The 72,089-nt window shown below is 43.3% G+C and overlaps 1 protein-coding gene across 2 annotated transcripts; it reads right to left on the bottom strand.

The window, feature by feature from the left end:
- Positions 1-20,847: 20,847 nt before the first annotated feature.
- Positions 20,848-70,818, bottom strand: RHOH (ras homolog family member H). 2 transcript variants are annotated; one of them, XM_004038578.5, is made up of 3 exons: positions 70,549-70,818; positions 24,971-25,091; positions 20,848-24,641 (listed from the first exon to the last, which is right to left on the bottom strand). In XM_004038578.5, exon 3 carries the CDS (start codon positions 24,430-24,432, stop codon positions 23,857-23,859), a length of 576 nt encoding a protein of 191 aa, XP_004038626.1. In that variant the 5' UTR covers positions 24,433-24,641; positions 24,971-25,091; positions 70,549-70,818; the 3' UTR covers positions 20,848-23,856. The 2 variants fall into 2 exon arrangements, with proteins under 2 accessions (XP_004038626.1, XP_055240793.1); XM_055384818.2 differs by lacking the exon at positions 70,549-70,818 and adding an exon at positions 57,234-57,379.
- Between the last annotated feature and the right edge of the window lie 1,271 nt (positions 70,819-72,089).

Here is a 72,089-nt window from a genome sequence, read left to right as displayed (position 1 = left end):
GGAGCTGGGTAAAATGAGGCTGAGACCTACTGAGTTGCATTCCCAGACGGTTAAGGCATTCTAAGTCACAGGATGAGATAGGAGGTCAGCACAAGATACAGGTCATAAAGACCTTGCTGATAAAACAGTTTGCAGTAAAGAAGCCAGCCAAATCCCACCAAAACCAAGATGGCCACAAGAGTGACCTCTGATCATCATCACTGCTACACTCCTGCCATGACAGTTTACAAATGCCATGGCAACGTCAGGAAGTTACTCTATATGGTCTAAAAAGGGGAGACATAATTAATCCACCCCTTGTTTAGCATATCATCAAGAAATAACCAGAAAAATGGACAACCAGCAGCCCTTGGGGGTTCTCTGTCTATGGAGTAGCCATTCTTTTATTCCTTTACTTTCCTAATAAACTTAATTTCGCTTTACTGTACGGGCTCACCCTCAATTCTTTCTTGTGCGAGATCCAAGACCCCTCTCTTGGGGTCTGGATCAGTACCCCTTTCCTGTAACACTGGGAAGTAAAAAAAAGCAATACAGGGATGGAAATGTGAAAGGAAAATAAATCTCGAGACCCGAAAGTCACAAAGCCAAGGGAAAAGACAAGCGGGGAACTATGTCAGGCAAACCTGCCTCCCATTTTATTCCTAAATAAGATGGCTACAAAGATAAAAAGCTCCATACTTCCCTCACAATTTACCCACAAGGAAATTCCTTGTGGACAAAGGACAGACAGAACAGAACTCAAAGTCATCCCTTAGAGGCTCACATGGGACAAATGCGTATCCAATTGCTTCCTCTGCCCTATTATTTATGTAAAATTGCAGATTCACTGAGCCAGACTACATTTTGTATTCAGTGGAAGGTTGATCAAGGACTCCGAAGAGTCCACTGCAGCCTTTTGTCTTTTGACTACTTATGACGTGGAAGTCTCCGCCTCACGTTGTCCCACCTTCCCAGACTAAACCAATGTACATCTTACATGTATTGATGTCTCGTGTCTCCCTAAAATGCATAAAAGCAAGATGTGTCTGACTACCTTGGGTACATGTTGTCAGGACCTTCCAAGGCTGTGTCACAAGCAGATTCTTAACTTTGAAAAAATAAACTTTCTAAATTGATTGAGACCTGTCTCAGATACCTTTTGGTTTATAGAAACAAGGAGAGAGTCCAAGTTTGGTGGAAGAGGGAAGGGAGCAATTAACTAGATTTTGTAGAGTTTGGTGGATGCCTCGATGGAGAAAGTAAAGAGCTGTACTCAATGAGTAAGAGTGATGGCCTCATAGTCAGGCTTTCTGGAAATGGACTGTACCTTACACTCATCGAATACTGTAGCCGTAACCAAGGGCAGTTTTACCACTTCTTATTTCAGTTCCTTGTGAGCCTTCATCTGCCACAGCATTTGGAATGAGTCTTCCTCCAGTCAGGGCTGCTGATCACAGTTGCACAGGCCGTTCACTGAACAAGGCAGAGGGGACAGTGGAGACTGAAATCTAGCTGTGCTGGGCTTGCCAAAACTCTGTGGGCTGGCATAGGGCCGTGTGCAGGCAGAGCAGGCACCATTTTCTGACTCTCACAAAGGATCCTGCAGGCTGGCAGCACTGTACCTACCACCTGCCTAAGGCTCTGCTCTTTCTCTTCTGCCTCCGCCTCTTCCCTTCACCCTCGCCATGGCAGAGAATTAGACTTGTCAAGTTTCCACAATATGATGCAGGCTAGAAACACTGGCCAGGCTGCCATCTCCCTCCTCCCTCTCCCTTCCCTCTGCTCCTCCCTCTCTCCCTCATCCCTCTCCCATAGGCTCTTCCACATGGATTCACTTTTTCAGGGAAAGTAGATTGAGGCTGAAGCAGAAAAATGACTCAGTATGTGACAAGTGTGTTTCTCCTACCAATAGCATGAAGAAAACAGACGCAGACGGTTTTCAGCAGCCTCTTTTCTCTCGGCCCAAGCCTCAAGCTAACAGAAATGTTGTGAAAAAGAACAGCCGATAAATGGTCCCTGAGTGACAGCCACAGAGTTAAAACCACAGGAGGGCTCTGCCTGCTCCCACAGCTGCAGGGTGATGAGGCTTGGCTGGGTTCCAGATCACAGGCCTGCAGTGGCCCGGGCTCCAGCGTTAGTCCTGTCTCCCCAAGGAGCCCAGGCCCAGGCTGGCTTCTTCCCTGCCCACTACTCAGGAAGAGCTTCGACCCTGTGGGAACTGGGAGTGTTGCCCCAAAGGCAAGCCCTCTGACTTTCTCGATTCAGGCAGCCCCTGCTCGCCCTCAGGCACTAGGCACCTGCTTGACCCTTTTCCCAGGCCCATGGGGCATCTGCTCCTCCCATCTCAGGCCTGAGGGAGAAGCAACAGCCTAGAGCTTGACCCGGAGCAGATAATGCAACTGGCTTTGCAAAAATCTTAACTAAGGCAATTATGACAGTGAAAGAGGTCAGACCTAACTGACCCCATCTTCCTTCAAACCTCTAAACTGTCTTTATTCATTTGTGGGTGTAGGCTGAACTAGCCTTGGGAAGGAATTTAGTTTATAGTTTACACTCTGAAACAAAATTGATAATAGCCTTTTCCCAAAAAACCCCTTTTTGCCTGGGGACCAGTCTGCCTTTGTAGGATTAACAAATTATCTACAAGATTAGAAATTACGGTTTAGCAGCCATGCAGCCTTTGGCTGCAAGAGTCTGAACCTCTCCAAATTGCTCCTGGGAATGACATCACTGTTGCGGAACCTAACATCAGTGCTTGAGATATTTTGCAGACTCTGCATTCCAATGCAGCAGATGACACCACCTAGACTGATAATCCAGCTCAATCAGTTCTGCAATCCCACCCAGGAGCAGAAGTCAGCAAGAACAACTCACTTCGACCCCCTATGATTTCATCTTCAACCCGACCAGTGAGCACTCTCCACTCTCCGAGCCCATACCACCAAATTATCCTTAAGAACTCTGATCCCCAAATGCTCAGGGAGATTGATTTGAGTAACAATAAAACTCCAGTCTCCCGCACAGCCAGCTCTGCATGAATTACTCTCTCTCTCTCTCTCTCTTTTTTTTTTTTATTTTTGAGACGGAGTCTCACTCTGTCACCCAGGCTGGAGTGCAGCGATTCAGTCTCAGATCACTGCAACCTCTGCCTCTTGGGTTCAAGCAATTATCTGCCTCAGCCTCCCAAGTAGCTGGGATTACAGGTGCCCGCCACCACACCCAGCTACTTTTTTTGTATTTTCAGTAGAGACAGGGTTTCACCACCTTGGCCAGGCTGGTCTTGAATTCCTGACCTCGTGATCCACCCGCCTCGGCCTCCCAAAGTGCTGGGATTATAGGCCTGAGCCACCACACCCGGCCTGAATTACTCTTTCTCTATTGCAATTCCCCTGTCCTGAGAAATCAACTCTGTCTAGGCACCCAGCAAGGTGAACCCATTGGGTGGTTACGGTAATACCCTGGAACTCCAGGACTCTGCTTGAGGAGATGTAGGGACAGCAAAACTCCATCCACCTCCATGCTCTTAGGGTCTCAGCTGGGCACAAAGGCTAAATTGATGTAAGATCGATTAACAGGAGAAAAGCATACAACTTTATTTCATATAAGTTTTACATGGCACGGGAGCCCTGCTAAGGAAATGAAGACGCCCAAAGAAGCAGCTAGAGTCAGTTACTTATTAATATATACTGGATTGGACCAATAGTAGTAAGTTGTGAAGAAGCAACTAAATTATGTAGAGAGGCTTAAAAGATAAGAGTTATTTGAACAAGGTCTGTGCAGAATACTCCTGGTCTCTACTTCTCAACCTCGAAGATAAGGATGTTGTGTCTTTCACACTCGAATTTCATCTGCTTTTTTTTTTTTTTTTTTTTTGAGACGGAGTTTCGCTCTTGTTGCCCAGGCTAGAGTGCAATGGTGCAATCACGGCTCACTGCAACCTCCACTTCCTGGGTTCAAGCAATTCTTCTGCCTCAGCCTCCCAAGTAGCTGGGGTTACAGGCGTGCACCACCACGACTGGCTAATTTTGTATTTTTAGTAGAGATGGGGTTTCACCATGTTGGTCAGGCTGGTCTTGAACTCCCGACCTGAGGTGATCCACCCACCTTGGCCTCCCAAAGTGCTGGGATTACAGGTGTGAGCCACCATGCCCGGCCCATCTCCTACTTTTAAGAAACAGCACAGAGGTCGGAGTGACCTTGCACCCACTGTTTTCCATGTGCCTTTAACTTAAAAGTCAATATGCCAGAATGGCATGTTTTGGGTGGCATATTCTTAATTCTTTCAGAGATCAGGGGTCCATAGTCATCACCATCATAATCATCATCATGTGCATGTAGGGTGCACTAATACATGCTGGGCAGATACCACGCCCTTTCCATTCCATATTCACTCTCACAGCCACCTCCTGAGGTATTATTGTCTCCATTTCACAGATGACAAAACTAAGACTCAGAAATACTATAAAGCTTTCTCAGGGTCACTGAGTCCCACCAACTCCATCAACCCATCAGAATTCTTTCCTTCCCTCTCTTTAGTGATGACCATGTGTTGTAACTGTATTGCAGCCTTTCTTCAAGTGAAATGGCCTCTAAGAGTCTATTTCCAAGATTCACACTTGATAGGGCATTTTGTAGGAAAAGAGAATGGCCAGTCATTGTTAGACTAGACACAGAATAAAAGAATGGCTGGTTAGGCCAGACATGGTGGCTGATGCCTGTAATCCCAGCACTTTGGGAGGCTGAGGGGGGCTGATTGCCTGAGGTCAGGAGTTTGAACCCAGCCTGGCCAACATGGTGAAACCCCAGTTTCTACTAAAAATACAAAAATTACCAGGTGTGGTGGTGCACACCTGTAGTCCCAGCTACTTGGGAGGCTGAGGCAGAAGAATCACTTGAACCTGGGAGGTGGTGGTTGCAGTGAGCCGAGATTGCACCACTGCACTCCAGCCTGGGTGACAGAGCAAGACTCCATCTTAAAAAAAAAAAAAAATATATATATATATATATATATATATATATATAGTTAAAGGTCAACTGGGCTGTTGTCTGAAAGTCTGCAGGGGGTCAGGGAGCAGGGTAGGTGTGACTTGTTTCCCAGAACAAGCCTTAATCCCATCAAAGTCCATCAGAAAACAGCTTTGGCATTTTATCAGTAGCACTGAGTTTCTCCCCAGAAGGAAGTTGTGAATTACATCACATACAAAAAAGGGTCTGTCCCTGACCAGGCCTGGGGCAATTTTTCTTTTCAGTGCTATCATGGTGAACATGACATTCTATTGATGACTAGACTATTCCAATTCAATTATATAATCATAACACATGGTCATGGTGTCACAGCAATCACTTGAGAACAGAATAAGCCCAAATCATCTATATGTCTGGCTTATAACAGATATGTAATGAATGTTTTATTCTGTGGATGAGTGAACTTCCCTAAACGGAGAAGGAATGAGTGAATTAGATCACCACTGTTCAAAGTGCAACCTGCCATCCAGGGCAGGTCTGTAAACTGTTACTGGACCATGGCAAGGTGGGAAAGAAAATAAACTTTTTATCTGAGGAATATGAGCCCTTTTAAGTGATCAGGCCCAGAGAGGCATTAAAATGAGACAGCAGTCATGGCTCACTCCACCCCCTACCTGTAGGAAATCAGTCAGGGTGGTAGGAAAAATTATAGGGAAAGACACAAACCTTCTTAGAAGGCAGGGAGGTTTTGCAAAAGCTTCAGGAGAGGATTATGGCTGAAGGCAGCCAAATTCTCTTGTCCGGGGGCTGAGAACAAAGGTCAGATAACAGGGGAATGTAAAGGAACTTATCTAGATAAATCTGTTTACTTATGTCTCCAGAAACCAACCTTTGCTCATTCGTGTGCAGAACTGCTCTCTACTTGGGGGGTCGACAATGTTAATTACCCCAAATTGTGTTTACTCCAAGCCTTTGTCGTTAAATCTGTACTAAATAAATGCGAGTGTCTCTGGCTTATGGGAGCTGCTGCTGCTGCACTCTTGCTGGTGGTGCTAAGCGGCAGTCCCCTAGCCACGCTGTCAGGTAAAACACCTGTGTCAGCGTACTTCCTTCATCCATCTCTCAGCCAGAGTCTGGCAGCAACTACCACCTTGAGCTAAGTATTTATTTTGAAGCCTCCTGCTATATAGACTCTAGACTGAATGTCTCCACCAAGTACCCATAAATTTACCTAACATATGCCATATGCTAGACAACATTATTCACACACTATAGTTCAACAGTATATAGCCAATTACTAATCAATGTTATCTCTGTAACCCTGCAAATATTCCTGAAAAACAACTTTTTGCAATTGCCCTCTCTCCTGATTGATCCTTTTTTCCTTAAAAACCTCTCCTTTATTCTCAGGAGAACTTCTCAGTGTTTCCTCAGTTGCAGTCCTTAGCCTTGGCCCAAATGGACTCTATATTAATTTTGCCTCAATTTCCTCCTTTAGGTTGACAAAGGTAAGCACAGAAATTGAGAGAATGACATATGGAAAAAGTTTTATAGCAACTGGACAATGTATGTTGAGTCTAAATAATGCAGGAGTTTGGCCAGCACGGTGGCTCATGCCTGTAATCCCAGCACTTTGGGAGGCCCAGGCAGGGGGATCACCTGAGGTCAAGAGTTCCAGACCAGTCTGGCCAACACGGTGAAACCCTGTCTCTCCTAAAAATACAAAAATTAGCCAGGCATGGTGGCAGGTGCCTGTAGTCCCAGCTACTTGGGAGGCTGAGGCAGGAGAATCGCTTGAACCCGGGAGGCCGAGGTTGCAGTGCGTCCAGATTGCACCATCGCACTCCAGCCTGGGTGACAAGGGTGAAACTCCTTCTCAAATAATTATAATAATAAAGGAGTTAAGAAGAAACTGCTTAGGCAGTTAGTGAGGGTATGGGAGTCCTCGGTAAGGTTTTCCTTTTTGTTATTTATTTTATTTTATTTTATTTGAGACGGAGTCTCCCTCTGTCCCCCAGGCTGGAGTGCAGTGGCGCAATCTCGGCTCACTGCAAGCTCTGCCTCCCGGGTTCACGTCATTCTCCTGCCTCAGCCTCCCAAGTAGCTGAGACTACAGGCGCCTGCCACCACGTCTGGCTAATTTTTTGTATGTTTTTAGTAGAGACGGGGTTTCACCGTATTAGCCAGGAAGGTCTCGATCTCCTGATCTCGTGGTCCACCTGCCTCGGCCTCCCAAAGTGCTGGGATTACAGGCGTGAGCCACAGCGCCTGGCAAGGTTTTCCTTTTTAATGAAAAGTAGCCCCAAAATCATTTTCTAACACAGAACAGCCTGTAAAATCGAGCTGCAAACATAGACAAGCAAGTGGAAAGCTTGCACAGGTGAATGCCAGCAGGAAAAAAGCTACCTGGGACTAGGCATGTTCAAAATGGCGGCTCCATCTTCCCTTCTCTTTGCCAGCCATGTGTATAGTAAGGAGCAGACAATATGGCACAAGTCAAGTGGAAAGCCCATTTAATGGCATGGTAAGATTAGGGTGGGGTGGCCAGCCTTCACCGAGCACTATGTAAACGTCACATCTGATCAAACCAATCTGTGGGCCCTGTATAAATCAGACACCGCCTCCTCCAGCCTGCCTATAAAATCCGGTGCACTCCGCCACTGGCTTGTCTTTCCTTATGGAAGGCACTCTCTGTCACTAGAGAAAGAGCTATTCTCCTTTCTCTTTATTTTGCCTATTAAACCTCCACTCCTAAATTCCTTGTGTGTGTGCGTGTCCTAAATCTTCTTGGCGCAAGATGATGAACCCTGGGTATTTACCCAAGACGATGCCGCGTCATAATAATAATAAAAAAATAGATTTACATTTTAATATGTTCTTGGTTTTTGTTTTTTCTTTTTTTTCCTACGAATTCTTTGTCCTTCCCCCTCACCCCCTCGACTTGGAATTCACTGTGCTTTTAAACAGTATACAGCTGTAGTGATTGGGTTTTGTTTGTTTGTTTTATTTTAAGATTCTTCACCACAGCAGTTAATCAGATGATAATAGACCCGCTGGGAAGGGCAGACTTCAGCACATGAGAGGTTCCATTCCTCTTTTTTTTTTTTTTTTTTTTTGAGATGGAGTCTCTCTGTCACCAGGCTGGAGTGCAGTGGCTCGATCTCAGCTCACTGCAGCCTGCCCCTCCTGGGTTCAAGCAGTTCTTCTGCCTCAGCCTCCCGAGTAGCTGGGATTACAGGTGTGTGCCACCACGCCCAGCTAATGTTTTTGTATTTTTGGTAGAGATGGGGATTCACCATGTTGGCCAGGATGGTCTTGATCTCTTGACCTCGTGATCTGCCTGCCTCGGCCTCCCAAAGTGCTGTGATTACAGGCGTGAGCCACTGTGCCCAGCTGAGAGGTTCCATTCCTAAGAAAATGCCCTGGCAGAGAAAGGAACCCTGAGTCCCCTCTACACAAACTTTTAGCCAGTCAAACCTAACAACAGCCCCACCTCAGCTGACCAGTCTTTTTCTGGAGGAGAGGGAAGTTAGAGGTGTCCATTCAGGGTTCCCCATCTGAAGCTTCTTAGAGCTGTGCTGCAGCTTGAAGCCTCAGCACGTTCTCCCTACCCCACCCCCAAGCTTCAGAAAGAACCAGGGAGAATCAGAGACCTTAGCATCGAAGCAGAGCGAAATTCGAGACTCTGTGTTGTGGCAGGATGGGGGTTTTCTTCCCCCCTTCCCCACTCCTTTCCTTCCTCCCCTCGGCCCCCTCCCCTTTCTTCCTGGGGGGAAGTCTGTTAAAATGGAGGAAAGTGACTAGGCGAGCCTAAAACACACAGCAGTTTCTTCTGACTGGTGTCAAGAGTACCAAGAGGGAGGCGTGTTGGTTTCCTAGCTGTTCTACTCCGGGTCATCTGCAAGGCTTGAGCCTCCTCCGGGGACAAAGGGAATCTGATACAGCACCTTCACCAATGGAGGCCAACCTTGCAGGAAAGGCAGAGAAGGAAGGCAGAAAAAGGTGGAGCCTGGGGTGGGGATGCGAAGGAGCAGCAAAGACAGAGAGAGGAGAGCCGGCCGATGGTCGCCACGCTCTGGAAGGAACGTGCAGGTGACTTGAAAGGAAGTTAAAGAAATCTCTGTGGCCAGGCGCGGTGGCTCATGCCTGTAATCCCAGCACTTTGGGAGGCCGAAGCAGGCAGAACACCTGAGGTCACGAGTTGGAGACCAGCCTGGCCAACATGGTAAAACCCCGTCTCTACCAAAAATACAAAAATTAGCTGGGCATGGTGGCACACACCTGTAATCCCAGCTACTCAGGAGGCTAAGGTGGGAGGATTGCTTGAACCTGGGAGGCGGAGGTTGCAGTGAGCCAAGATCACACCACTGCATTCCAGCCTGGGCAACAGAGTAAGACTCAGGAAAAAAAAAAAAAAAAAACTCTCTGGACTTTACATCTGTCATACTAAGATTTTTCTTTCCAGGATTGGGATGTTCCCTATAAGCCCTCCCAGTTTATGTAACCAAGGAGTTAGAATGTGCAACCCAATAGGTGGGCCCATTATTGGAAGGGTGGTAGTCAGGAGGCCAGGCTGGGGGCCAGGTTGCCGGGACTGAATCCTGACTCTACCACATGCCAGTGTCTTACCTTGAGTAAGTTTCCTCATCTGTAAAGGGTGGATGAAAATTGTACTTTTATCTTGGGTGCTTACAATAAGTAAATAAATTAATATATGTAAAGTACATAGTGCTGGATATATCTGAGGTTATTACTATGAGTCTAAGCAAGGCTATTTATATATGTGTATGTATATATCTATGTGTGTGTATATATATATGCGCATGTGTGCATGCACACATACACACACACACACACCCCTTAGAAGCCCATGGATACAATTAACAAACATGGTTACAGGTTCCTTGGAAAAATCTAGGCTAACACACTGCCATTACACAGTGTAGGAGTATGTATATTCGTTAACATACTGATACTGAAAGCTGTTCACAAGATAATAAATGAAAAAAGTAGATTGCAAATCAGATTGCACCATATGAACCTATTTTTGTAAAAATACACACATATGTGGATAAGAAAAAGTCTGGAATGGTAGAGACAAAAAAAGATGTAACAGTAGTTATTGAAGTGATTTTTATTATCATTTTGTTTCATTGCTTCTAATCTTTTCACCAATGAATGTGCAATATCTGTGGATTTTCTTAGGATAGACATAGAAAGACATCAATATAAAGAATCTCTTTCCGTTAGGATTTCTTTCACTTGTGCCAACCAGGCTAGATTGCAGATTTTCCTGAGGAGCATTTGGGGAAAGGGGTGGGAGAGTATCTCTGGGGTGCCCCTGAACACACAAAGCCCCAGCCTGAGTTGTTCAGGACTCACAGCTCTAGCAGTTGAGCTTATTGCTAATAAGCCAGGCAGTGCCTCTGGCTGGCTGGCGTGTCCTGTGTCTTCCTGTTCTCTACTCACTGGTTTCATGTGCTAGCCTTTGTCGCTGACATTTTCTTTTTTTTTTTTTCTTGAGATGGAGTCTCTCTCTGTCACCCATGATGGAGTGCAGTGGTATGATCTTGGCTCGCTGCAACCTCTCCCTCCTGGGTTCAAGTGATTCTCCTCCCTCAGCCTCCCAAGTAGCTGGGACTACAGGTGCCCGCCACCACGCCCAGCTAACTTTTGTATTTTTAGTAGAGACGGGGTTTCACTATGTTGGCCAGGCTGGTCTGGAACTCCTGACCTCAGGTGATCTGCTCGCTTCAGCCTCCCAAAACGCTGGGATTACAGGCATGAGCCACCACACCCAGCAGCCCTCAAACTTCCATCACAGAAACCTGAAACGAACAGGCAGAGTCCAAAGCTCCAGGTTAGAGGCTGGAAGTTCTGAGGCCTGCAGGAACAAGTGAGAGCCCTTGGGAGCCGAAGCCTGGCCCTCAAGCCCCGACTTGCCCGAAGCCATCTGTGTGTCTTGGGCAAAGAGGAGAGTCAGTTTCTTCATCTGTAAGATGATAGGATTGGGCTAAATCCTCCCTGAGGTCCCCTTCAACTCCAAAAAAATGGGAGTCCAGTAAATAACAGAGAAGCTGGGGAAAATGTTCTGCCATGTTGATTTAGGTTTGAGCTCAATGAAAGGATCTACACTAACAAGAGATTAAAAAAAAATTGTATGGGTTTGCATGCAGTATCCAGAGAAGTAAGGTAAATACAGTTTGAGGCCTGGATTTGTGGATTATTTCCTTCTTTCTGACTTTTCCATTTGTTAAACAGAGATAGCATCAATATCTGTTTACTCAAGGAATGCCTAGCAGACAACCACACAGTAAGTGGGTTCAGTTAAAAAAATATGCTCTGACAATAAGGGTGAAAATAGTGACAGCCAAGGCTTGGATGGAAGACCTCAGTTCTGGTCAGTGACTGCATGTGTGTGGCCTGGATGAGCCATGTCATCCTCCTGGACCTCATCTCTTACACTAACACCTCACAGGGTCATCCTGAGCATCAGATGAAAGCATCATCGAATGGAAAAAAGGGAGTTTGGAGCAAGAGATCTAAGTACAAATCCTGATTCTGCCAAGCATTAGTTACGTGGGCACAGATGAGTCATTTAGCATTCCTGAACCTTAGCTTCCTTGCCTGCAAAATGAGTCAAGTAATAATAACCTACAGCATTGCTGTGATGTCATAGGAGACAGTGTACACAAAGTACTTTATAACCTCTAGAGTGCTGACCAAATGCTGGCAATTGTTATAATAAGACAAGGAAAAGCACTTTGGAAAATTTTAAAGTACTAAATGAATTAATGTGTGGAGTTGATGACTGTGAGGATTGATTCACTTAAGAAATGTGGTTCAGCATTACTATGGGCACAGCACTGTTTGATGCTAGAGCAATCAAAGTTGGGTGAGAGCGGTACCCCCGGGCTGCAGACAGAAGCGATGAAGAGGAGGAAGAGAAAGGGGAGAGGGAGGAGATGTATTTGAGAAGTACACATGTGCAGTGATTTACCTAGGGCTGTCTGAAAACTTTTTTAAAAAATATCTTCAGTCCAACACCTCAGTAAGTCAATTCCCCAAGACAACAGATCTACGATGCAACAACTGCCCTTGGGTTAGCTCTGGTGACTCACTTGTAAATTGCACCCATATCTGTTTCAATTAGTGTAAAAGTTCTACAGACAGACTGTGCCGCCTTATTATGTTCTGTTTAAACAAGGCTACAAAGGACGTTCAACTGCATCAATAGTCGGGCTCCAGCAAGCTGCAGCCTCGCTGCTTCTCAACCCTGTGCTGCCACAAACACACATGCTCAGCCTGCAGATTCTTGGAATCGCTCCTCAGGGCCCTGCAGGCGAGGTCTTCACTCTGAGTCCTATGTAGGCCCTGAGTTCTAGTCATTTCCTTCCTTTTGTGCAGAATCCATTAGAAACCGCTTGCCTGTGTAACCCCCCAGCACCACCCTGGTTCTATGAATCATGCCAATTTTCTGTTCTGCTCTATTTGATAATCCATCCCCTCAAACTACCCCAATTCAGTCATTCCCAGCAGGCAGACAGATGGATTAGAATCCCCAATGAAGGCAGTCACTGCTGGAGGGTGCTGTGCAATATTGAACACTCATCATGGTAAAAAGCATGTGTGTCCCTCTCAGGGCAATAGGGAAAAACCTAAGCCTGCTTTCTTTTTCAAAGAGGTTGTTTGTGTTAAAACCAGATCACTGATGTGGTCTGTCAACATCATTCGGGCCTCTGCTCTATCAGGCCTCCCTCTCCTACCGAAATGCTAAATATCCTCTCTCCCTTTTCCTAATTTATTTTCTTAATAGCACCGAACATCCATCTACATTGTTCATTGTTCTTTTTTTTTTTTTTTTTGAGACAGAGTCTCGTTCTGTCACCCAGGCTGGAGTGCAGTTGCATGATCTCGGCTCACTGAAATCTCCACTTCCTGGATTCAAGCGATTCTCCTGCCTCAGCTTCCCAAGTGGCTGGGACTATAAGCGCCCACCACCATGCCTGGCTAATTTTTTGTATTTTAGTAGAGACAGGGTTTCACTGTGTTAGCCAGGATGGTCTCGATCTCCTGACCTCATGATCCACCCGCCTCGGCCTCCCAAAGTGCTGGGATTACAGGCGTGAGCCACTGCACCCGGCTACATTGATCTTATCTGTTTATTTTATAACTACTGTTCACACCCCTATCCCTAATTAAATCCTTAAACTCTATGAAAGCGGGAACTTTGGCTATTGCACAGCTTGACACTAAGGCCAAGGTGCAATGATAGAAACACAAGTAAATAATTAGGAAACAACATGGCAAGTCCAGCTATGGAGAGATGCTCTGTGAGTCACTGAGTCCTCCACTTTCTCTGAATCAACCCCGTAAAGAACCTAAAGAACTCAGTACATTCTGAGTAAATAAACAAGTGAATGGAGATGTTTTCACATACGATAAGGGACTGAGCCTCTGTTGATCCCTTCTGTGAGATATTGGAAGTTACCTATTTGTGCTAAGCAACAATACTAGAAAGAATTCAAGTACAGCAAACATGGGTTGAAAAGCAAGTGTATGAAAAGCGAATAAGTAAAAACCCCAGGTTCCTCTCTTCTTAGAAAGTTTACAGAAAAGAGCAGCAAAGAGTAGGACGAGTGAGGTGGTCTGGGTCTGCCACCAATTTGTGGGCTTAGGCAGGTCAGGCAATGGTCTCAATACCTGTGTCTTCATCCATAAACAGTAGAATCCTGCCAGCTCTGAGGTGTATAACAGTAGAATGACATAGCTGCCATTTATTGTACTAGACATAGTGTAGCCTTTACCCACATTAGCTCCTTTAATGCTCACTATGTTATTTTCTCCATTTTACAGATGAGGAAACTGACACACAGAGAGGTTAGTTAACTTACACAAGGCTATAGAGCCTAGTGAGTGGCAGAGCTGAGATTCAAGTTCAGACAGTTTTGCTTTAGAACCTGAACTTTAAATTTTTTTAATTAATTATATCATACACACAAAAGAATACATAAAATATATCTGGATATTTTGAAGAATAAATAATAGGAAAAAATCAATGAACACTCAAGTGCCTATGTCCCAAACTTAAAAATAGAACATTACCAATACCTGTGACACCCCGGGATCAGAAGAGGTAATCACTTACTTGAATGATGTGTTAATGATTTCTGTGTTTAAAACAATTTTTTTTTTTTTTTAGACGAAGTCTCGCTCTATCACCAGGCTAGAGTGCACTGGCGCGATCTCAGCTCACTGCAACCTCCCCCTCCCTGGTTCAAGCAATTCTCCTGCCTCAGCCTCCTGAGTAGCTGGGACTACGGGCATGCGCCACCACGCCCAGCTGATTTTTGTATTTTTAGTAGAGACAGGGTTTCACCATGTTGGCCAGGATGGTCTCCATCTCTTGACCTCATGATCCTCCCGCCTCAGCCTCCCAAAGTGCTGGGATTACAGGCGTGAGCCACCACACTTGGCAGAAAACCATTTTTAACCCTAGCACTATTATGTTTTGCTTGCATTTGAACTTCATATAAGTGAAATCATACTCCATATATTATTTTACTACTTGCTTTTTTCTTTCAACATTGTCTATGCTCGTTCATATTGATATGTATAGCTAAAATGTATTCTTTTTTATTGCTGCATAATATTCCATGGGTGAATACACCATTTTTTAGCCATTCTCTGTTGATGCCATTGGGTCATTTCTAGTTTTTGCTATTATCTAGAATGCTACTAATAACATTTTCGTGTATGTCTCCCAGAAAATCTATGCCAACATATCTCTAGCGCATGAAATTTCTGGGTTAAGAGTATAGGATATTCAACACTACTAATGCCAAAATTTTATACCAATTTACACTCCTGCAAGCAGCATCTGAGTTCCTATTGTTTCATTTCCTTATTAATGGTCAATAGTGTCATGCTTTTCTTTTCTTTTTTTTTTTGAGACAGAGTCTTGCTCTGTTGCCCAGGATGGAGTGCAATGATGTGCTCTCAGCTCACTGCAATCTCTGCCTCCCAGGTTCAAGTGATTCTTCTGCCTCAGCCTCCCCAGTAGCTAGGACTACAGGCACATGCCACCATATCTGCTAATTTTTTTTTTTTTTTTTTTGAGACAGAGTCTTGCTCTGTAACCCAGGCTGGAGTGCAGTGGCTCAGTCTCGGCTCACTGCAACCTCCACCGCCCAGGTTCAAGCTATTCTCCTGCTTCAGCCTCTCGAGTAGCTGGGATTACAGGCATGCGCCACCATGCCAGGCTAATTTTGCATTTTTAGTAGAGATGGGGTTTCACCATGTTGGGCAGGCTCAGCCTCCCAAAGTGCTGGGATTATAGGCATGAGCCACCATGCCCAGCCAATGTCATATTTTTGAATTCCCTTGCCAATATGGTGGTTTGGAAATGGTATTTGATGGATAGGTTCTGTTTTCATTCCCCTGAGTACAAGTGAGAAGAAGCACCTTTTCTAGTGGTTATTGGTCATGTGTATTTTTTCTTCTGGGAAATATCCGGTTTAAAACTGGGCTATTTTTCTTATTGATTTATAGTTGTTCTTTATATATTATGGATAATAGCAGAGCTTCTTGAATATAAATATATTGTTAGAAGATCCACAATTTTTGAATGTTGCTATCCCAGAACTATTCTTTTGTTCATTCAGATTAGAATTAACCAACCTCCTCCTTTCTCTTCCAAGCAAACAGATGTTAAGAGTGGTATTTCATAGGTTTTGAGGCTCAGGAAAAGGCAATTGCCCAGACCTGCAACTCATATCTTTCAGTAGGGATTTGAGTAATCATTTAATGACAGACTATGTAGATGACTAATGAGTGTATCACTCAGAGTCCAAAGGAAATGAAATTTATTCCAGGTGATTCAAATGAAGAGACTTGAATGAAAGCACTACTTAGGTCAGGATCAAAGGACCACATTAAGGATGCTGCTGCATCCAAAGACAAGGACCAGCAGGAAGCCATTACCCCCCCATAGGGTTGAGGGCGAGGAGAGGAAGCACTGCCCTAGGGCCCAGTAGAAGCTGGAGCCATGTTGTTTTGTTTTGTTTTGTTTTGTTTTTTGAAACAGAGTCTGGCTCTGTCGCCCAGGTTGGAGTGCACTGGCGCGATCTCCGCTCACTGCAAGCTCTGGCTTTCAGGTTCATGCCATTTTCCTGCCTCAGCCTCCCAAGTAGCTGGGACTACAGGCGCCTGCCACCACGCCCGGCTAATTTTTTTTTTTGTATTTTTAGTAGAGACGGGTTTTCACCGTGTTAGCCAGGATGGTCTCGATCTCCTGACCTCATGATCCACCCGCCTTGGCCTCCCAAATTGCTGGGATTACAGGCGTGAGCCACCACACCCGGCCGAAGCTGGAGCCATGGAAGAGAAACTTCCCAGTAGGAGCTGGAGCCACGGAGGGACTCATGACTATTGCCAAATAAGTAGCACCAAAGCCAGAAACGCATAGGGAAAAAACAGCCAACTGTTCTCCCCTGCTACCTTCTGATTTCCTGCCAGAGTGTCCACTGGCTGAATTCAAGTGGAAGCCAGGCAGGGAGAGATCCGGGTGATTCAGTCCACACGGTTAGTCTCCCAGGCCCAGAGGAGGGCAGGGAAAGGTGAAAGATGGAAATGGAGGAGTGGGGGCAGCAAGCAGAGAGCAGCCAGGACAGTGGGATGTGAATTACCTGAGATTTTCTTATGGGAAGAATGACAAAAGGAAGCTCCTGTAGGAAGACTGCCAAGCTCTCATCATCACCATTTCCCTGCAGTATGTAACAAGGATCATTGTCACCATCTTAAATTAGCAAGTGTAATGAACACTTAATATAATTATAGATATAATTTTTAGCTGGTCAAGTTTAATTATGCCAAAATTACTTGGTAAAACTGGGACATTTTGTGTTTTTTTGGTTTTTTTTTTGAGACGTAGTCTCGCTCTATCCCCCAGGCTGGAGGGCAGTGGCACAATCTCGGCTCACTGCAACTTCTGCCTCCTGGGTTCAAGTGATTCTCCTGCCTTGGCCTCCAGAGTAGCTGGGATTACAGGCATCTGAAGCCACGCCTGGCTAACTTTTGTTTTTTTAGTAGAGACAGGATTTTGCCATGTTGGCCAGGCTTGTCTCAAACTCCTGGCCAAAACTGGGACATTTTGAAAAGTAACTGTAAAGGGGAAGTATCTCTATATATCTGTCTCTCTGTCTTTTTTTTTTTTGAGACAGAGTTTCCCTCTTGTCACCCAGGCTGGAGTGCAATGGCACGATCTCAGCTCACTGCAACCTCTGCCTCCCAGGTTCAAGTGATTCTCCTGCCTCAGCCTCCCAAGTAGTTGGGATTACAGGCGCCCACCACCATGGCTGGCTAATTTTTTTGTTTTGTTTTGTTTGAGACAGAGTCTCGCTCTGTCATCAGGCTGGAGTGCCGTGGCGCAATCTCAGCTCACTGCAACCTCTGCCTCCTGGGTTCAAGTGATTCTCCTGCCTCAGCCTCCCGAGTAGCCAGGACTACAGGCACCTGCCACCATGCCCGGCTAATTTTTGTGTTTTTGTAGAGACGGGGTTTCACCATGTTGGCCAGGATGGCCTCGATCTCTTGATCTCGTGATACACCCGCCTCAGCCTCCCAAAGTGCTGGGATTACAGGCGTGAGCCACCGTGCCAAGCCCAGTTTTTGTATTTTTAATAGAGATGGGGTTTCACCATGTTATCCAGGCTGTTCTTGAACTCCTAGCCTCAGGTGATCCACCCCCCTTGGCCTCCCAAAGTGCTGGGATTACAAGCATGAGCCACCACACCCAGCCTCAGTGTCTTATCAACAGGAAGAGAAGATCTACCTTGTGAATTGTTATGAGCATTAAATGAGATGACGTACCTAAAGTACCTACCAGGGGTGCTGGAACCAGCAGGCATTCCAATGTATTTTGTTGCTATTATCATTATCCCTAAGTATCGTTTTACTCATCTTACTCTAGCTAACAATGTTACAAGTGGTGCTTATGTCTGTGCCAATTTTTCATCCTATGACCCACTTTTTAACAAGTTTTAGGATATTCTAATCTGATCTGGAATATTCAGCCTATGTCTCTGCATTGGGATCTACCAAAAACATAATAACAACACCATTTGAACAATAGTTTACAAATATAAAACACTTCCACAATCTTTTTTTTTTTTGAGACAGAGTCCCGCTGTGTCACCCAGGCTGGAGTATTAGCATGATCTTGGCTCACTGCAACCTCTGCCTCCCAATTCCTGCCTCAGCCTCCTGAGTAGCTGGGATTACAGGTGCCTGCCACCATGCCCGGCTAATTTTTGTAGAGACAGGGTTTTGCCATGTTGGCCAGGCTGGTCTCTAACTTCTGACTTCAGGTGATCTGCCCGCCTTGGCCTCCCAAAGTGCTGGGATTACAGGCGTGAGCCAACAAGCCCGGCCCACAATCATTATTGTACCAATATTTATATAGTATCCTAGGAATTCATATCTCTGCTTTAACAAAGGGAAACTAAGGCTGAAAGATACACAACCCAGATTTTCTGACCCCAGAATACATCACGATTGTCTGGTCTCTCCACTCCCTCATCATGGCTTTTTATCTACCATTAGTATTGAGTTCCAGGTCGGGATGCATTTTAGAATCTACCAAAAAGCTAATGTAGACTTTAGGTTTAATCAAGAACTTTTTATGAACTTAGAGCTCAAATAATTTGCAGAGCTTATCTTTTCTTGTGAAAACCTGCTTGACATCTTAGCCATTGATTATGTTTCTTTGCTTTATCTGGACAGATACAGTCTCAGGAAAAGTAAGTTCCTACTATTGAGTTGTACTGACCCCACTCAACTTGTAAGCATTTCTTTCTCAGCACTGGGGCCGAGCACTCACAGAGCCCTGTCCCCTCTGTCATGTCATAACTCTACAGATGGACCAAAGTGAGTCCTTTCATGACATTTCATTCTGGGTAAAGGGCCCCTCCTAAGTACGAAATCCTTGAAAGAAAAGAGCCAAACTCTCCTCTTCCCTGTCACTCCCTTGTTCAAAGGAAATACCTGAAACCTGAGGGGTGGAAAAGTGAGATAAGAAAAAGAGAATATTGGCCAGGCACGGTGGCCCACGCCTGTAATCTCAACACTTTGGGAGACCGAGGCGGGTGGAGCACCTGAGGTCAGGAGTTCAAGACCAGCCTGACCAACAAGGTGAAACTCCATTTCTACTAAAAATACAAAATTAGCCAGGCGTAGTGGAACATGCCTGTAATCTCAGCCACTTGGGAGGCTGAGGCAGGAGAATCACTTGAACCCAGAAAGCAGAGGTTGCAGTGAGCCGAGATTTCACCATTGCACTCCAGCCTGGGCAACAAGAGCAAAACTCCATCTCCAAAAAACAAAACAAACAAACAAACAAAAAATGAAGAGAAAGAGAATATTGGCTGGGCACAGTGGCTCACACCTGTAATCTTAGCACTCTGGGAGGCCAAGGTGGGAAGATCGCTTGAGCCCAGGAGTTCAAGACCAGCCTGGGCAACGTAGTGAGACCCTGTCTCTATAATAACTTTTAAAATTAGCCAAGTGTGGTGGTGTGCACCCATGGTCCCAGCTACTTGGGAGGCTGAGGTGGGAGGATCACTTGAGCTCCAGAAGTTGAGGCTGCAGTGAGCCATGATCACACCACTACACTCCACTGTGGGTGTCAGAGCAAAACCCTGTCTCAAAAAAAGTTTTTTAATAAAAAAAGAAAAAGAGAATATTTCCCAAGCTTTTTATAACATTAAATAATGGTGTATTTCATCTCTGCCAATTTATATGCAATCAGCCTTTGGAATTATGCTTTAAATACCAAGGATTGGAATGGAGACCTTTGCAAATGATGGTGTTGTGTGACATAGGTGGGTCCCATTCTCATTGCCAGAAAGACAAGGGCAGGACAAAGGTCAGACTTGGAATATTTTATTTAAAAATATATTTTTCCAGCTACTCGGGAGACTGAGGCCGGAGAATGGCGTGAACCCGGGAGGCAGAGCTTGCAGTGAGCGGAGATCGCACCACTGCACTCCAGCCTGGGTGACAGAGCGAGACTCCGTCTCAAAAAAATAAAGAAATCTAAAAATTAAAAAATAAAAATAAAAATATATTTTTTAAAATACAGGCTACTTGACTGGCAGGGGTGGAGCTGCAAGCTACATGAGGTCGGATGTGGCAAAGCCATTCAGTCAAGCTGCTCTGGGAGGAAGTGGGGCAGGGTGGTTTTGAGCAGACCCACTTGAGACTCCTGGGGCAGCCACTCACCTGCTGCATGGGCTTGGCCTTGTCACATCAACATGCTGAGCCTCAGTTTCCTCATGTAAGATGGGACTCAGTATAATGTGGGCCTACACACATGTGGCAAAAGAATGCTTCACTTGGTGGCCGGCACAGCACATCTGAAGCACTGAACAAACTGAATCAGGATGCTTCTAGCTCTCTTGTCACTCACTGCACTGGATTCTGCTGCCCAGTTAACTAGTCAGTATAAAGTAAGACAGAATAGAATGGCTATGGATGGAATGTTTGTGTCCCCACAAATCTCAGAATGTTGAGGCCTAATCCCCAGCGTGATGGTATTTGGAGGTGAGGACTTTGCAAGGTATTAGATCATGAGGGTTGAGCCCTCATGAATGGGATTATTATCCTTAGAAGAAGAAACACCAGAAAGATGATCTCTTGCTCTACCATGTGAGAACACAGCAAGAAGACAGCCATTGCAAACCAGGCAGAGGGGTCTCACCAGAACCCAACCATGCTGTCCCTTGCCTTGGACTTCCCAGCCTCCAGAACTGTGAGAGATAAATTTCTGTTATTGAAGTCCCCTAGTCTATGGTTTTCCACTATAGCAGCCCAGGCTGACAGAGACAAGAATGAACTACCCGACCGTGAAAATTAACTCTTTAATGTCATCAAGAACATATTTAATGCTGCTACTTAGAATAGTTAAGAATCGATATGCAATAGTCTACAAAAAGGTACCACAAATTTTGAAGTATAAGAAACCTGTGTCTGCATCTAGGCAGGCAAAAGTAAGTATGTGCTTATGTAGAACACACAACACACGGATTCTACCCATATGACCTATTTTTCTTCTTACCTCTACAAGGCTGGTGAGGGTCTGCTTCCTCTCTATAACCACTGTGTGGCACAGAAGCCCAATTACTGTCTTTCTCTCCATTTCAGTTTAACACAACTTTACCTCCATTGCCTTCCCTGTGCTGAGCTCTGGGGACACTGAGGAGACCAGGAGGCAGTGCTACCTTCAAGAACAGCAGTCTAGCAGGAAGACAGACACTTATCGGCTCCATTTCTGCCAGATTCCGCCACTGGAAAGGGTTTACACACAGATTCCTGGTCTCAGGTGTGAGGGTTCCCAGAGGGAGCTGTTAAGCTTGGCTCCCGCCAACAGGTGGAGGTCTCACCTGTGTGCCCTTGCCCAGGTGACAGCAAAGCCATTTGAGTGTGCCCTCTCTGGCCTTCCCTTCCTGCTCTGCTGCCACCGTGGAACCACCTCCTCTTCCCTCACTTAGGATCATGTACGGTGGCCCTTCCCACTTTCAGATACCACCCCCATCTCTCTTCAACAAGAGAGAAAGAAAAGCCTGGGGGACAGCCCACTGCAGTGAATAGAAATTCCTTCCCACTGACAATGTTAAATACCTCTCACCGCAAAGGCTGGCCCTGAACACCCGCATCCGTGATTTAAGACTCTGTGTGTTGAGGGAGAAGAAGAGAATCCCAGGGATATCAGAGGATATGAGATCCCTTCCCCTCCCCTGCCCGGTCATCTTTCAAGACCCCCAACCCTGAGCTGAGAACTAGAGACACGGGCTCTCCAATCAAGGGAGGCGGGTGACTTAGAGGTAAGTACAAGCCACAGCCTGGAGAGCTGAGAAGTCTGGGTGAAGGCAGCTGTGTCAGCCCCAGGGAACCGAGGCAATCCTGCCACCAGAGATCAAGACCCCGGTCCCAGGCCTTTTACTGGCTGTGGATAGGAGGAGAGAGAGAAGGAGAAAGCAATGTGTGAATGAGCACACATTTGGTTTTTGATACTGATTACAGCTATAAGGAATTGACCACACAAGGGAACAGAGAAATGGTTTGGCTATGTCAACATAATTCTAATCGAAGTCATTTATGCTAGCCACCTTACCTTTTGTGTGTAATAGTCACGTTACCCCATAACAATGATGTACCTTCATAAAGGTGGTTCAGAGTTTTTTTAAGTTTTGATTAGGGCAGTAATTGATTGATCTATCTAGGTGCCAGCCTTTGCAATTTCTTTCTTTTTTTTCTTTTTTTTTGAGATGGAGTCTCCCTCTGTTGCCCAGGCTGGAGTGCAGTGGTGCGATCTCGGCTCACTGCAACCTCCGCCTCCCGGGTTCGAGCAATTCTTTGCCTCAGCCTCTTGAGTAGCTAGAACTACAGGCATGTGCCACCACACCCAGCTAATTTTTAGCTACTATTTAGAAGAGACGGGGTTTCACCATGTTGGCCAGGCTGGTCTTGAACTCCTGACCTCGTGATCCACCCGTCTCAGCCTCCCAAAGTGCTGGGATTATAGGCGTGAGCCACCGCGCCCTGCCCAACCCAGCCTTTGCAATTTCTACCTTAAGTTATGTAGTCCTCTATTCTCCACTTTAACAGATGGGCAACACCATTGCTTTTAAACTATTCGATAGAATGCGGTTTGAGCTGTGTGTGTGAGAGCAGGTTGTGTGCGAGTATGTGTGTGTCTATTTATTCACTATTTCCCCTGATAACTTTCTGTTATCTGAGCAGTTGCTATATAGCTTTCTTTTTCCTGTGCTTGGAATTTGATTTTTCTTTTTTGAAGGCTGTAAATTCTACCTTTTTTCTCTTACATACACATATATATGTAGATACCCCCCAATAATCCTAACTAGACCTTACAATTAATAAATTATGTTGCCACAACAGCTCAGTTTAGACAAATTTATAACAAATTTGTGAAATTAACAGAACTTTGAGACCCCTGTCTTTCACAGGACCTGCAGTCGCCTGGGAACCACCCTACCAGAAGTGAAAGTGACACTCTCTCGCTTCTGTTCCAAGTTCTGTTGCCATTGCTTGGAGCAGTCTGATTCTCTACCTGAAAGATGGTGTTTCAATCAATCTTGGTGAATGAGAGGAGAATATTTAGTGCATAACTGGAGTTGAGTGAAAGACAATATAGTAAATAAATGAATGATGTTTTATCATTTCAGAAAAATATAGTGATAACTTTAAAATCATTAGGCAGTATTAGGATATCTTATGGAACTGTATTTTATATCCAACTCTGAATAACAGGTAAGTAGAAAACAAACTGCAAAGATTCATTTATGGTCATTTTTAAATTTGATTACCCATTTAAATCCAGCAGCCAAGTGGTTTCAACAGACTTTCTACTTGAGGTGAAAATAATAACACTACAAATATATGGCAGAGCTTCATACAAGCATTTCACTCACAGAGGAGTTTATGTTTTCGAGGATGTAGGAAAAGATTTTCCAAGTGTGAAAACTAAATATATACAAAAGTAATACATTTTGTTATTAGTTAAATAAAATGTGTCTTTAAATATGGAATTCTTTGAAAAACTCACTTCATCGTCCAAAATTATGGAGACTATTTCACTTTTTTAATCAAAGATGGAATATTCATTACAGTTCCCCAAGGGATTTTCTAACTGGCCTGGGCAAGGAGTTCACTTGTAGAGTGTAGTTAGTGAAAACATCCAGTGGCCAAGCCTCATCAATAACTGTATCCAAAAGGAGACGCTTCTTGGGGTGTACCCAGAGAAAACACCAAGCTTTCCTGGCTTCCCAGCCCTCCCTCTCCCCATTAGTCTTTGGGGTGCATACATAAGTGTTGTGTGAAGTCTCTTGGGGTTTAGAAGATCTTGCACTCATTGATGGAGAAGAGCCTCCTTCTGTTTCGTCTCCTGGCCTGGTTGACGGCAGTTCGGACGGCGCACTCAAACACCTGCTGTACTCCCCGGTTGCTAAGGGCTGAGCACTCCAGGTAGCCCTTGGCTCTGACATCCTGGGCCAGTTTCTTCCCTTCCATGGCATTGACGCAGGAGGCCCTGTGGGGCCCCATCTCCCGCTGGTCAGTCTGGGTGGCCACCACCAGCACAGGGGTACAGGGCAAGTTGCTCCTAATTTCACCAATCCACTTGTTCTTCAAGTTCAGGAATGAGTTATGGTTGGCCACAGAGTAGCACATCAGCACCACGTCTGCCTGCTGGTAGGACAGGGGCCGGATGCTTCTGAAGGCATCATTGCCGGCTGTGTCCCAGAGGCCCAGGCTGATCTGGATGCCATCCATGAAGACGTCCACCCCTGTGTTCTCGTACACTGTGGGCTTGTAGGCCTCCGGGAAGGTCTCGGAGGTGAAGCGCACCAACAGAGAGGTTTTCCCCACAGCAGAGTCACCCACCAACACGCACTTGATAGAACTCAGCATCTTCCCAGCCTGCCGTCCTACTCTCAAGTCCAGAATCCCAGGGAAAAGAGCCCTCAGTGGGCAGCTGCAGCACACGCCATTCAGCAAGGGGAATGCAAGCCAGGTAGGTCTGTGTCCTCAGGACCTCTGACGGCGATTTGCAGAATGTTACTTCTCCCTGCCCATCCAAGCACCGTCTGCTTTGAAAACCTCCAAAGCCTAGTCTTCAACTGGAACAGAAAGAGAAGGGGGAAAATGAAGTCTTTCTTTCTTTCTTGCCTTTTTTGAAGATAAGGGGCTTCCTCATTGGCAAACTGATTAAATGTGGGGTAATCTCAGTGTAGCCATCCAATCCCGCTTGTGCAATCCACTCTTCCCCTCACAGGGAGAGCTTAGATCTGTCTTCCCCCAACACACACATACACACACACACACACACACACACACAAATGCCTCCCGGTCAAGAAGCAGAAGCTGACTTTATCTGTAAAATCACTCAAGCACTAAAAAACACAAGCAACTGCTCTGATTGCAACATGAAATAGACCTCAGTAGCAACCTGGTGTGTGAAGGAGAAGTTTCCAAACAGCTCTCTGTCGGCTTCTACTCCAAGAAGTGGCAAAGGCCCCGAGAGCGTTCTCCACGGCTTCAGTTTCTGATGGATCTAGCCACGTTGGAAACTGCAAGAAACGAGAACGTTATGAGCGACAGATACTATATGCATTTCTTTTTGTTTATTGACTAATCACACAGTCCTTGGTTTATGGGAATATGTGTTGTAATAGGGGAAAAGAAATTACTAGAACTCTAAAAATTTGCTGTGGTTTTTCCCTTGAGGTTTTTCCAAAAACTGGTAAGAGATGCAACAGACTGGCCTTAGAGTTATCTGCATCTGAAATCAGGCACTGTCACCTACACATGGCTTTGAGCACGCTGCTTGAACTCCACGCCTCAGCTTACACATCTGCAAGATTGTGATAAATTTAGGAACCACTTCTCAGAGATGCTGTGAGGATTAAGTTATTTCTTTCTTTTAACATTTTTGGTGGCCATCTGTGTATCCCGAACTCCGCTAGGCCCCTGGTTAAACAAAATAACTTGCTTGAAAGCAACCATATTCAGTGCCTGTCACTTAAACAGGACTGCATAAATGGGACAATCTGAATTTCATGAAAGGCCAAATAAATTCTCATTCAGTGCAGTGGGAAAGCTCCAGGCAATGAGCTCCGCCTTGGAGACAGTGTCGTGTCTGCTGCGGCACAATATCACAAGGCCAGCCCAGCTCCAGACGAAGGAAAAGTCTTTCAGACCAAAATTCAGAGTAAAGGTTATTTCTGCAACCTGGGCTTGTAACCTCCCCTCCCTGGCAATCTTCCTGACATGTGTCATGCAGGGCAATACAAAGCAAACCTACACGTCTGATTTAAACATAATTTTTAAGTCACTTCTCTAAATCCTGGCATTCCTTTCCAAAATATTTTTTTTTCTTTTTCTTTTTTCTGAGACAGGATCTCGCTCTGTCGCCCAGACTGGGGTGCAGTGGTGTCATCACAGCTCACTGCAGCCTGGACCTCCTGGGCTCAAGAGATCCTCCCACCTCAGCCTCCCGAGTAGCTGGGACTACATGTGTGTGCCACCACACCGGGCTAATTTCTTGCTTTTTTTTGTAGAGACACAGTCTCACTATGTTGCCCAGGCTGGTCATGAACTCCTGGCCTCAGGGACCTCCTGCCTCAGCCTCCCAAAGTGTTGGGATTACAGGTGTGAGCCACCGCGTCCGGCTGCCAAGACATTTTTATCCTCGTCAACCCACTGTCCCTGTTGTTTAATTATACCTAATAGCCTTTGCAAATGAGTTAGCCATATAAATAATTCACATGATACATATTCATGTTTTTAAACACATTTAAGCCAGGTGACCTTGGCCAAATTACTAAACCTCTCTGAACCTTGGTTTTCTCATAAAAATGAAAATAAGAAAAGGACTTTCCTCATGTGATCACTGTAAGGATTCAGAATGTGAAGAGTCTGATTTAGCACAAAACCTGGCATCTGGGAATTATAGGAAGCCTTCGAGTTATCCATTTCACTACTATCTGAAATGCCAAATACTGAATGTCCATAGCGGAGGGACCACTTTGCCAAATGTTTACCTGGACTCTTTCTCCAGACTCACACCAGGTTACTGTCACACACCGTGGTCACGGACCCCATTTGAGACTAGACCTTTGAGGAAGGACTCCTTGAGGGCTCCATAGGCTTTTGTTAAACTTTAGATCCTTAGACCAAGAGGCAACTTAAATATATGCATTTGTGACTTAGTCCAGAGCCAAGACCTCTTAAGACATTTCTACGTTTTATTTTTTTAATTTAATTTAATTATCTTATTTTTTATAAATAGAGTGGGGGTCTCATTATATTGCTCAGGCTGGTCTCAAACTCCTGAGCTCAAGCAATCCTCCCACCTCAGCCTCCCAAAGTGCTGGGATTACAGGCATGAGCTACTGCACCTGGCCTTAAGTTTTATTTGACCCCAGTGTAGCAGGGCCAGAATTAGGAAAAATGTACATGCTTCGGGCATTTATTTATTTATTTATTATTCATTTATTTTAATTTTATTTTTTTGAAATGGAGTTTTGCTGTGTTGCCCAGGCTGGGGTGCAGTGGCTCGATCTCAGCTCACTGCAACCTCTGCCTCCTGGGTTCAAGCAATTCTCATGCCTCAGCCTCCCGAGCAGCTGGGACTACAGGCATGCACTATCACACCCAGCTAATTTTTGTATTTTTAGTAGAGACAGGGTTTCACCATGTTGCCAAGGTTGGTCTTGAACTCCTGACCTCAAATGATCCACCCGCCTTGGCCTCCCAAAGTGCTGGGATTACAGGCGTGAGTCACCACACAGAGCCACTGGCCACCTTTATTTATTTTTTGAGACAGAGTCTTGCTCTATCTCCCATGCTGGAGACAGAGTACAATGGTGGTTCACTGCAGCCTCCACCTCCCAAGTGATCTTCCCACCTCAGCCTCCCAAGTAGCTAGGACTATGAGCACTCACCACCATGATCAGCTAATTTTGTTTAGTTTGTGTAGAGACAAGGTCTCACTATGTTGCTGAGGCTGGTCCCGAACTCCTGGGCTCAAGTGATCCTCTCGCCTCAGCCTCCCAAAGTGTTGGAATTACAGGCATGAGTCACCACACCCAGCCCTTTTGGTTATTTAAATAAACTTTCCAATAAACTGACTGAGCTAAAGCCAAATTTCCTGAGTGAATATCTGCAAAAGGAAATTAATAAGGCATAATTGTTAAGGTCATGGGCTTTAAAGTCAGGTGGACTTGGCATTGAATCTGAGCTGCCCAACCAACTACCTATGTGACGAACTTGGAAGATTTTCTTAACCTCCCTAAGCCTCAGTTTCCTCCTCTGTAAAATCAATGTAATAATATTATATCTGTATCACAGGTTGTTGAGAGTATTAGGTGTGCTTAGAGCTGAGAGTGCAAAATTCTTTTTTTTTTTTCTTGAGACGGAGTCTCGCTCTGTCGCTCAGGCTGGAGTGCAGTGGTGTGATCTCGGCTCACTGCAACCTCCAACTCCCGGGTTCAAGTGATTCTCCTGCCTCAGCCTCCCGAGTAGCTGGGATTACAGGCACCACCACCACGCCTGGCTAATTTTTGTATTTTTAGTGGAGATGCGGTTTCACCATGTTGGCCAGACTGCTCTCAAACTCCTGGGCTCAAGTGATCTGCCCACCTTGGCCTCCCAAAGTGCTGGGATTACAGGCGTGAGCCACTGTGCCTGGCCTAGAGTGCAAAATTCTTAGCAGGTGCATAATATAAACACATTGTATGCACATAGCAAACACACAGTAAATAGTCCCTATTAATAACATTCTCAAATAACAATTACTAAATATAATGATAAACAGTTATTAACTCTAAGTAGGGAATTTAAAGTAGCACAAAAGAGGTTTCTCCAGCAAAGGGTGTTCTGTGTGTCTCAAACCCAGACATGGCTACAAAAAGAGAAAGAAAGAGAGAGACTCCTGTCTAAGCTTTGCTACCTAGAGAGTCAGAAAGGAGAAAAAGTCTCTGTTCAATCAAGTGACCCTCATGTGCCAGCCAGTTCTGACCCCAAGTGGCCCATCAAGTCAGCTTTCAGGGCCTCAGTTTCCCAAACTGTAAAGCAGTTTCTGATAGTTTTATTAAAACTGAAGCCAAAGTAGGAACATTTATTACCTGCTGCAGTGAATACGAAAACAAACCACCGCATCATTGTGCGGCAGTAAAGATGGATGATAAGCCTTGAGGAGAGGAGGAGCCTTGGCAGATGCCTAAATATGGAGCTGTGGGAGGAGGGGAGGTAGGGGAGGAGCTGCAGTCCAAGGCAGAGCCATACCCTATAAGGACATGACAGATAATCTTCAGAATGGGTCACATGTGTCCAGGAGTGAGCTGCCGCGGGTTACATCATCAGCATGTGAGTCTGATGGGCTTGAATTCAGCGGAATTTCTCCTAAAGAAATTCTCCCTAAAAGGGCTTCTGGGTGAAAAAAAGTGAGTCTTCCGTGGTATTTCCCAAGTGGCTAACTGGCAAGAGTGGCCCAAGTATGTCTCTTCGTACGGAAGAGTTACGAGAGCGTCATGGGTGATGACACTGAGTGGCCCTCCAGGCCGTTCTTCTCAGGCCTTGAATCAGATAGAATTAATGAGCCTTCACCTCCAGAGCCTCTGGGGTCTCCATAATTTGATGCTCTTGCCCTTTTTCCTCTTTCTACCATTTTCATAGAAAAGGGTCCCTCAACAGGCCTCCAGGGTTCACACGCACAGAGACAGAGGAGGGAAGGGAGGCTTCACGTTGCAAAAGCAACAGAGTTGGGCCCTTCTGCCCACTCTGGCAAAGAGACCAAGATAGACACAAGTGAGGGATTAGGGGAAGAGACATCCTAACCCATTTCCTCCTCCGGAGAACTGAGGGCTGTTCAGTAGGAAATCCTGGTTTCCTTTTGGCCTCAATTCTAACGGCCATGCTAACAGACACGAATTCTCCACCTGACGCCCTCCACAGGCTCGCTCCGTGCCATCTTATTGGCTGGAAAGACCTGCTCTTCACTCAGCCCCCAACTCCCACTCCTTCTGGAAAGCCTTCCTTGACCACCAGTGCTCCCCAGCCCCTGCCAGATCAGATGCCCCCGCCAGATCAGATGCCCCCTGCTGTGTTCCCAAAATACCTCTATGTACATTTGACATGGAAACCACCACTCTGATGAAATGGCTCATCTTCTCAGTTGTAAAATGGAATCAGATTTGCCCTGCCCTCTTCACTGGGAGCTCATACGGATCAGGTGGAAATGATAACAATACAGAAATAATTTCCGTTTGTACTTTTACAATACTTTGTACATTTGGAAATGCCCTCTTGGTTTTGTGAGAAAGTCTTTTTAGAACAATACATCATAATATAGAGCTAAAGTGAAATTATGACTATTATTAACCGATTGTTATTATTGCAGGTTTGAAGTTAGCTGGGCTTTGGTGGAGGTAGCTTACTTCAAAATGCTGATGGAATCCTCAGCTGTCTTTTTTTAAAAATATGAGTCCATCGCCAGTTGGGGATGGCCTATCAATTACAGAGAATACATCTACATGTCATCCTCCTCAAGGAGCTTTGGACAAAGGACCTGTGCTGGTAGCAGCTGATTCATTCACTAAGGAAATTGATTCCACCATGAATCTAACACAATTAAATGGCCAGGAAGTCACCATGCTCCTCAGCAACCCATCTCTAGCCAGCACCTTCAATAGTCCCTTCATAGCCTAGTGGGGACATCACAGCAAAAGCAGGCCTTTCTCAGGATGGGTGAGGCCATGGGGGCTTCCCAGCTGGGAAGTGGGGCTGAGTGCTTTGTTCTTTTTTTTTTTTTTTTTTTTTTGAGACGGAGTCTCACTCTGTCCCCCAGGCTTGTATGCAGTGGCATGATATTGGCTCACTGCCGCCTCCGCCTCCCGGGTTCAAGTGATTCTCCTGCCTCAGTCTCCTGAGTAGCTGGGACTACAGGCATCCATCACCATGACCGGCTATTTTTTTGTATTTTTTAGTAGAGAAGGGGTTTTGCCATGTTGGCCAGGATGGTCTTGAACGCCTGACCTCAGGTGATCCACCCACCTTGGCCTCCCAAACTGCTGGGATTACAGGCGTGAGCCACCGTACCCAGCCAGTGCTTTGTTCTTGTGGGGAAAGGGAAGCAATTCCAAAAACCTTAAGCAAATTTAGAAAAAAAAGGTGTAACCATCTCTAAACTTTTTCACTCCAAAACCTTACTAGTTTTCACTACCTAACAAATAGACACTTGTATATATCTTCTAAATATTTTTCAGATTTAAGCTTTTTAAAATTTCAACATTGTCTACACACTTGCTAGATTTCAGCTAAATAGATTTCCACGGTTTCAACAATTCCTAACTGCACACCTATTCCTCACTGTCTTTGGGTTAGTTCCGTATTTCACCATAATTAGCTATATATGTGTACATAAGTGTATGTGCAGAGATATAACTTTATATACGTAAGGTATAGGTAAGTTACTTTTTTTTTTTTTAATGGAGTCTCACTCTGTCACCAGGCTGGAGTGCAGTGGCACGATTTCGGCTCACTGCAACCTCCACCTCCCAGGTTCAAGCAATTCTCTGGCCTCAGCCTCCCAAGTAGCTTGGGACTACAGGAGCACACCACCACGCCCAGCTAATTTTTGTATTTTTTTAGTTGAGATGGGGTTTCACCATGTTGGCCAGGATGGTCTCGATCTCCTGACCTCGTGATCCACCCGCCTCAGCTTCCCAAAGTGCTGGGATTACAAGCATGAGCCACCGCAGCCAGCCGGTAAGTTACTTTTATGTGGGATGATTTTCTTGGGAATGTGTATATTCACAAGTGTGGCATTACTGGGTCAATGGGTCATTTTGTGACTTGATTTTACATTTATTGAATATCTTCCAAGTACTATACTGAGTACTTTGCACATATTATTTATTAATTGTTTTATTCATGTCCTTTAAAAAAGACATTTACTTAGGGTGTCCTGTGTGGCAGGCACTGTAACAGGTTCTGAGGAAATAATCATGAACAAGAGATGCTGTATTTTAGAGATTATCATGTCACAATCACAGAGGCTTCAAGAGGTTGGCAATCTTGGCCACAGTCACACAGCAAGGAATGGCAGAGGCAAAGTTAGACCCAACTACAGTCTGACTTCAAAGCATTGGCAGCTCCAGATGTCACCAACACACACTGTAATTCCCATCAGCCTTCTCCAAGACATCTCAAACAAAGTTGTCTTCTATGCAGACCCAGTTTCAAGACATTTTTCCCAGCCACCCTTTTTTTTTTTTCTTTAAGACAGGCTCTTACTCTGTCTGCCAGGCTGGAGTGCAGTGGCACAATCACAGCTCACTGCAGCCTGGACCTCCCGGGTTCAAACAATCCTCCTGCCTCACATTCCTGAAGAGCTGGGACTACAGTTGCGTGCTACTGTGACCAGCTAATTATTTTTATTTTTTATTTTTGTATAAACAAGGGTCTCACTATGTTGCCCAAGCTGGTCTCCACCTCCTGGGTTCAAGCAATCCTCTTGCCTCAGCCTCCCAAAGTGCTGGGATTACAGGCATGAGCTACTGCCCTAGGTTGTACCCAGCTCTTCAGACCAGGGCTCTACTCCTATTCTCTTCCTGAAAATAAACCAGTTCTTGCTTTTTTTTTCTTTTTTCTTTTTCTTTTTTTTTTTTTTTGAGATGAAGTTTTGCTCTTTTTGCCCAGGCTGGAATGCAATGGCGCAATCTCAGCTCACTGCAATCTCCACCTCCTGGGTTCAAGTGATTCTCCTGCCTCAGCCTCCCGAGTAGCTGGGATTACAAGGTGCATGCCACCAAGCCCAGCTAATTTTGTAATTTTAGTAGAGACGGGGTTTCACCATGTTGGCCAGGCTGGTCTCAAACTCCTGACCTCAGGTGATCCGCCCACCTTGGCCTCCCAAAGTGCTGGGATTACAGGCGTGAGCCACCATGCCCGGCCCAGTTCTTGATGTTTTAAAGGACATCTGTTGCTTCCTGATCTGGATGCTGGTTCCACAAGTGTGTGCAGTTTGTGAAAATCCACCAAGCTGTATACCCACGTGGTGTTCACTTTCCTGTATGTAGATAAAACTTCAATAAAAAGCATTTTTAAAAATAAGGTTACCACCTTTGTGGTGAACATCTTCTCAAGTGGCATTTTATCTTAAGTTTTACTTGCAAGAATTTATTTCACCAATCTGAATCCTATCTTAATAATTCCCCCTACTGTGTTGCTAATTGCTACAAATAATCACTAGATTTTCTCTCAAAACCACAGAAAGAAATCATTTTTAAGTCAGTGTACTTTCATACATAGATCATCTGTGTTTGAAACAGATTTTGTTCTGAAAGTTTGTTTGCAAGATGCTGGTTTGCTTGGCCAGGCACAGTGGCTCACATTTGTAATCCCAGTGCTTTGGGAGGCTGATGTGGAAGGATCACTTGAGGCCAGGAGTTCAATGCCAGCCTGGGCAACATAGCAAGACCCTGTTTCTACCAAAAAAAAAAAAAAAAAAGATGCTGATTTGCAACTTTTAACATAAGTTCACCAGAATAAAAAATGTTAAGCGGTATTTATATTCCTAAGCCTGAAGCATATTAAACCCCTTTATAGTTTAATTAAAACAAAACATTGCCAAGTCCTGAAGCCTTTTATTATTTCAACATATTAAGCTCTGAAGCCTCTCTGAGCCGTGTGTCCTGCCCTCTGGTCCCCAACCACACCGGGACCGTGGTCCCCTTCCCCTCCTCTGGTCCAGCAACTCTGCCCTGACTGGTCTCTTCCACTCCCAGGAGCACAATCAAGGAATCGTTGCCTGAGGTCTAGAATTCTTAGTCCGGTTCAATATCAGAGTCAAATACAAGACTAGCCAGCTAGGCAACTGCCCAGAGCACCCTTAGAAACTCATCTCAAAACTAAAGTGATGGGGAAATGCATTTCCTACTTCTTTTCTCAAAATAGTTGGAATAGCCTGAAAAACTGCTTGGAGTTGAGGGTGCAACCCCAAGAGGTGCGCTCAGGGAAGGACACGTGGTCTCTGAACTTCTTTTAGGGAATGTGGATCTTGTTTACCAAAGGACTCGTGTTTTCTCAGTTGGGTATCCATGTTTGGGGCCTGAGCTGAACTGTTCTAGGAAAAAGAGAGCAAAAAGGCAAATCATGCCTATCTAATCTTTCTACAATGTCACGATGCTATAAAGTAAGGTTGTCAAACTATGGCCCATGCATGGCTGAATCCAGCCCGCCACCTGGTTTTGTAGGGCCATAAATTGAGAATGGTTTTTACATTTTATTTTATTTTATTTTATTTTATTTTATTTTATTTTATTTGAGAGGGAGTCCTACTCTGTCGCCCAGGCTGGAGTGCAGTGGCATGATCCCGGCTCACTGCAACCTCTGCCTCCCAAGTTCAAGCGATTCTCCTGCCTCAGCCTCCCAAGTAGCTGGGATTACAGGTGGTTTTTTACATTTTTTAATGGTTGAAAAAAATCCAAAGGAGGAAAATATTTTATGACATGTGAAAATTATATGAAATTGAAGTTTCAGGTTTCACAAATAGCATTTTATTGGAACACAGTCATGCCCATTCATTGACATGTTGCCTATGACTGCTTTCTCACTGCAACATAAAGTTGCAACCAAGCCTAAAATATTTTCAATTTGGTCTTTACACAAAAAAGTTTGCCAACCCCTACTAGACACAAAGGTAGTTCAGAGTAAGAAGGGGCACGTAGACCTGGGGTCAGGCAGGCTTGGGTTTGGCTCCAATGTCTGCCACTTAAATGTGTGACCTTGGGGCAATTACTTAACCGCTCTGAGCTTCGGTTCCTTTGACAACAAAGTCAACTATGCATAGTGTCTACAGCATGGACTCTGGAACCATACTGCCTTTCAGCCCCACTGGCTATGTGATCTCATAAAGGTCACTTAACTTCTCTAAGCCCCTCTTCCCTAATTGTAAATAGGCAATAATAATGGTACCTACCTGGTGTGAGTTGGTTGATGGTATTATTTTTAATAATAAAAATAAAAATAAAATAATGATACCTACCTTACAAGGTGGTTGTACAGAATTAAATGGGTAGTGCATGTAAACCACACTGAACAGTGCCTGGCACACAGTGAGTACCGTAGAAGTATTTACCATTATTATAATTTACCTTGAGGGGTTGTGGTAAGATGGTTCTGAGCTAGTGTATGTCATGAGCCTAAAACAGTGCCTGGAATAAAACAGGTACTAGCAAATAGTAGCTGCTATGATGATGATGATATGAACCAGTACTGCAGACACACAGGAGAGGGAGCATTAATTCTCGAGATGGGAGAAAGGAGTGGTGATTTGGGAGCCCCGCATTTAAAAGGTGATAGCTGATCTGTAGGATGAGTAAGATTTTGATAAGCCACAGAGAAGAAAGGCTTTGGGGGTGGGGAGAAGCATGTGCAAAGGCCCAGGGGCGTGAAAATACATGTTTGATTTGGGGAAGTAGAAGAAGTTCAGGGAGGTTGCACTGTGGGCTGCTCAGTGGGGAGCAGGAAGTGGCCGGTGGAGGGATTATGGGAGATGAGCCTGTGATTTTATACAATCCAAGGTTGCCTTCTGCTCATCAGCAGCCACAGCACACTATTAGCTCCAGCTGACTCCAGTTAAAATCGGTTAACAGCCAATTAAAATCCCTGGGTCTTTGGCACGTAAAATGTTACTAGCCAGGCACAGTGGCTCCTGCCTATAATCCCAGCACTTTGGGAAGTCAAGGCAGGAGGATCACCTGAACCCAGGAGTTCAAGACCAGCCTGGGCAACATGATGAGACCCCCCCACCCCCACCCCCGCCTCCGGTGCCTCACCACCAAGTCTACATTAAAAAAAAAAAAATTAGCCAGGCATGGTGGAGCATGCCTATAGTCCCAGCTACTTGGGAGGTTGAGGCAGGAGGATTACTTGAGCCCAGGAAGCTGAAGCTGCAGTAAGCCATTATCACACCACTGCACTCCAGCCTGGGCAACAAAGCGAGACCCTGTCTCAAAAAATAAAAAAACTGTTACCAATCCATTCTCTTTTAACTTAAATGTTACTAACCTCTTTGAGCACCTACTCTGTGTCAGGCATTGAAGCCAAGTTAAAGAAAACACAGCTTCTGCCTTCAAAAAAACTTACAGTCTAATGGCAACACCAGACATAAACTTCAGCAAGGATCTGAGGGAGGAACAAATAAAGTGCCAACAAAGGGAAAAAGGTGCTACCTGCAACTTGCAGGAATCAAGGAAGGCTTTGTGGAGGCCATGATATTAGAACATGACCCTTAAAACCAGTGAGCTTGAGATGCACAGAGAAGAAAGAGAAACATGAGCAATGAAGGAAAAACCTAGGGCACCTAGAAGGGTGAGAGGCAGCTCAGTTGGGCTAAAAGGTGGAGCCCAGAATGGGAGATCAAGCTGGGCTGTAGGAAGCTCATTCTTGTGGCAGGTTAGGCTGGATTGCAGGTGTTAAAGACCAAAGAGGCAAGCGGGAGGCTCCTGCCGTTGGGATCAAGGATGACTTTATCCAGAGCAGATGCTGTGAGACAAGAAAGAGGGAGAGAAGCCCCAGCAACATCCACGAGGTGGAACTGACACGCAGGCCTGAAACAAGGTGATTCTGAGGCTATAGGCCTGGGGGCCTGGGAGAAGCTGCTGGCGAACATAGGCAGCACCAGAGGAGAGAGACAGATCTGTGAGATCCATGAAGAGGTGGGTGTTTCCCACTAGGGGGCCTGCTGAAGAGACAGAGCGCTTTCAGGAGAGCCACAGGCTGCCGTCGTATGACAAGGCTATCGTTTACTGAATGAAGGGGAAGAGAAGTGGGGTAGCCAGGGTCATCTTCCTCTCCCATGAGCTTTGACATGAAATCTTTAGCTAGAAACATGTTCTCTTCTATGTTATGTATAGTAAAAAAAAAAAGAAAATCACCTAAGAATAGGTGGGTCTTGCACAAACCAGTTTGCTCCTATATTGAAATCCATTAACGTAACATCGTACGGGTCTATTCACGGACACAGGAAAAGGCTTCCTACGCTAAATGGGTGGAAAGCAGGTTTCAAAATGGCAGGTTTCAAAATGGCCTGTACAGGAGATTCCAGAGCTGTGAAAATGTCTAGAGTGGTGCCCACTGGCTTGTCTCTGGGTCCTGGGGTTGTATGTGATTCCCATTTTCTTCTCCTTGCTTAAGTGCATTTAAAAACGTGTCCACGATACGCATGTGCTATTTGCGCAGTTTTGAAGAAGTGCTTCCTGTATGTTGTTTTGTCTTTTTAATGTGGTCTCAGAAGGGAACAAAAAGGCTGGGCTGGTCCCTTGAAGCTACAGAAAATTTCTGTGAATCCCTATCAGTGACTCTGAAAATTTTTCTAGGTCTACACTGCTGAATTCGTTTACAATTCCTAGAAGCACTAACTCCAACTTCTGATTCCCTTTTAAAGGTCTGTTTCATTCTCTCCTCCTTGCAAAGGAGATGAGCAAAGCTGAATAATTCTGCCTCCTGAATCACAGCTGTTCATAGCTATCCTCAGCCCCAAGCCACCTCTTCTTTCTTCTTACTCATAAGAGTTTTAAAAGTCCAGGCTGAGAGCCAGGCGCGGTGGCTCACGTCTGTAATCCCAGCACTTTGGGAGGCCAAGGGGGGGTGGGTCACTTTTAGTAGAGATGGGGTTTCGCCATGTTGCGGCTAGTCTTGAACTAGCCGCAACATGGCGAAACCCCATCTCTACTAAAAACACAGACAAAAAAAATTAGCTGGGCCTGGTGGCCTGTGCCTGTAATCCCAGCTATTCGGGAGGCTGGGTCAGGAAAATCGCTTGAACCTGGGAGGCAGAGGCTGCAGTGAGCTGAGATCACACTACTGCACTCCAGCCTGGACAACAGAGGGAGGCCTGGACTCAAAAAAGTCCAGGCCGGGTGCCATGACTCACACCTGTAATCACAGCACTCTGGGAGGCCAAGGCAGGTGGATCACTTGAGGTCAGGAATTCTAGACCAGCCTGGCCAACATGGCGAAACCCCGTTTGTACTAAAAATACAAAAATTAGCCCGTCATGGTGGTTAATAATCCCAGCTACTCAGGAGGCTGTGGCAGGAGAATCGCTTGAACCTAGGAGGCAGAAGTCGCAGTGAGCGGGGATCGTGCCACTGCACTCCAGCCTGGATGGCAGAGTGAGACTCCGTCTCAAAAAAAAAGGAAGTCCTTTTTATATTCTTTTAGATATTCAAATAAATATGAATATGGCCTGGGTATTAGATGACATTTAAGAACTATTGCTAATTTTATTAGGTGATAACTGTATTGTCAGGCCCTTATTTATCAATCAATTTGTCAATTGTATTTTAAGGCCCTTATCTGATAGAGATGTTGATGTATTGATGGGGAAAATAAATAAGATGTCAGGGATTTATTTTATATTATTCCAGAAAACAAGCAAAAACAATGGATAAAGTAAGATTGGAAAAGTGTTAAGAACTATTGAGGTTGAGTGGTGGGTATACAGGGGTATATTAGCCTATTCTCTCCTCTTTGGTGTAGCTTCAAAACTTTTCGTGTTAAAAGTTTTAAAGGGTGGGGGCTTTTGTTTTCTTTCTTTCTTTTTTTTTTTTTTTTTTTTTGAGATGGCGTTTCACTCTTGTTGCCCAGGCTGGAGTGCAATGGCGAGATCTCAACTCACTGCAACCTCCACCCCCCTGGTTCAAGCGATTCTCCTGCCTCAGCCTCCCGAGTAGCTGGGACTACAGGCATGCGCCACCATGCCAGCTAATTTTGTACTTTTAGTAGAGACGGGGTTTCTCCATGTTGGTCAGGCTGGTCTCAAACTCCCGACCTCAGGTGATCCACCCTCCTCAGCCTCCCAAAGCGTTGGGATTACAGGTGTGAGCCACCGCGCCAGGTCCCAAGCTGTAGTTTTATTCTTACTCTCTGGTTATAGAGAAAATGCAGAAAAGCATCACCAAAAGAGAAAAGTATACTTTACGCTATAGTGACTTTTTCAAGTATTTGAAGGCATGTTCATGGAAGTGGCAAAAGGATGACAGCACAGAGGCTTAGAGCCTGCCTCCTGGTGGAGGGATATGGAAGAGGAAAGCCACAGTCCTGGGTAAGGATTCCCAGACAAGTCAGGGAAGAAAACCTTGCGCTTCAATACAGACTCTACCTGCAACTCAGTAAGACATCAGTATCTATTCCTGGGAAGTAAGGGCCATCTCTAGAACATAAGCCAAAGGAGGCCAAAGGAGGCCCCTGAGATGACCCAAACTCAACTTTCTAACTGGTATCATTACCTTCACTAACTTCCCTTGGCCCTCCCTGGGTAGAATTCTGCAGAATTAGCTCTTTGCAAAAGAACAAACGTCATAATGAAAATACCTTAAAAAGAAAAGAAACTCGAGTGAAAATGCATTACCCACACGAAACCAGATGAGAAGTCAAAGTAACTCTGAGAGTGAGGAAGACCCTCTGCCCTGGGGGTTCTTGTTGTCTGAAAAGGTGAGGGGGCTTTGGAGGTTTCTATCTTAGTATTTTGTGTTTTCACCTTAGACGTAAACGTAGCCTTTGTCTGTGAAAATATGAAATCTGCCTGATGTCTGGATAGACCTCCACCAAGTCCAAGATACTTCCCAGCTGTAAAGCGCCATCTCTGACTAAGAAAACCATCACATCTCAAGGTTTCCCCCATCCCCAACCCCAGAACCACCAACCACCACCACCATCCAACACGCATATTTAAGCCATTGGTGGTGGACAGCATTTCCTGCTTTTACTTGCTGGTCCAAACAGATTGAAGATGACCTCCCTATTCTAACTTCTCTCCTCATTTTTTCCAGACCATTTCTATATATCCTATTTTCTGATTATAAAAGTAGTACATACACATTATAGAACATTTCGAAAACACTGATCCAAAGAAGATAAAAATCAGTTACCACCTAGAACCAAAAGCTGTAAAATATTAGCATACATTTTTCTGGGGTTTTTTATTCAGTGCATCATTTTTTTCCAAAACTAAGAATACCATACTTTATATGCGGTTTGGCATCTTGTTTTTCTTAATTTAACATTTAGGTCTTAATTTAACATTCTGTGTCAAGATTCTTGACATAGAAAATGGCTGCATAAAATTTCATTATGTAAATATAGCATCATTTATTTAACCAATTGCCTACTGTTGGATGTTTAATAATTCCTGATTTTCACTATAGCAACATTGAGTGAATATTTTTAATATAAATATATGATTATTTCTTTAGGATAAATAGATATGAGAGCAAGTGCTGGAACAGAAGAGATAAAAAATTGAACCAATTTATATTCCATGTATGGGCCTATCACTGCATCGCTCTATCAACTCTCACTGGGTATAATATTTGCAAGTTTGATTTGTTTTCATTTGCATTTCATTTACAACTGGTGAAGATTAAAATATGCTCATCTGTTTCTTGACAACATATATTTTTTCTTTCGTAAGTCATCAGTTTTACCTACTTTTCCAGCAAGACGGTCATTGTTTCTTAATGACTTTTAAAATCCTTTTAGAGATTAAGGATATTAATCTTTTATGATTAAATGTGTTGCAAATATATATATATAGTGCCCAGGTATTCTGGGAATTCCCCAAATTCCTGGTACTCCCCCTTCACTGAGCAAACCCTAAACAGAATCTAAAGTAGCATGTTCCCTGCTGCGGAAAAAAAACTCAGCATGATGAGATGCCTGAAAGGTCATCTAATTCAACATACTCATTTCTCCCATGAGGAAACCAAGGACTTGAGAGAAGTGGTTAAGCTGCTGGGGGCCCACACGAGGCCCAGAAACTGAACCAGCTGAGTCAGCACACTTTCCATCTACACAGGATTTTTTCAGATACACATTATGCCTACATTGTATAGCCCATACTTAATTTCCTTAATATTTTAAGCACAATGCTCATATAGCTAGATAGATATGCCAAATTATTCACACAGTAGCAACCTTTATTTCTTTGCCTTTTTCCCAGAGAAAGATTTTATTGTGTACTGATGGCTTTTTACTCAAAAGGTAGCTGTCAATGTTTTTTGTTTGTTTGTTTTTGTTTTTGTTTTTTGTTTGCTTGTTTTCAGAGTCTCACTGTCACCCAGGCTGGAATGCAGTGGCAAGATCGGCTCACTGCAACCTCCACCTCTCAGGTTCAAGTGATTCTCGTGTCTCAGCCTCCCGAGTAGCTGGAATTACAGGCATGCACCACCACACCCGGATAATTTCTGTATTTTTAGTAGAAACAGGATTTCGCCATGTTGGCCAGGCTGGTCTCGAACTCCTGACCTCAAGTGATCCACCTGCCTTGGCCTCCCAAAGTGCTGAGATTACAGGCATGAGCCACCACACCCAGCCACGGCTCCCAGTTTTAATATAAAAGTACTTTTTAAACACCTGTTCCCTTTCTCATCCACTTCCTTCGAGATGGATCATCTCTTTTTAGGAGAAATCACTAAGCTTTCCAGCATTCTCTAGAAGTAGGATAACCCCTTAACTTGCAGATTGCTTAAGCTATAAAAGAAGTCAAGGCATTTAATAATTTGTTCTGGATATGCAGCCCAGAGCACTGGAAGGAGTGAGGTGATTTAGTTTTAGTTTCAGTGTGTAAGGCTGCCGATATGCAATTGTTTGCAAAGGGCCCATGTTGTGGAGTTGACAGTCACGGTTAGATATTTTTTTCTTTTTCTTTTTCTTTTTCTTTTTCTTTTTTTTTTTTTTTTGAGATGGAGTTTCACTCTTGTTACCCAGGCTGGAGTGCAATGGCGTGATCTCGGCTCACCACAAACTCCACCTCCTGGGTTCATGTGATTCTCCTGCCTCAGCCTCCCAAGTAGCTGGAATAACAGGCATGCGCCACCATGCCCAGCTAATTTTGTATTTTTAGTAGAGATGGGGTTTCTCCATGTTGGTCAGGCTAGTCTTGAACTCCCGACCTCAGGTGATCCGCCCGCCTCAGCCTCCCAAAGTGCTGGGATTACAGGCATGAGCCACCGCACCCAGACAGTCACAGTTAGATTTTCATCTCCCTTGCTGAGCAGCAGTATAACCTTAGGTAAGTCACATAACTACAACTGCAAAATGTGAATTAATCATGCATCGTTTGCAGGATTTTTTTTTTAAGGCAACTGAAAAGAATCTATCTCCCATGCCTAGATGAATGCCTGGCCCTTAGCAGATAAGGATAACAATAAACACATTTGCCAGACACTGTTTTAAGTGCTTTATAAAAATTACCTCCTTTAATCATTACAACAAGACTGCATGTGGTCAATATCATTTTTGTCTCATTTTACAGCTGGGGGAACTAGGGCACAGAGAAGTGAAGTACCTTGCCCAAGATGACAAGCTCATGAGAAGAGATGCTGGGGTTCAGACTCTGGCAGTCCAGCCTCTGAGCCCATTCATAGGTCTCTACCTCCCCTCTCCCTACCTCTCTCTTAGTGGGAGCCTGCCTGTCCTTCAAACCTTGATGAAACTGAGCAATCCTAAAACAATGGCAGAGGGTGAGGAAGAAAGGCTGGAAATATATTTTTCTGCTGGTGGGTGATTTCCTTCTTACTACAAGCCTGATTTCTTACAGCATTTTAAAGATTCTTCCTCAATCAGACACTCTCACACACCATTTGATGAGCACAAGACCACCATCTTTGTAGAGGGCACTTGAACAGAATCCAGCGGCGTCCTTAGTGTATTTGACACCCACAACTGATCATCTATCAACCTCTCTCCTCTAGGTGACAAAATTATTTTCCTAGCAATGCGTAAGAATCAGGAACAGACTGTTTATTTTTTATTCCTTCTTTAGCTTTAAAACAAACAAGTTACTTTTTTTTTTTTAATTGAACTTTAAAAAAATCATTCAGGTCAGGTGTACTGGCCGACATCTATAATCCCAGAACTTTGGAAGGCCGAGGCAGGAGGATTGCTCAAGGCCAGGAGTTTGAGACCAGCCTGGGAAACACAGCAAGATTAGCCGGGTGTGGTGGTGCATGCCTGTAATTCCAGCTACTTGGGAGGCTGAGATATGAGAATCACTTGAACCTGGGAGGTGGAGGTTGCAGTGAGCCGATTTCGCCAGTGCACTCCAGCCTAGGTGACAAAGTGAGACTCTGTCTGAAAACAAACAAACAAAAAACAAAAATGAACAAACATCTCTACCAAAAAGTTCTTTTAATTAGTTGGGCATGGTAGCATGTACCTGTAGCCTTAGCTACTCAGGAGGCTGAGACAGGGAATGGCTTGAGCCCAGGAGATCAAGGCTGCAGTGAGCCATGATCACAACACTGCACTCCAGCCTGGGTGACAAAGTGAGACCCTGTCTCTAAAAAATAATAACAATAATTCAGTAAAATATTTCATGTATGAATTAAAACTTGCACTTACCAATCAGCATTAATTATACTTTGTAGTTTGCATTCTCCTTTGTTGTTTCAAATTTAAATACAAAACTCTGAGAGAATAACGGAACTGAGGTAACTCGAGTTCTGTTCCGGGGTTTCTACAATCACTGTGCTATCATTGTTTATGTCTAATCTGCAGCTTAAACTCAGGACTATGCTGTGCCATAGAAGCTGAAGATGCAACTTGGCCCCAAAGCTCTAATGAAAGCTGTACACACCATTAAGAACTTACTCTTTTTCACTGCCAGTGCATGGTGATAATAAAAAACAGACCTACACTGGTTTTATTACTGTTTTAAAATTCTATATAAATGATATACCCCCTTACTTCCTGTACTTAGGGGGGACCCCTTGCACCACTCCATCCTTTAAGTCCTTGCCAGTATCTATTAAACTTTTAAATGCGGAGACCTTTTAATCCAGCAATTCCAATTCTTTCAACACGTTGTACTGATGTGTCTACACAAGTAGTCAAAATATGCAAGGATTTCCATTGCTACATTATTCACGACAGCAAAAAAAGAACTGGAAAGATCTGAAAGGTCTATTAAGACGCAGGGGTTAAATTAATTATGCCATATCCATTCGATAGAATCCACTCAGCATTAGAAGGAGTTAGGTCAGCCTGTTCGTATTGCCCAGGAAGGGTATGATATACAGACATACCTTAGAGATATCGCGGGTTCAGTTCCAGACCACTGCAATAAAGTGAATCTTGCAATAAAGTGAGTCACACAGTTTTTTTTTGTTTCCTAGTGCACATAAAAGTTATGTTGGCCAGGCGCAGTGGCTCGAGCCTGTAATCCCAGCACTTTGGGAGGCCCAGGCAGGCAGATCACCTGAGGTCGGGAGTTCAAGACCAGCCTGACCAACATGGAGAAACCCTGTCTCTACTAAAAATACAAACTTAGCCAGGCATGGTGGCACATGCCTGTAATCCCAGCTACCTGGGAGGCTGAGGCAGGAGAATTGCTTGAACCCAGGAGGCAGAAGTTGCAGTGAGCCAAGATCGTGCCATTGCACTCCAGCCTGAGCAACAAGAGCAAAACTCCATCTCAAAAAAAAAAAAAAAAAAAACAAGTTATGTTTACACTATACATGATGCCTAAAAGTATACATGGCTTAATTTAAAAATATTTTATTGCTTAAAAATGCTAACAATACAGCCTGGGCAACACAATGGGACTCTGTCTAGATAAAAATTTTTTTAAATTAGCCAGGTATGGTAATGCACACTTGTAATCCCAGCTACTCAGGAGGCTGAGGTGGGAGGATCACTTGACTCCGGGAGGCTACAGTGAGCTATGATTGCACCACTGCACTCCAGCCTGGGCAACAGAGCAAGACCCTCTCTAAAAAAAAAAAAAAAAAGCTAACAATCATCTGAGCCTTCAGCAAGTCCTAATCTTTTTGCCTCAATGTTGATGGCTGCCAATTGATCAGGGTAGTGGTTGCTGCAGGTTGGAGTGGCTGTGGCTATTTCTTAAAATAACACAACAATGAAGTTTGCCACACTGATTGATTCTTCCTTTCATGAAAGATTTCTCTGTAGCATGAAATGCATTTTATCCACAGCAGAACTTCTTGCAAATTAGAGCTAATCCTCTCAAACCCTGCCACTGCTTTATCAACTAAGTTTATGTAATATTCTAAATCTTTTGTTGCCATTTCAACAGTTTTCACAGTATATTCACCAGAAGTAGATTCTGTCTCAAGAAATTACTTTCTTGGCTCATCTGTAAGAAGCAACTCCTCATACATTAAATTTTAACATGAGATTACAGACATTCAGTCCCACCTTCGGCCTCCTCTTCTAATTCTAGCTCTCTTGCTCCTTCTACCACATCTGCAGTTACTTCCTCCACTAGCATCTTAAATCCCTCAAGTCAGTCATGAGGCTTGGAATCAACTTCTTCCAAACTCCAGTTAATGTTGATATTTTGACCTTCTCCCATGAATCACAAATGTTCTGAATGGCATCCAAAATGGTAGATCCTTTCAGAAGATTTTAAATTTACTTTGCCTAGATCCATCAAAGGAATCACTATCTATGGCAGCTATAGCCTTACAAAATGTATTTTTAAATAATAAGATTTGAAAGTTGAAATGACTCCTTGATCCATGGGTTGCAGAATAGATATTGTGTTAACAGGCATGAAAACAGCATTAATCTCCTTGTACATCTGCATCAGAGCTCTTGGGTGACTAGGTGTGTTGTCCATGAGCTGTAATATTTTGAAAGGAATCTTTTTCCTGAGCAGTAGGTCTCAACAGTGGGCTTAAATTATTCAGTAGACATTGCTGTAAATAGATGTGTTGTCATTCAGGCTTTAGTTGTTCCATTTATAGAGCACATGCAAAGTAGATTTAGCATAATTCTTAAGGCCCTAGGATCTGTTGGAATGGTAAATGAGCACTGGCTTCATCTTAAAGCAACCAGCTGCATTAGCCCCTAACTAGACAGTCAGCCTGTTCTTTGAAGCTTCCAAGCCAAGTATTGACCTCTCACTAGCTGTGAAAGTCCTAGATGGCATCTTCTTCCAATAGAAGGCCATTTTGTTTCCATTGAAAATTCTATTGTACACTGTAGCCACCTTCATCAATGACCTTAGCTAGATCTTCTGGATAACTTGCTGTAGTTTATTCATCAGAACCTGCTGCTTCTCTTTACACTTTGGTGTTATGAAGATGGCTTCTTTCCTTAAACCTAGTGAACCAACTTCTGCTATCTTCATACTTTTCTTCTGCAGCTTCCTCACCTCACTCAACCTTCATAGAATTGAAGCAAGTTAGGGCCTTGTTCTGGATTAGTCTTTGGATTAAAGAAATTGTATAGCTGGTTTGATCTTCTACCCAGACCACTAAAGCTTTGTCCAAGCAGTAAGGCTGTTTCACTTCCTTATCATTCATGTGTTCCCAGGAGTTGAACTTTTCATTTCCTTCAATAAATTTTCCTTTGCATTGACAACCTGGGTAACTGGCACGAGAGACCTAGTTTTCGGCCTCTCTCAGCTTTCAACATGCCTTCCTCATTAAACGTAATGATTTCTAACTTTTGATTTAAAGTGAGAGACACATGACTTTTCCTTTCACTTAAACACTGAGAGGCCATTATAGGTTTATTAACTGGCCTAATTTCAATATCATTGTGTCTCAGAGAATAGGGAGGCCCAAAGGGAGGAAGAGAGGTGGGGGAACAGCCGGAGCAGTCAGAACACGTACAACATTTATCCATTAAGTTTGCTATCTTATATGGGCATGATTCATCATGCCCCAAAACAATTGCAATAGTAACATCAAAGATCACTGATCACAGATGACCATAACAGATACAATAATAATGAAACCGTTTGAATTATTTTGAGAATTACCAAAATGTGACAGAGCCATGAAGTGAGCATATGCTGTTGGGAAAATGGTGCTGATAGACTCGCTCAACACAGAGTTGCCACAAACCTTCAGTTTGTATAAAATGCAATATCTGTGGAGTGCAATCAAATGAGGTATTCCTGTATTAGTAACTGAAAAAAAGCAACCAGTTGAACAATCTGGGAAGGGTTTTCCATTTATGTAGAAAGATAAATGTGCAAACTTAGTCTGGTGCGATCTATCTTCCCTTGCCGAGAAGGACATTGGCCCAGGCAGAGGAAAGGTCTCTGCAATGATGGGTAAATCGAGATTTACTGGGAATTCTCAGCTCACCTTTCACATGTCCCTCTATAGAATAAATTGTACTAGGAACATAGCAGTTACTCCCTCAATTGCCTAAGGGAGAAGAGGAACAAAGAGGAATAATCTAAGAACACAAGTTTATTCAGATTTTCTTAATTTTTTCAATCTTCTTTTGAAATATAGACATATGTACTTTTTATACAGATAATATTGTAGATACATAGCAATAGGATAAAATATTTCCTTAGATGCTCAGCTTCTGATTAAGGATCAGAAAGATCAAGAAACTGAGCAAAACAAATATATAATGACCCTGAAACTGCCAGGATATTCCAGAGCAAAATTCTTTTTTAATGGTTCAGTTCATTGCTTATGCATATATAGTGTTCTATTAACATGACATTTCAAATCCATAGAAGTCTAAAAAAAGTGACAGAATATCTGCCTTTAATTGCCTTTAAACTAGGCCTACTTTTAAGGAGCCTAATGGGGCAGAAGATAATAAAGAAAATGTTAATGTAGTTTAGACTAGGCCCAGAGGTTTAAAAAAGATTTTTTTTTACTTAGTTAATAATGTCTCTGATCCTCACTTTTTTTTCTCTATAGAAGAAATGATTTCATTTGGAGAGGTCATGCAATGGCCACACAAAGGCAGAATGGTGTGGCTGTACTTCATCACCATAAAGTACCATATAGCTAGGACCTCAGAGAACAAAATGCTAAATTAGAGAGAGGAGACGCAATGTTCTGCATATAAATGACCTCACTCTCCGGTTCGTCCTGCAAAAAATTAAAATTTAAACAGCCAAGTTCTATAATAAAGGTAAATGCAAAATGCCAAGAGAACACTAAGGACAGAGTGTTAAAATCTTCCAGGGTGGTGGGGTGGGGAGGGGGAGAGGAGGAACATTTGAACTTGGTCTTGGAGGAGAGAAAGAAAATAGGACTGGTGGACCGCATGCAGGCAGAGGAAGTGGCTGGTGCCCAGGTGTGCACGTGGGTATTTGGAGAATAGACAGCTGGCTATGGTGGCTGAAGCACAGGTGGAAGATGATGTTGGAAAGGGACAATGGGGCCAATTTGTAAAAAGTCCTTTATGCCATATTAAGTATAAAATAACCTCCATCCAGCCGAGTTCTCTCTCTTTACTTTTCTCCTCGGCCCTGTCCCTGCTTTACCTAGCCAATGCAGTTTCTCATGCATTTTTCTGAAGCTATTACATTATTACATAAATTCACATGCTGTAAGTACGAATGCATATAATGATTACACACACATTTTTATATTCAAACAACAGCATACTACTTTGCTGCAATTTCTCCAGACTATGCAACATTGCTGACACTCTCCCTGGCCTTTCCTGCTTTGACAGCTTCAATCCTGCTGTTGTAAGCTTTCCTGCCCTGGCTCTTCCTGGTGAACTTCTACCCATCCCAGAGCCCAGCTCAGATGCTACCTCTTGTATGAGGCCTTCCCAATAAGCAATATATTTCTCCCTTATTTGAGCTCACATGTCATCTTTAAATGTTTTCACATTTTTTGAATAGTGATTACATGCCTATAGTAATATTTTAAAAGTATAAAACTGAAAAATATACCTCCCTCCTATGGTGCCCAGGCCATTTTCCCAGAGGCAACCATCAGACTAAGTTTCTCATGCATTTTTCCAAAGCTATTACATTATTACATGAATCCACAGGCATATATATATGAATGTATGTGTATAATTATCACACACACTTTTTTTTTTTTTTTGAGATGGAGTCTCACTCTGTCCCCAAGCTGGAGTGCAGTGGTGCAATCTCTGCTCACTGCAACCTCCATCTCCTGGGTTCAAGTGATTCGCCTGCCTCAGCCTCCCATGTAGCTGGGACTTCAGGCATGTGGCACCATGCCCAGCTCATTTTTGTATTTTTAGTAGAGATGGAGTTTCACCATGTTGGCCAGGATGGTCTCAAACTCCTGACTTCAGGTGATCCACCCGCCTTGGCCTCCCAAAGTGCTAGGATTACAGGCGTGAGCCACCACGCCCAGCCACACACACATTTTTATATACAAACTACAGCATACTATACTATACTCCATGATGCCTTTCTCACTTAGTAATAGATTGTAAATCTTTTTCCTTATCAGTAGATTGAGTCACCCAACTGTTTCTAAATTCCTTTAGTAAAGGACTAAACAATTCCTTCCATTATGGATCAATCTTAAAATACAAATATAATATTAAATATAAATGAAGAGTCAATGTGGTGGTTTAGACTTTCTCACTATACTGTATATAGAGGCAGCTTGTGGTGATCAGAGCCCTGGACTGACCGTCAGGCTTGAATCCCAGCTCTACCCCTAGTGACACGACCTTGCTTATGCCATTTAGCCACTCCAAACCTGTTTTTTCATCCGCAAAATGAGGCATTGAACTAGATGGGCTCTCAGGGCCCCTCCAAGGCTGGTAGTTCATGTTTCTATGAACCATCAATATCACATGCTGCCTCGAGAGCAGATTTGAATAGAGAAAAGGGTGAAGGAGCAGAGAGCCTAAAGCTCCTGCCACCAGATGAACTTTTTCCCCTCCCAAGCTGTTCCTCATGCCTTCCTTGACTTCCCTAGCCTTACCTCTCCACCCCCAGCCTTGGCCCTGCATTTTTTGGCATGCCTGCAAAAAAGCCCTCAGCCTGGGCTCATCAGCCAAGCTAAGCACAGGGGGCCCTAGCAGGTATCTGATTTCCAAGACTGTTCAGTAGCCCCTGTCTTAGATTTACACAAGGTAGAACAGAATTTGGGCATGTTTTCCTGGGAACATGTTCCAGCCCAGTTTAGAGTCCACTGGTCATTGTAGACAGAACGTGCATATAATAAATACCTGAGAGAGCTCTTGGAAGCTTGGAGAAACCACCAGCTCATCTGCAGACTCTCAGTAGCAGAACAACCACGTGGCCAAGGAGGCTGAGAGGCCCAGAGGTGAGTGTCCTTTGGACTCGATGAAATCCTTCCGTTCTCCAAAGCATCCTCGTGCTTTGCCGGACAAAAAGGCAGCCGTGGGTCATTATCACTCACTTGCCTCCCAAATGTTCATACCAAGGACAGAAGTTTTGGACCTTGTACAAAGCATTCCATACCTTAAAACAGTCAAATATCATGGACCAGATGTCCATCAGGAGAGCAACTGGTATATGCTCTAAACTGGAAAGGTGCTCCCTGACCACCTGCTCTTAGAAGGGTGATTTGTGGCTGTCACTAGGTTACCCACAGCTCCAATATGGAGTTGGACATCCATCTTTGACGCCACTCGAGTAGCCCACACAGCTATTATAGACATGTTTGAAACCAGGAGGCATAATCCTAACTCCGTTTCTAGCAGCAGGGACTTTCAGAAAACACACTCCTTGTGGAATTAATTTGCCATTTCTATTTATTTTTGCCTTAATTTGTCTCTACTTCTAAAATACAAGTCAAGCTGCCACACAAAATAACTTGTATAAGGTGGGAGGAAGACAATACACCTCTTTTATCATTGAATTCCTTACTATTGTAGAACAATATTTAATAATGTGGGGAAAAGTATGTGACAACATTGTTACACGGATCAAAGAAAAGCAAGTTCAAATTGGTATGTGCAACGTAATCCTGATTTTTTAGTAAAAATAGAGAGAGGAAAAAAGTAAGAAACTATACTAAGATTTTAACAATGCTCATACTGGTGCAATTACAAATTTTTTGTGTGTGCTTATCTATGTTTTCTGAGTTTCCTTCACAGACATATACCACTTCTATAACAAAAAAAAAGTAAAAATAAAATCGCATGATCCTTTGTAAAAGAAAATACAAACACATCCTGTCATTTCTTCCCGGGAAGAGGTAACATTTGCTAGTGTCACTGGATAGTCACTTTAAGAAAGTATGGCCCAGCAGGACTGGATCCTGGGTCAGGATTGACCCCTAACTGATGAAATTACTTGAACAACTCCAAGACCCCGACCCTCCTGCCACATCTGACAGAGGAGCAAGTCTCAGTAGGTCTGTAAGTTCCCTTCTCACTCATTCTAGAAGTCCTCAGAGCAGGGCTCTTTCACATACCACTCAAAACAATTTTTTAAATTTGTAATATTCCAGTGATTTGGATTGTGTCCAACCCATCCTGCTCAGCATGCTAGAAAGATTTCTAGGAGAACTAAGATCCTAGGAATATTGGTTTCTTGGATAATATCATTGGATTCCACTGTAATGACTTACGGAACTTGTTTCCTTTTGTCATTGAGACCAGAATAGTCAAGTTGGTCAAAATCTGAAAGATCATCTTCTAATCCTGCCCCCAAATTTCAGTCATCTGATAACCATATTTGAACTATTATTTATGTGATATGTTTTAAAAATCAACTCTAAGTGAACTCATATGGCCTTGTCCTAAGCAATTAAATAGATGAAATCATAGATTTGATTGTCACTTATAATTTTTTCTGAAAACATTCAAAGAAACGTATACCTACTAAAAATATTTTTTAAATGCTTGCCCTAAAAAGATCTTGTTTCCCACCATTGGTACACACATTGTGCTTGGGGAAATTTATATCCAATCCAATCCTCAAAGTTTTCAGAGAAACTGACACTTAGAGAAATAAACCTCTTGCCTAAAGAATCATATTTTTGTGAAAAGTCCTTATGTTTTTATTTTTTGTTTCTTTTTTTTTATTGAGATGGAGTCTCACTGTGTCGCCCAGGCTGGAGTGCAGTGGTGCGATCTCAGCTTACTGCCACCTTTGCCTCCCGGGTTGAAGCAATTCTCCTGCCTCAGCCTCTGGAGTAGCTGGGATTACAGGCACCTGCCACCAGCCCTGGCTAATTTTTGTATTTTTAATCGAGACGGGGTTTCACCATGTTGGCCAGGCTGGTCTCAAACTCCTGAGCTCAAGCAATTCACCCACTTCGACCTCCCAAAGTTCTAGGATTACAAGCATGAGCCCCTGTGCATGGCCTAAAAACCACTTTCTTAAAAGTATCAAAGAGCTAAAAAAAAAAAAAAAAAAAAAATAGCAACTGTCAGGCCAAAACCTAAGAATAAAGGAGAAGCCAGTGAGGTAAACAGCATTTGTCAGCTGAAAGAAATGGCGATGAAAAAGCGGAAAACGAGCTGCAGTTCCGATGGCCTCATGGGGCAAGGATGACAGAAGTCAAAGGTCAGAGTCCACCCAGGGTGGAAAAACTAATGGACCCCAATATATATATTTTACTTATTTGTTTGTTTTTTGATACAGAGTCTCGCTCTGTCACCCAGGCTGGACTATAGTGGCGTGATTTTGGCTCACCACCCTCTCCACCTCCCAGGTTCAAGCGATTCTCATGCCTCAGTCTCCTGAGTAGCTGGGATTACAGGCATGCACCACCATGCCAGGCTAATTTTTGCATTTTTAGTAGAGATGGGTGTTGGCCAGGCTGGTCTTGAACTCTTGACCTCAAGTGATCCACCCGCCTTGGCCTCCCAAAGTGCTGGGATTACAGGCGTGAGCCACTGCGTCCCACTTCCCAATACATATATTTTAGCCAGAACCCCAAAGGGTACACCATAAGGGTAAGGGTGAGTCAGAAGTAATTCCACCCCCTTCCCTATCCCAAGAAACTGGAGAGGTTCATTACCTTAGACTCTGTTTAGAGAAGGAAGGAAAGGAAGGAGGGTGCAAGGGAGGACCAGGAAAAGACACACAGTGCTTGAAAGATTGGAGTCCACCCAGGTAACTGGCGTAAGTTTTCAAAACCCTCTCTGAAGAAATATTTTTATCCGAGGCCTTGGGAAACTCATACCAATCATTTTTCTATGGCAATGAAGAGCCCACAAAGACAGACCTTTTATTATCTTAAGGCATGCATTACTACCTAAAGCAAGAGGGACAAAAGGAGAAGAGAAATTGCTGTGGTGCTCAAAACTCATGGTCTCTTATTTCCCTCATTCTCAGGACTCCAGCTTGGCACCCACTCCTGATACCCCTGATGTCTCGTAAGAGGAACCTCACTGGACATACGGTGTTGCAGTTTGAAAGAAAATGGGCAGCCTTACCGGGTAGTTTTTATCAAGGTAATGAATTTGCCATGGTTCTTGGCTTCACCTCTTACCCTCAGAAATCTGATTCCCTCAACTAACAAGAAAGTATATGACTTTACAGAGTGAAACTCACTTTAACCAAGGTCACAAGATTTGCTTATATATCGGGATGCCAATTCATTTGCTGACCATGAGAAACGCAGCTCTTGTGAGGACTAGAATACCATCAACACAGCCTGTGTATTCTTTCCCCACGGGGAGAGCCATTGGAAAGCCAAGCTATGACACCAAGACATTCCCTGGTCAACAGGGACTCAGAGTGGAAGGAGGTGACTGAATGATCCAAGAATATGCATTAGCCTAAGCCTTACCTTCTCCCCCATGGTCTTATCCATGGGATCAAAACTGGGGAAGTCCATTAGCCAAGGTTCTCTCTCCACTGATAATGCATGGATGGGCACTGCCAGAATATGATTCTCAAACATGCCTGTTTTCCATGGATGACTAACTCCCAACTTTCTGATTAGTATCTCTTCATATGAATCCAACTTCTCCAGAGGACTCTAATCCTCTTCATGTAGTGGGCTTCCCTAGGCTTGCCTTGGTAGCCCCAAGCCTACCTGAAATTACTTTCAAGAGACAATTGTAACTCGGAGGCTGAGGGCTGAGGTGGGAGGATCGCTTGAGGCCAGGAGTCCGAGACCAGCCTGGGCAATATAGTAAAACTCTGTCTCTAAAAAATAAAAAAGAGACAACAAAGAAATACAAAACAGCCCACCCCAGGACGTGAGCATTAGCTAACCTTCTGAAATCTCATAACCCCAAAGTGAATTGAAATGTACCAGAGGGTAATCCCCAAACACCATCTACCTTTCTCTAACCACCTCGCCACCTGTGCATGATGCCCATATCTTGTAACCTTCTCGTATACTGTGCAAACATTCATTAGAAAGCTTCCTTCTGCCCCGCCATCCCCAAAGTGCCACCCGTACCACCATCTGCAAACCAAATAGCAAAGGAGGAGATTAAGGAACCTGCATCACATCAAGCAAGTCTTCACAGTACTGTATGCTTCATGCATTTAAGCTTTTAAAACAAAGGAACTAGGCCAGGCACAGTGGCTCACACCTGTAATCCCAACACTTTGGGAAGCTGAGGCGGGCAGATCACTTGAGCACAGGAGTTTGAGAGCAGTCTGGCCAACATGGTGAAACCCTGTCTCCACTAAAAATACAAAAATTAGGCGGGCGTGGTGGCACATGCCTGTAATCCCAGCTACTCAGGAGGCTGAGCAGGAGAATCACTTAAACCTGGGAGGCGGAAGTTGCAGTGAATGGGGATCATGACACTGCACTCCAGCCTGGGAGACAGAGCAAGACTCTATCTCGACAAAAAAGAAAAATTTTTAAAAAGGAACTAGAAGAAGGAAAATTACAATGGAGAGGCTCAGGAGCAGCAGTCTAGGGCAGCTGTCCTAGGATGACCCAGCTGAGTGCAATCGCTACCCGGGTACCATCTGGAATTTTTGCCTCCACTCCTCTCTCACCAGAGCGATTCTTTGGTAACTAGGAACTATGCACTCACATCTGTTGTTATTAGTTGTCTTAACCAGACCCTAACAAGGATTTTTTTTAGAGAATTTTTGTTTTGTTTTGTATGAAGAAATCTTACTAAATCTGACTAAAATTAAATGTTAAAACCTCCCAGCAGACTCTTATGTGTTCCATTTCCCATGAGGCTTTACAAACCTGGCCCAAGATGGGTGTGTGTGTGTGTGTGTGTGAGAGAGAGAGAGAGAGAGAGAGAAAAGAGAAACGAGAGAGAGAGAGAGAAGTCAGGAACTAGAAGAGTGAGACCCACACTTGCCATTTTTCTAAAACAAGGTTCAAGGCAACTTTCACTATCATAGTTAGCTACCTATGGATAAACTGTGTCTCCTCTTTTTTGCACCGTTGTTCACATAATGATACAGAGGGTTTTGTTTTTGTACCACACAAAAAGTCTGTTTTCCCTTCTCCCTCTTTCAATGATATTCTCCTGGCTGAATTCTAGTGTCTTCCCAACCATGAGTCATCACTGCTATTCCTGCATAAAGTAGAGTGTTCCGGGCCTCTCACTTCTAAGAAGGACTATAGTTTAGAAAAATCTAATAAGATGATAAGATCCCCACAGCACATGTCTCGCTCTGAGATTATTAGAGACTCAGTTTAGGGGAACCTTCCCTATAGGGAGACGGCAAAGGAAGCAGTTCCCCAATCTATCAGCAGTGGCTGCCATCCCCATGATAAGGATCCCCTGCAAGGAAGTCTGACCCTCGGGGTTTCAGCCAGCTGGCACGGCCAGCATCCAACAAGTCCCCTTCAGGGAGCATCTTACCAGAAGGTCCCTGCCTACATGGAGTGAATCAAGGGTGATAAAAAGTCCTCTCCCTACCAAATATATCTTCCATCCTTGGAGCAGCCCTTTCTCTTGAGGTTTGGTACTTTGTTGAAATGCAAATATCCCTGAAAGGTAAAGACTTTTTTTTACCATTAGCACGTTTACACAAATGTGCATCCAGTCCCATTCTTTCCTCAAAGCCAGTTTTGATTGGAGGAGAAGGAAGTTTTTTAAAAAATCACCTATATACAAAAGAGAGGTGAGGATCGGAAGATATATCTTACTAGGCATTAATCCTATTCTCTCGCCCATTCCCAGCTAAGTGCAAGCCCTCGTTGACTTCAAATAGCACTGGTAGCCCACCAGTTTTCCATGTCATCTGTGGATTATCTGAAGTGACATTAATCTGAACTCTCAACAATATCAATCATGCAATAATCCCTCAAACGTGTTGCACTCTGACGACAGGCTGGCAAAATTCTAGATTTTGCACAGAGGACGAAGTAAACTGAGGAAGTCTAATCCATCCCAAGGTCAAGTGTCCAATGTATGGATGAAGATTGCCTAGGTTCATAATATTGATCATAACGAAGATGTTAAGGAAGGATTTGGCAGTTAATTCGCTTCATTTGCTATCCACCCTACAGTTCTAGGAAGTATCTCTATTCATAATTTATAAAGCAGTTGAGGCCCAGGGTAGTGAAGTCAGGGCAGCCTCCAAATTTAATCATCTAAATCATTATGTACCCTGGGAGTTGTTTACAATGTTTTCCTGGGAAGCTGTATTTTTAAAGCATCGGATGACTCAGAAGCATAGTCCAGCTGGAGGAATACTGTTAGACAGCTCGGGGCAGCTTTCTCAGACAGCTTTTCATTTGACCATCACAATTCAAGAATGAAGGATTTTGACATTATAATCCCCATTTTACAACTGAAGCAGCTTAGGCACAGAAAAAACAATCCAGCTAAAAAGTAAAACAGAACAAAACAAATCTTCTTTTTCCATTTTATTTCCTTTTCATCTCTTACAAACAAACTAACGGAACTATCAGAACTAATTATCTCATGAACAATCATTTATGACTCCACTGTTTGCAAAACCTCTTTTGGTCTTTGTACCATCCACATAAGAGCAATCAAACAGCTCGCTAAAAATCCAGTGAAACTACCCCCAAGACATCCCCTATGACGCTTAAATGTCTTCCTGCATCACTTCATTTTTGCCATTAAAAATAATCAACATTACACTGTGGGAGGCCGAGGCAGGCGGATCACTTGAGGCCGGGAGTTCAAGACCAACCTGGCCAACATAGTGAAAGCCCATCTCTGCTAAAAATACAAAAAAAAAAATTAGCCAGGCATGGTGGTACATGTCTGTAATCCCAGCTACTTGTGAGGCTGAGGCATGAGAATCGCTTGAGCCCAGGAGGCAGAGGTTGCAGTGAGCTGAGATTGCACCACTGCACTCTGGCCTCGGTGACAAAGAGAGAGGCTGTCTCAAAATAAATAAATAAATAAAATTTTAAAAAAATAGAAATAAAGTATATGTTAAATGAAATGTTGTTTGTTCCATTCAACTTACAAAACATACCTCTTGAGGAAAAGTGTGCTAATATACAAAGATATACATCGAAATAAGACACAGTTCCCACTTTTAAGATGTTTACAGTACAATGAGAGAAGACCAACAACAATTACAACATAAAGTAAGCTGTTCATTAATTTAATGTATGACATTCTCTATGGCATGCATTGTTAGTTTTCCACTCCATACCTGTGCCTCTTTGTCATCAGTAATAGATAATACGTAAGCTTCAGGCAATGGATCATGTTTGGTCTAGCCCAGTATTTCTCAACTTTTTTTCAACATCATCTCCCTAAGAGCATTTTTAGACGCTTTTTTCCTAATTGCCCCATCCATGAAATTTTAATACCATAGACAAATTATATGTCTGCATATATGCTGTATGTATAACTATGCTTTATACATATAGAGTGAGATATTTTTCCTGCCTTTTCCCTCCCACAAAAGCAATATCCTTCCCTTAAGGGATGATATCAACAGCACCACCCCATCTACGCCCCACCACAACCCCCACCCTATTCTCCACCATGTTCCCCACACCCACCCACCGTGCCTGTTAGGAATGTATGGTCTAAGGGAATTGTTAATAATAAGTCTATTTCCTGTTTCCCACCTTCACGGCAGCTGGAGTGGCTGTGTAACCTAGTTCTACCAATGACACGGAAGCTGATATCTGGGAGGCCTCCGGGAAAATTCTTGGTTTCCTGGAAAATGAGACAGCCACTGCCAACTCATCCTCCTTTCCACCCCAACCTTCCCGTGCGTCTTGAATGGAGTACATGGCTAGAAGCTGCAGCAATCATCGTGCAGCCATGACGACAGACAACGAAATGGCAGGCAGTCTCATTGAGCCATTGGCCCAGGGCCGGAAACGCAGACCTCCGAACTTCCTGTTACGTGGAGAAATGAATCCTGGTTGCTTTAAGTCCCCGTTGGTAGGTATTGTATCACTTTCAATTATACAATTGTTATACAAAGCATTGTTAATCGATCAGCTGGGTTGATTACAAGCAATAGCTGCCCTCTTATGATCGTGAATTATTGTTAAACCAAGCCGGAAAGAAGCACAGAAACACACAGACACACACACACACACACACACACACACACGCACACAATGTAATCAGGAATATTACACAAATCAGACAAGAGATTTCACTCCGTTTAAGAGGAAAAGTCTTTTTCACTAAACGAATCAACTTTTCAAAGAGTTATATGATATTCCAACTAATATTTGGCATTTTGAATTAACAAACTTTTAGATATTTGGTATTACTGTGTAGAGAAATGGCCATGAAAAGATACAAGGTAATTTTCCTTTATTTTCCTACTTTACACAGAATGAATATATTTATGATTTACCTAGAAGATGTCTTTCAAAATATTTGAAAGTCAATTCTTTTCTAATTGAATATTTAAGATGCATAAGGAAAATGTGCTTCTTAAAGGATCTCTTGACTGGGCGCCATGGCTCAGGCCTGTAATCCCAGCACTTTGGGAGGCCGAGGTGGGTGAATTTGCTTGAAGAATTCAAGACCAGTCTGGGCAACATGGTGAAACCCCATCTCTACAAAAAAATACAAAACTTAGCCGGCATGGTGGTGCATTCCTGTAGTCCCAGCAATTCGGGAGGCTGAGGTGGGAGAATCACCTGAGCCCAGGAGGTGGAAGGTGCAGTGAGCCATGATCGTGCCACTGCACTCTAGCCTGGGCAACAGAGTGACATCCTGTCTTACTAAAAGAAAAAAGAAAAAAAATCTCTTTGGGAACCTTTTTACAGGTTAAAATGTAGAAATAATCATCTGTATTCATCACTTGAATATTTTATATTTTGCTTAAAGCCTGATGCTAGCTAATGCTAATTATCTCATATTTTAAAAACAGAAACCACTCACAAACTTAACTGATAATTCCAACATCTCTCACTAAAAGTCGTTTTCTATGCTTTGAGAAACTCAACATCCCTCTAAATCTAAAGAGCCTCTAAATTTTATTAGATACAATTTAATTATAGACTTAGGGCTTTCAAAGCATTAGGTTTCTTTCAAAATGTCAAAAAAAAACTCTTATGTCAGAATCATTTAAACTAATTTCTTTATTAACCTCACACCAAAAACTGACATTCTTTTAATAAGGATTATTGGCCTTTTTTATATACAAACAATATATGCTACTCATAAAAAAGACAGGAAAAAATGAAAAACATTTTAAATCATGTAATCTTATCACACACTAGATAATTTCTAACATATTTATTTACCTCCATATTCTGAATTCATGTATAAGAATACATATATAGGCCTTTTTATATTATAAATACAAATATATATATTTTTTTGAGACAGGGTCTCACTTTGTCACCTTTATCACCTCATACATTTCTGTTGGGCATTTTAAGTTGTTTCTTGGTTTCTCTGTTATTAGCAGACACCGTTGTGTTGAGAAGTCTTGCTTTTATAATAAAACACCTTGCATTGTTGTCTTAGGAATAATTCTTAAACATGGTCAAAGACTGTGAACAATTTAAAGCTGATCATTCATGTTGCTGCCCAAAACTCACAATTTTCCTGAAAAAAGGCCTTTCGAAAGCCTCCTAAAAAAATTCAAAATAATAATTGAGAACAGAGCATATTAAGTGGAGAGAAGAAGGAATATTTAGCTCGTTTTCCTGACTGGCTGATGATATTGTTTATAAATTGTACTTTGGCCAATATTTTGTAGGAAAAGAAAAAACTTGATTATAATTTAAAAGTTTCTAAGCAAACCTTAAAGACTATAAAGGCAACTGAACTTGTTATTTATTCTGCATTTTACATTGGTTACTAATTTGTTAATGAAACAGTTCTTAAGAGTTGTTAAGCACTCCCAAAATTGGCAAAGGAAACAAAAAGTAACTATAATTAATGGATAAAATAATGAGCTACGTACCTGTTGAGAAATAAAACCAATCACGACCAAATTTATAAAGGAAGGAGCACTAACATTTAAATTCCAAATAGCTCAAGTGATTGTAGGGAAATAAAAAGAGTATGATCATTTTAGTCCTCCAAAGAAAGGACAAGTAAATCAGAGGAAGCTGGAAGATAATATAATTTTATAAGGTTGGTTGGTCACAGGTCCAGAAAAAAGTAGATATAAACATAGGCTGAAAACGCTGGTGATTTTTTTTTAACACAATTGTACCATCTAGTTTTTTTTAATTATTTATTTATTCATTTATTTATTTGTTTGTTTTTTGAGACCAAGTCTCACTCTGTTGCCCAGGCTGGAGTGCAGTGGCATGATCTCAGCTCACTGCAACCTCCGCCTCCTGGATTCAAGCAATTCTGTGCCTCAGCCTCCCATGTAGCTGGGATTACAGGTGTGAGCAACCACGCCCGGCTAATTTTTGTATTTTTAGTAGAGACCAGGTTTCACTATGTTGGCCAGGCTGGTCTCGAACTCCTGACCTCAGGTAATCCATTCGCCTTGGCCTCCCAAAGTGCCGGGATTACAGGCGTGAGCCACGGTGCCCGGCCACCATCTAGTTTTTAAACAGAAACCACAAGCATCTAGCCCCTGCTGGAGGAGAAACTTTAATTTTTCCTTCCATATATGTGTGTGATGGGTCTTTCCTGGTGACATATTAAGTGGGTAGTACTTGGGGAAATCCAAAACTATTAGTTTGGGGTTTGAACTCTGGACCGACATTTTACGTAGAACCCTCCTGCTGCATCCTGAAACCATCCATGTGTTTTCATAGCTCTAGAATGTAATAGAAACACTGCCACAATCTACATTTCAATTGCTTTTCCTGAAATGTAGAGGATGAAAAAAAAGGAAAGTTAGCTATAGGACTCAGAAAAAATACTCATAGTTGCCTTTTGTTAATTCAAATGATCCTACAATTATTAGCTGTATTTCTATCACATTAGGAAGCAATGTTTATGCTTCTTTCTATAGATTTTGCACATCGTGGAGGAAAAACACTGGGATGATGGCTTTTTTTTTTTTTTTGAGATCGAGTCTCAGTCTGTTGTCTGGGCTGGAGTGCAGTGGCACGATCTCTGCTCACTGCAAACTCTGCCTCCCAGGTTCAAGCAATTCCCTGCCTCAGCCTCCTGAGTAGCTGGGATTACACGTGCCTGCCACCATGCCTGGCTAATTTTTGTAGTTTTAGAAGAGACAGGGTTTCACCATCTTGGCCAGGCTGGTCTTGAACTCCTGACCTCGTGATCCGCCCACTTCAGCCTCCCAAAGTGCTGGGATTACAGGTATGAGCCACTGCACCCAGCCTGATGGCAATTTTAATACATAAACACTTACAAATAAGATGTATACAAGTATATTTAACCTAAAAGGCATATGCCATATTTGCTACAACAAATATCCATTACTATTATATTTTTAAAGTAGAAATTATTATAGATATTTCTCTGATATTGCCGGATATTCTGTGTTTAGCAATATAGTGACAATATTGTTTTGGCATATATAGGAAATTGTGGTATTGTCAATAAGTAAGGGTTTTTCTGGCTTTTCCCCTCCTATTTCCTGTACATGCCTCCAACCCTCTCTCCTACTTCCTTATCACATGAAGAAGACAGAGAAAAACTACTATTGATATAAATTTCAGCAAGTTACTGCCCAAAGAGTAGAGCTTGAGGAAAATCAGGTTTTATGAAGAAAAAGTATACCAAAGGGGACTTTTAGGCCCCTTAAAGGTTTTTGTAATTGATTTTACATCATTTAAATTTGACTCTAAATATATTGAGTTTCCTTTTCCTTGTTAGAAGGAATAATTACAGGCATTCTTATGCTTCTCAGCCACAGTTGGGATCATTTTCAGCTCAAAACTGGAACAAAGACCAGAAGAATTTTTTGTGGCAACTGAGAAAAAAAGATGCAAGAAAGGGAGAAAAAGGTTCATAGTAAGGGTTGTATATTTAGAGTCTCTCAAGAAGGTGACAGCTGGACCTGGAGGGAAGACAAATTAAAAGTAGGGGTCCTGCCTGAAAGAAAGGAAAAGAGCCAAGGAAGAGATGTGTGCCAGTCCATTCTCTGCATGGGCAACTAGGTTGCTAGACATAATGACCTGGCAGAGGAAAATAATCTCCAGGAGGTAAGAGGAGTAGAGACTTTGCTACCAGTCTTTGGTGTGCATGGAATATTTGTGTTTTGAGGGCTGTGACTGTATGATGCAATATTATTATTAAAATAGATATTGAAACTTACAAGAAATGTAGTCATGGATGTGCAATAATTAAAATGGTTATAGACGTTAAGGCACACTGATTACAGGAACATATTTGTTATAGATTTTCCCTTTCTATCTCAAAGACAGATTTCCAATTTTTATGCTATCCCACACCAAGAGAACCTTGACTCACCATGTATCTAGTCAATTTCACATTCTTTTTCTCCGGAGGGATGAAGATGAAGTGTGTTTCTCTTTCTCATCCAGTGTCAATCCACTGTATGACTGTGACATGAGAATGTGGCCTCATCTTACCACTTCCAGTAGGGTTGGCTAATTTAAACAGACGGGTTTGGGGTAAGTCTCCATACCCTGCCTGATACCACAGTCTGGGAGGACAGGAAATGAACAAAGCCCTGAGCTTTCAGCTGAAAACACTCAGTTCCCCAAATTGCAGGTCAGATACCCACTAATAGAAGATGACCAACCGGGCTTCTGTGATCAAAAGGCTACACAGGAAAAGAACTATCTTCAAAGTTATCAAAGCCCAACCAGATGTTCAGCTTCAGATAAGACAACTACATCTTACACCCAGAAGCGAGCACTTTACCCACCGGCTAATGCTAATGCCTTTCACCCTAAAAGCAGCTGGGCTGGGTATCCAGTACGTTGCTTAGGGGCATCAGCTGACCCCACACTACTCACTACACTCTAGAGTTGGCCAGATCAGTGCTTACAACCTGCCTGCATTTCTTTTTCTTGTAAACTGAGTCTCACTTTGTTGCCCAGACTGCAGTGCAGTGACGCGATCTTGGCTCACTGAAACCTCTGTCTCCTGGATTCAAGCGATTCTCCTGCCTCAGCCTCCGGAGTAGCTAGGATTACAGGCTCATGTGCCACCACGCCCAGCTAATTTTGTATTTTTAGTAGAGCTGGGGCTTTGCCATGTTGGCCAGGCTGATTTCGAACTCCTGACCTCGGATGATCTGCCTGCCTCGGCCTCCCAAAGTGCTGGGATTACAGGTGTGAGCCACCTCGCCCGGCCCTGCCTGCATTTCTTGTGCCACCCAAGGCATCACGAGCTGATAAGTAAGACATTAAAGTGGCATCTTGAGAGACTGCTTTCCCAAATGGGAACCGACCCTGGCTTCACATGAGAGAATTCAGAACTAAGGATTTAGAGCATTAATCATATGTTATCTGAAGGGAAACAACTCTAGCCCCACATGCTACTCATTGTAAGGATCTGCTGCTATAAAACTACACATGTATCTGCCATCTTACCCTCATTTCAGCCATCAATTGGAGAAGCAGCATTTCTGTCTTTAGAGGCTTAATCTCATGTCAGTAATAACCAGAACTTCCTCCGCAATGCTCCCTCTGCTGAGGCCAGAGCTCCTCACATGAGGCCTCTAGATCCCTGAGAGTCCATGAATGGGTTTTAGAGGGTCCTTCTATCCCCTAGGACTGTGCAGCAAATGTTCATGTCCCTGTATGAGAAAGTCTTTGGCTCTCATCACATTGTCAAACGAATCTGTGACCAAAAATAGTGATTAGGAAACATTGCTCCAAAGCACAAGCCAATCAGTCCATGAAAAACCCTGTTAGGTGGGGAATAGAATAGTCAGCGCGTGCTTGTAGAAAGAGGTCTGATTTCAGGCGTTAGACCCTTGCACATCCAACAGACCCTGTGAGTTGCGCCTCCAGTGTTAAGATGGGTTGTTAACTTATCCTTGATTTACCACATCATGTCTCAAGAGATTAGAGGCCCTGACGATGGGGAATGTGATTAAAGTAAAAGAATCATCTCCACTGTAAGAAGAGCACGAGACATTGAAGGCTATTTGAAAGCTATTACAATCACTAAACTTCCAAAGCCAGGTGAAGCAGATAATCTCAGAACCGTGGCTACTGCGATGTCATTCACTTTCATATGTTTATTTTGTGATATAATGTTGTCGTGGCATAAGTCTAATTGTTATTACTAATTTGAGTGCTGAGTTCTGTATATAAAATACTACATTTCATCAAAAAATATACTTTCTTTTCTTCTTTAACATAATGTTATCATACAGTAAGGTCCAGAGTATTTTCTGTCCGTAGCACTCCCATATTCTACCACGGGTTTAATAACCACCGCTCGATGGCCTGAAATAGAATGTTTATGGGTCCCAGACTCTCCCCATGACCATCTTTCTCTGTGCTCATAGTTTCCCTAGTCACAGCTACTTTTAATTGGTTCAAGTGCTGGACAAAATTGTTTAACTGTGGAAGAGGATTTTGTGCCACAAACTATATTCCTTTAAGGAATATCGTAAGTACAGCTTCCTGGTTTTTGCTGTTTGTTTCTATAACAAATAAATAACTTGTCCCTCTGGGCTTTCTCTGTTTTCATTCCCCTTTTACATTATAAGTCCTTCAATTCTGAGCCTTTAAGTAACACCTTCACCCTCAACACACACACACACTCTCACACACACACACACTCACAGATATACCTTCCCTGGACAAAACCAAACTGTTGCATTTATTCCACTAGTGTTTCTCAAAGTGTAATCTGCAGGCAATTCACATCAGAGTCTTCATAGGGTGGGAGGATTTGTTAAAAATGCATATTCCTGCCAACCTCTAGACCAACCGTATCAGAATGCATGGAGATGGAACCTGGATGCTAAATTAGTTAACTTTTCCCGCACTCATCCAGGTGATTCTTAAACACACCAAAACTTGAGAACTGGCCGGGCGTGGTGGCTCACACCTGTAATCCCAGCACTTTGGGAGGCCGAGGCGGGCGGATCACAAGGTCAGGAGATCGAGACCATCCTGGCTAACACGGTGAAACTCCGTCTCAACTAAAAATACAAAATAATTAGCTGGGCATGGTGGCGGGCACCTGTATTCCCAGCTACTCCGGAGGCTGAGGCAGGAGAATGGCATGAACCCGGGAAGCGGAGCTTGCAGTGAGCCGAGATCATGCCACTGCACTCCAGCCTGGGCAACAGAGCGAGACTCCATCTCAAAAAATAAAAAATTTTTTAAAAAACTAAAAATAAATAAATAAATAAAACTTGAGAACCATTGCTCTACAAAAATCATTTCCTTTCTGGTTTCAGCCCCTATTTTTTTCAGGTCAAAATGGAGTTATTTTCTTATCCATCTTGTTCACCTCTGAGATCAGCATCTCCTTGTCTCTTCCTAAGAAACCTTCTCTCCCCTGTCTCTCTGGCCTTTGATGGTAGCTTTTCTCTGGGCTATTTCTCAGTCCTTGCAGTCTACTTTTAGCAAGTCCTCAGGACACAGTTACTTACTTCTTCCTCCTCCTTAAGCTGCTCTAAAGAAACCCCTTTAGCATCCACAGCTCACACTGCCTAGCTCCAGACTCCCTTTACAATACCCTGCCCAGGGATTCACAGTAACATCTATCGGTTAAAGGTAAAGTCCCATGTGGTTCACAAAACTCATAGCCTTCCTCCTAAATGTTAAAACTACTCAAGATCACTTATTAACAGGTGTTCTCCAAATTTCTTAAATGAACACACACCACAACTACAATAAACAAAATAAAAAACAAATTCTACTATTTCACCATTCTAACATACCAAATGCTGTCATTTTTTTACGGCTCACATTTAATTCTTATTCATAACAAAATCAGAATGTAATTAAAATTTTTAATTCTGATTTTCTAACCTAACATCATATCAAATATATTTTCATAACCATCATAACTATGATTTTTAATGACTTTAAAAGAACTCATGGGCTGTGCACAGTGACGTGCCTGTAATCCTAGCACTTTGGGAAGTCAAGGCAGGAGGATCACTTGATCCCAGGAGATGGAGACCAGCCTGGGCAACAAAGTGAGACCCCGTCTCTACAAAAAAAAGTTAGCCAAGTGTGGTGGCACACGCCTGTGGTCCCAGCTACTTGGGAGGCTAAGGCAGGAGGATCAAATGAGCACAGGAGGTCAAGGCTGCAGTGAGCTGTGATTACACACTGCACTCCAGCCTGGGTGACAAAACAAGACCCTGTCTTAAAAAAAAAAAAAAAAAAACTCATGGAGTTAATGTTGCCAGAACTCCTATTGCTTAGTGTTTAGGGTATTTTCAGATTTTGCTGCTATAAATGATAATACAGTGAATATGTTCATGCATATTACTTCTTTTTTCTTTGAATTATTTATTCAGAATAAATTTCCAGGGGTGGAATGAATGGATCAAAGTGTATGAACACTTTAATGGCTCTTGATACATATCGTCAAATTGCCATATTTGTATTTTACACAGTTCCTCAGTAGTATGCTAGTAAACGTTTAACAACATGCTTGCCCCCTGCCCCGAAAAAAAAAAAGGTGGGGAGCCTGATTTATTGTGTTTGCTGATTTTCACAGTGTACTTTTACCATAGCCAATTTCAAGCCACCATCACGACATCGCTGAATGCAGAATTGAAAAGAGATGCTCAGATAGCACAATATTATATAGCATTTCCATCACACAGATAAAGAGAAGTCAATAACTTCACTGCCTTGGAAAATTTCTGAAAATATTACAATCAGCACTTGCGAGCAAGCCTGTTCTAGAACACCACTGTAAACATCTCCCTTGATATTTTGCAACAGCACATCTTTTTTTTTTTTTCATTGAAATCATTGAGAATTCACCCTGTTCCCATCTGTGTGACAATGAGCATGCTTTTAGGTCCATAGATGATGCAAATAATGAATAAAACCTAATGCAAAAAAAAGGGGGGGGATAGAGTGAACATCTAACGCCTGTCTGGGTTGAATAATTCTGTCTACCCACCCTCAAGCATTCATTTTACCGTGCTTTTTTCCATGAGGTCATGTGTACAAATGATTCAATCATTTATTTACTTAACGAGGCACTGAATGGATGACTATACGTAGTTCTCAGGCAAATGTGATGAGAACCGTATCTTCTGTTTCTTAACCACTCTCTTCCTTGGGTTTCTTTTCTACGAAATGGGGAAGAGGTCACTGTGACTTCAATTTTACGAGAAACTGAGTGCAGAGATAAGAAAGGTTCAACTTATGCTCTAAGAAGCACTTGAACATTCAGTAATGCTCTGGAAATTTCTTCCAAAAGCAATTCATTAGTATTCTATTTTACCAGAAAAGAATGTGATTTGGTGCTTTCGCTTGAAAGCAACATCCCCTCTTTGGGCTGCCCCGGAATAATATATAGCTTCTACATGTATACAACACTTTGGTTTTGAAATTAGTGGCACCGTATGTTTAAAATGCGGGTATGACTGAGCTAAACATCCTCACATCCTTGACCCAGTCACCCCACTCCCGATAACTCATCTCAAGGAATAAACTCAAAACAAAGGAAAATACTTTCTGTGTGAAGATATTAATCACAATAGAGAGTAGATCAATTTGCCTCATTTCAGCACTTATTCAACTTACGGTTTCTGGGGCCCTGGTAGGAGAGTTCTGGATTCTTGGTTCTTAAATCCCCACCTGTAAAACGACCACTTTCCAAGTTGTTTTGGGGCTTGTATTTTTTAATCACACAGATCCCTGGACCTCACGTGAGGGCTGGGGTATGAGACATGGAATTTCAGTTTCTTAAAAGCTCCCCAAGTGGTTTTGCTGTCCAGCCAGCTTCTCCCCAAGTGGTTTTGCTGTCCAGCCAGCTTTAGAAACCACTATTCCACACTGAGACACCAGACACATGATCGTGGTCTCTGAACAACTGTCCACATCCAGGGAACAGTATGACAACTTCTTGTGCAAGTTGTCAAAAGGTTGTTCAGGGCATTCAAGCAGTTGCTAGAGTCAAATGGCTAAAGAGCTCACAGAGGAGCCCTAAGTTTCTGGCACCCTTCCACCCCGCTGGGGTCATCCTTTCCATCTCTGACACCCTCCTTGCTCTCACAGCCCACCCCAGCCCCCACACTGTCATGCTGCCTCCCAGCCTCCACCTGTGCACCCCATCCTGACTTGTGCCCATCCCTTTTCATACACAAAGCTCCAGAGTCTCCTCCCTTAGGACACCAGTGGGACTCTAGAAGGAACACTATCACCGTTTGACTCACGTCATCTGCACACATAATTAGGAATCCCCTGCACAATTACATGTGCACAATTACATGTGGCACATCCACATGCCAGGTGGATTTGCATTTTTTTAAAGGAGGCTTTTAATCCAAAAAAATATTTATAACCTAGAGAGTGGAATGGGGAAGCAGGATGCTTTTTAATCCTGGCTTTCACCCAGATCCAAGCATCCCAAACCCAAATAAGCACTCACTGCCACAATGATCCCCACTCCTAAGTAGAAATGGAATTTTAGCTGTGCCTTGCTAGCACTAAAATTAACACATTGTAAGATAAAATAATTTAATTTAAACTGGGCAAGGAAGAAAGGTCATGCTCTCTGCCTCTAATGAAAAGCACCTCTAGAATTCTACCCCAAGCATTCAGAGAGCGACGTCAACCAAGGAGGCCCACAAGTAATGCAGCGGATACTCAGAGGACCTCTCTCATAAGCTAGAGAAACTGTTACCAAACGGCTTAAAATAGTGGTTTCCAAGTTGGTTTTCCTTCTTTCATATGTATTCTCACTAGAAAAACACCCAACCCCTGTGCCTTGTCCATATTTGGCGCTCAAAAAACTTAATTCCCAGCCTCCACCTGTCACCCTACTTTCCCTGGAAAGGAATGTTGGGATTAGGAGAGTTAGCTTTGCAGGCTTCTTGCTCTTAAGCCAGGGCTCATAACACCTTCATTTGTGGCAATAGCCAAGTCCTTAATAAGAATCATAAGAGTTGCATCTATTGAGAGATTTTTTTTTTAATCAGGCACTAGGCTACATGCTTTACATATTTTTATCTCATTTGATCTCTACAACAACCCTCTGAGGTAGGTATTTTCAGTTATTATTACTGTTATTAGAGCTATTTTGTGAATTTTTTTTTTAATCTGAGCATTGAAGAAGCTAAGTAACTTGTCTGAGGTTCCCACAGCCCAGAAATGATAGAATGATAGAATGGGGATTCCATGCAAAGTGATCTGGCTCAAAAGTTGGGTTCTTATTCACCGTGCTGTATGTTTGTTATTATATGGGTTCAGATATTTTATGGTCCAGAAAAAAAGTGTCTGAATTATTATGATCTACTGACTCTCTAAACAACGTCCAGAAAAAGAACAGAAGCATACCCGTGCCATCTCATTTAGACATGCAAAGAAAGTAGCACATATTTCATGGAATTTGGGGGCTGGCTTTTGAGGAATACAGACTTGCTTATCATTCATCGACCAACTCGTTCTCCCAAGAGGAAGGCCACTTTAATTCCTGGATAATTGAAGGGCCTCCTTAAAATGAAGAAACCAGAGGTGGAGGTCTTACTGGTACCCCGAGCCACACGAACCTTTCTCTGCATAAATGATGTCCTAAGGGAAGACAGTAGAGGGCAAATGGAGGCCCACAGCCAGGCACAGGGATGCAGAAAGCAGCCCCAAGTGGGAAGAGGCCACGCTCGACAAGCTCCCTCTCACATGGAATTCTGCTAGTGCCGTGAGAGCCGAGGAGGCACAGCCGCAGGGCAGAAGGAGACCAAGGACTATTGAATGGGGTCACTTCTCCCCAGTGCCTGCAAGGTCCTCGCTTTTGTGTCCACACCCTAACTGTCTAATCTGATTTCCTGCAATGTGTAAAACAGACTGTCTTCTCTTCTCCAGTGTCTCTTCAACTGGCCTTATCATCTCCAGGTCAGTCTCGCCTTTGTGCCTTTGCCCACAAGGTCCTCCCAGTCTGAAATCACCTGCCCCTTCTCCTTCTACCGACACTTCGCATCCTTTCAAAGCCCAGATCTTCCCGACAACTCCAGTTTGCCCCCAGGCCCCCTCCATGGAATTCACAGAACTCTTCAAGCCTGTGCTGCCCCGCTCATCACTGAATTCTCATCTTGCATTGCTTCCTAAATTTTACTTCTTATCACAACTACCAGATTAGAGGGTCCTTCAAAGTAGAATTTTTAAAATATTTCTCTTATATCCTCCACGGCACCAGCTTAGAACCAATAAGGGGACAACAACTACTTGTTGCCTGCTTGAATACGTCAATGGCAACTTTCATTTAGTAAAGCACCTAAAACCGGTGATTTCTCAAACTTTGTTTAGTTACAACTCAGGCTACTGACTGGTACCTCGTAGCATATCTCCAAATGAAACCACCTCAGAAGAAAGATTAAATTTAATTAAAAAATACATGTTATACATCATAGAGCACTTTTGGGAAATGGGCATTAACATTGGCAATAGGTGAAAAACACAAGCTAGAAACTCCAGATTGAAATCTACATCATTTAGACTTCGGTTCTGTTTCTTTTCTGAACTAGACAACTTTAAAATTCATATTTGCACAACTTAGAGAATCTTTAGATTTACTTCATCAAACTTTGGGTAGTATTTAAACTACCCATACAGTTGAGCTCAGCCACAGTCACAAGCATATGCATTCTCTAGAATATCTGGAAAACCAAAAAGCCAACTATTGTAACTTTTCATGTTTCAAAAATCTTGTTAGGACTGTGGTGAGGGGCAGTGAATATCAAAGCAACACTCACCCCCCCCGACCCCCATCCCCCTATAAATTGATTCTACACCTTACAGCAGGTAGATCAGAGTCATTACGATGTTTGGCCTAGAGTAAAAGCTAAATAAAATTAGAAAAATTTCTTTTGACACCAAAGAAATACTTTAAAGGAAGCAAAATCCTTACCTGTTGCAGAATGCCGAAGAAATTTCTTGACAGTAAAATGACTGACTCCGGAAATCAAATTTGTTCAACAAAAGGAGGTGAAAACAAAAGCGGCCCAAGCCTTTTCACTGTGGTTGATTTCCTCATAGGATCAACCTCTCCCTCGTTCCCGAGAATATTAACTGATTCACACTGGAAGAACTGAAAATACAACAGTTGGGCTGGCAGGGAGTCCACCCCAAGATGGTTGGGTTAGTGTATGTGAGGCAGCAGGAGCAATCCGAATGTGACAAAAGAGATTAGCAAGTTCCTGTGCCTAAGTCAATTTCCTGTAGCCGGCTTCTCCGCAGAGGGGGTTTCATTTGTGTGGGTTTAGGGGGGTGTGTGTGCACGTGCGTTTCTCTCCATTAGAATATGAAACTTCCCCAGATCAGAGGCAGAATAAGGCCTTTGCCTCACCGCTGGGTTTGCGTTTAATTTATCCCCCACCCCACTCCGAGACTATGTTTCTCTCCCCCTTAGCCCCATTTTCCTCCAGCAAAGCCCTACGTAAAACTGAAGAAAGGAAGACTGAAGAGTCCAAATGATTCCTCATGGAAGTAAAATTACCAAAAAAAAAAAAAAAAAAAGTCCATGCCACTGACCAATCTTGGTTAATTTGAGCTTAGGAAACAACACCTTAGAACTTTCCCCCCATCACCTTGGGGAAAACAAGAGGTGGATTGTCTGCTTCGCTTTGCTGCATTAAAAACTATCAAATATTTTGCAAAGAACAGACGCAGGCTTAGTGAGAGTTCGAGCAGCCCCCTGCCGTGCGTTCACCCCTGTATGGACGAGCACCTGGGCTGGGAGTTACCTGGTAATGAGTTGTTTTTTCAGACTCCTCAGAGTTTCATTATTTGCCTAAAAACACAAGTTTACTTGTTTTGTCCTAATGGGCAATCCAGGTGTAGAGACCATCTGCAACTACTTAGGTTATGGCTAAACGCCTAACCCAACAAATTGAACTTTTGTGATGTGGTCACAACCCCCTGTGCCCCAAATCCCGAATAACTAACTGTTGATGCTACTGCTCACGGTGATAGCTTGGTCAAAATACCTGCCGACCATAAGGATAAAGTCAACTCCATGCCTTTTATTTTATTTTATCAGTGCATCGGCCCCACACTCAAAGATTTGAGTTTAATTGAGCTGGGTTGGGACCGGACATCAATATTATTTTAAACCCCTCTGATTATTCTAAAGTACTGCTGCCACTCTAATGGATGAGAAGGAGGAAAGAACATTCCATGTAGAGGCAAATAGTATGTGCAAAGGCCCTGAGGTGGGAAAGAGGTTGGCATGTTCAAAGAAGTGAAAGCAGATGACTGTGCTTGCAGCATAGTTGTAGAGGGAATCGATGGTACAAGGTGAGCATTCTTATCAATAGACACCCAATTACCAAGTTCACAAGACTTTCACATGAACCCAAGTGTCAATTTGTTAATGCACAGTAAGAACTCAATCTGCCAGCTGAGATCCTCGAGCCTTCTGAAGAGCACATTATCTCCTAGAAAATCCTC

The sequence above is a fragment of the Gorilla gorilla genome, chromosome 3 (genome assembly GCF_029281585.2).
Source record: "Gorilla gorilla gorilla isolate KB3781 chromosome 3, NHGRI_mGorGor1-v2.1_pri, whole genome shotgun sequence".
In the NCBI taxonomy this organism is placed as follows: Eukaryota; Metazoa; Chordata; class Mammalia; order Primates; family Hominidae; genus Gorilla; species Gorilla gorilla.
Note: the sequence above shows the minus strand (reverse complement) of the source record. Positions and strands in the feature narration are given on the sequence as shown.

Bases quoted from the DNA above. Each gene is read 5' to 3' on its own strand.
- RHOH (XM_004038578.5), bottom strand. From the start codon at position 24,432: ATGCTGAGTTCTATCAAGTGCGTGTTGGTGGGTGACTCTGCTGTGGGG.